The sequence below is a fragment of the Pinus tabuliformis genome, chromosome 3_2 (genome assembly GCF_031772625.1).
Source record: "Pinus tabuliformis cultivar Carrire ecotype Pingquan chromosome 3_2, CPIR1, whole genome shotgun sequence".
NCBI classification, from domain to species: Eukaryota; Viridiplantae; Streptophyta; class Pinopsida; order Pinales; family Pinaceae; genus Pinus; species Pinus tabuliformis.
In genome coordinates this window covers 551,363,070-551,435,158 of record NC_142302.1, presented here as the reverse complement: position 1 = coordinate 551,435,158, position 72,089 = coordinate 551,363,070, and the positions used below count along the sequence as shown (strand labels likewise).

Here is a 72,089-nt window from a genome sequence, read left to right as displayed (position 1 = left end):
TCAAGGGGCAGGTAGATAGGTGGAGTAACGTTGATTGGCTCACAAGATTTGGGCTAAACCGACAAGAGGGAAGGGGAGGCATGGTAAATCGGGAGGGAGAAAAAACTCGAATGCCATGGGGAAACAAGTTTCACATTTGGGACAAATTTCTAGGTACTGAGATTGGGGGGAATTTTTCTAACATATTATATTGATCGAAAGAATCCTAAACAACTCACTCATAGTAGAACTCTGGCTAGTTTTCTGATTCCTAGCAATGTGGCAAAATTTGATTACCAATGATGTGGCTAAAGGTGGATATGATTTCTTTCTAGAGTCTCATCCCACAAGAAAGCCCTCGCTCATGCAGTGGAATCTGGCTTAAGGGTGACAACTGCAAGTGAATTGGCTGCAGCTTGTCTATGGTTGGGTGGAAAATCAGAACCTACAACTTGTCTATAGTTGGGTGGAAAATCAAAGCTCCCATTTCAGTCTCCAATTCTAGCATAAAATATAAGTATTAATTTGGTCTCATGCATTATGGTGTTTGTTAATAATATGAGTTTTTGGCATGGAATGTTTCATCAAGTTTCCCTCCTACCTAGTTTGTATCTATAATCACATGATTTTTCTTCTATATCTTCTTCGAAATCATATTGGTTCTAATTTTTGCCGCTCATGCTAATAAATAGCCTATTGTTCATACTAGAGAAGCCATGGAAACCACTAAGACACCCAAGTCCAGAAACTATGGCTCTACAACTTTCTTCATCTTTCTAGATTATATCTTCATACTCATTTTCTTTTTCTTCTTGTGTTTTATTTATTTTTCTTAAAGATAGTGGGCATCTAAATCTTTGTCAAAGTAATTACCAATAACTTTGTGAAGCGGCTATCGGTTGTGGAGCCTGATTATCTTCCTAATTCAAAGGTATTTGTTTCAACCGGATGTATACCCCAGGAAGACTGTACACCTCTCCACGCGAGGGGGGGGAATCCCCTCCGAATGGCGGGTTCAGGGGCAGCATCCCCAAAGCTAAAAATATATGTAAATTTTATTTGTAAAATATTGTAATTTCATAGTCAATCTAGGTCATTCATTAGGAAGATGAACTGATGTTAGAAGTTATGTTTAATTTAGGGTTTTTTTCCCTACAAGGCAACCCCTCGATTTATATGAGGGAATTGTATTGCAACTGTGTATATGTGTATTCTGAGTGAGAAAGAGAGAGGAGATTGTGTGAGAGCGAAGAGGAAATTACAACAAATCTGATGTAGCCTAAATTAGGTGAACCACATATATTTGTGTCTCTCTTGTTTTATGCGTTTTATGTGTTTGTGTTTCTACAATATTTTATGTGTTCCACTACTCTATAATATATAATTTTCTAACAACTGTTATCAAAGAAAAAGGTTTATTGGGTTGAGAAACTCATAAGAGATAAGGGTTCCTAGTTCGAGTGGGAGAAATGATGGAATATGGTAGGTTTGGGGTCGAGAAATCTAACGACCAAAACTACCAGATGTGGATGATGCAGATGGAAGATTATTTATATAAGAAATATCTATACCTACCATTGAGCAGAAAAACAAAGAATTCGACGACTATGACAAACACATAATGGGAGATTCTTGACAGAAAGGCACTTGGAACAATACGGTTATGCCTAGGGGCATCAGTAGCCTTTAATATTTCAAAGGAAACAACAACAGAGGGTTTAATGACGACATTGTCCAAACTATATGAAAAACCCTCGGCCTCAAACAAGATATTTCTTATGAAGCGTTTATTTAATATGAAGATGTCATAAGGTGGATTTGTTGTTGAACATTTAAATGAATTTAATATGGTTACCAGTCAGTTAAGTGTTGTAGAGGTAAATTATGGCAATGAAGTTAAGGCTCTGTTATTTCTATGCTCATTGCAAGAAAGTTGGAATGGCTTAGTTATGGCCATTAGTAACTCTGTCTCTGGATCTAGTAATTTAAATCTTTATGATGTGGTTGATATTATCCTTTGTGAGGAAATGCGACATAAAAGCTTCGATGAGACATCAAGTAATGCTTTGATTGCAGAGACTAGGATAAGAAAAATAGAAAGAGTCCAGGATATCGCAATAAGTCAAGGAAAGGTAGATCCAAGTCTAGATTGGGGATAGTGTGCTGGAAATGAGGGAAGAAAGGACACCTAAAGAAAGACTGTAAGTTTTGGAAGGGAAAAGAAGGAGACACACAACAAGAAAACAATCATGAAGCAAATGTGACAGGTGATGTGTTTCAATATGATTTGATTCTTTCATTAGAAAATATTATTGATGCCTGAGTGGTAGATTCAAGGGTCTGATTCCATGCCACACCTTATAGGAAACATTTTCATGATTACGTTCAAGGTGATTTTGGATAGGTTCTCCTGGTAAATCATTGGAATGGGTAAAGTTTTCATTAAAAATTAGAATGGAAACTAATGGATATTGAAGGAGGTAAGGCATGTTCCAGATCTGAAGAAAAATCTAATTTTAACAGGGCAGTTGGGAGGTGAAGGTTGTGTAACTACTTTTACACATAAAACCTGGAAGGTCACTAAAGGAGCCCTAGTAATAGAAAAATGAGAAAAGGTCGGTACATTATATTTATGCAATGGTATTTCTAATTTTGTTAATGCTTTGACCTCCACAAGAGAAAATACAACATTGTGGCATCATAGGCTTGGGCACATGAGCGAGAAGGGGATGCAGATTCTCCACTCAAGAAATTTGTTGCTAGGTTTGAAGAATGTTGATTTGGAATTTTGTGAGAATTATGCTTATGGAACAAAAGAGAGTCAAATTTCTCAGAGTTGGGAAAGAAAAGGAGCGAAAAAATAGAGCTTGTGAATACAGATGTATGGGGAACTACTTAGGTATCATCTCTCGGTGGCTCTCGTTATTATGTTACTTTTATTGATGATGCAACCTACTTTATTGTATTAGAAATAAATCCGATGTATTTGATACTTTCAAGAAATGGAAATCTTTGGTTGAGAATGAGACATGAAAGAAGTTGAAGTGTCTTAGATCAGATAATGGAGGAGAACATTGCAACAAATAGTTTGATAAGTATTGTTCAGAGCATGGAATTTGCAGAGAGAATACAGTTCCAGGAACACCATAGGAAAATGGTGTCTCAAAAAGGATGAACAAGACAATCATGGAGCATGCAAGGTGCTTGAGATTACATGCATGATTGCCTTTACAGTTTTGGGCAAATGATGTAGATATTGTTGTTTATCTAATAAATAGAGGACCTTCAAGTTCCTTGGATGGTGGTATTCCAAAGGATGCATGGACAGGTAAAAAGGTAAACTAATCATTTTTAAATATTTTCGGTTGTGAAGCCTTTGTCCACATTAATATCGAAAATAGAACAAAACTTGAGGAAAAATCATCATATGATATCGCTTATATGATTATGAAAATCACAAAATCATTAGGAGTAGATATGTCATATTCAATGAAAGGGTCTTGTATGAGGATTAGAAGCAGGAAAAAGAAAACAAAGAATACACAATGCTTGATGAGATCATAGAAGAAGTAAAGGGGTCTAGAAATCATAATCATCAGTAACCACAACAACATGCACCTCAAACACCTAAAAGTGGTGTTAGAAGATCTACCAGGATAAGTAGATCCCCTGAACTATACTCTCCATTATATTATGTATTGTTGACTGATTCTGGTGAACCAGAATGTTATGAAGAAGCAATGCAGGTAGAAACCAGGAAGAAGTGGGATTTATCCATGAAAGAAGAGATGGAATCCTTGGTAAATAACCAGACTTGGGACTTAGTAAGGTTGCCTACAGGTCATAATAAATGGGTTTACAGGTTGAAGGAAGAATATGGAGGTAGAAAACGGTTTTAAGCTAGACTTGTGGTGAAGGAGTTTGCACACGATAAAGGTATAAAATTTGATGAAATATTTTCTCCTATTGTTAAAATGACTTCAATCAGAACTATTTTAAGTCTAGTAGCAGCAAAAGATTTGCATATTGAGTAGTTAGATGTAAAGATGACCTTTCTCCATGGGGATTTGGAGGAAGGCATCTATATGCAGGAGCCACAAGGGTATGGGGTCAAAGGGAAGGAGAAACTAGTTTGCATGTTGAAGAAGAGCTTGTATGGACTAAAATAGGCTCCAAGGCAGTGATATCTAAAATTTGATAGGGTTATGTCTGAACAAGGTTATACTAGATGGCACTTTGATCATTATGTTTATCTCAGAAGGAAAAATTATGGAAGCTAGATTATATTGTTATTGTATGTAGATGACAACATAGGAAATAAATGTGCTCAGAGAAAAATTGGCAAATTCATTTGCAATGAAAGATTTGGGTGCTACAAAACAAATCCTTGGTATGAGAATAACTAAAAACAAGAAAAATCGCAAATTAACATTGTCTCAGAGTGAGTACATAGAAAAGGTGTTGGAAAGATTGAATATGCAAAATGCAAAACCAATTAGTACAGTTTTGGTTAGCCATTTCAAACTAAGTAAGGAGATGAGTCCTAAGAATCAGGAAGAGATGGAATATATGTGTAAAGTTCCATATGCATCAACATTGGAAGATAAATGTATGCAATGGTCTCCACAAGGCCTAATATTACACATGCAGTGGGAGTTGTAAGCAGGTAGTTCCAAGAAAATAACATTGGATGGTACTGAAGTGGATTCTTGGGTATTTGAGAGGTACCACAAATGAAGCATTATGCTTTGATGGTTCTAACATTTCTCTACAAGGATATGTTGATGCATATATGTCAGGTGATAAAGATAACAGGAGTAGCACCATAGGGTATGTGTTTACTCTAGGTTGAACAATTGTTAGTTGGATTTCAAAATGCAGAGTGTTGTTGCACTTTCAACAACAAAAGCAGAGTATGTTGCTACTACAAAGGCTAGTAAAGAAATGATATGGTTACAAAGGTTTATGGATGAATTGGGCAAGAAATAAGAGATGGGCAGGTTATAAAGTGACAACCATAGTGCCATTCATATTGAAAATAACTCAAAATTTCATTCCAAGACTAAACATATACATCTCAAGTACCATTTCATATGGTCAGTGTTGGAAGATGGACATTTGAAGCTGGAAAAGATACACACTAGCCAAAATCCTCTAGATATGTTAACAAAAGTTGTAACCAGGGAGAAATTGAGATTATGCTAAGTTTCAATTGGTCTTCAAGTATGATGATGAAGACGAGAAATAGCCAGGCCCAAAGTGGAGTCATTTTCCAGCAAATGAATCAACAGTGGAGTTTCTATAATTAGTCTCCAAGTGGGAGATTGTTGGGTGTGGAGCTTGATTATCTTCTTGATTTAGAGGTATTTGTTTCAACCCAATGTATACCCCAGGAAGACTATACACCCATCTATATGGGGGGGCTTGTCCTTCCTGAGGGGGTCCAGGGGCCAACAGGGGTTTGGGGGCAGCGTCCCCGACGCTAACAATATATGTAAAATTTCCTTGTAAAATATTGTAATTTCGTAGTCAATCTGGGTCGTTCATTAGGCGAATGATCTAGCAGTAGAAGTTATGTTTAATTTAGATTTTTTTTCCCTAGAAGGAAACCTCTTGATTTTTATGATGGAATTGTATTACAACTCTGTATATGTGTATTTTGAGTGTGAAAGAGAGAGCAGACTTTGTCAGAGCAAAGAGGAAATTACAGCGGATCTGTTGTAGGTTGTATCTCTTCATTTTGCTGGATAATATAAAAGCAAGAATTGGTTGTTTCTTTGTAGACGTAACCAAAATTGGGTGAACTACATATATCTGTCTCTCTCTTGTTTTATGTGTTTGTGTTTCTGCAATATTTTATGTGTTCCATTTCTCTATAATATACTATTTTCTAACAACGACAAGCTTAGAATGTGAGGAGAAGCGGTCTGTAGAATTCACAACTCGTGGACAAGCATGTGGTAAGACGCGTGGAAACATGAATGATTGGAAAGGTCAGTGGCAAATCTATTGACCATTACAAAGTGTTATTTTTGTTCGTCACTTGACAAAAAAAAATTATTGACTGTCTTGCCTTGAGGTTGAGGGTTTGAGTCACAATAGTGAGGGTGTGTTGAGTAGTTCTAATCACAACAGTATGAGCATTGAATTCTTGATTTTTTTTGCATGTAAAGAAAGAATGTAGTTGCACAGATTGTGAAATTTGAGGGTCATAAGGCATTGATATAAGGAAAATTAGTGTGCTTCCTACTAAGGAGTCGCGTGGAGTGAAGGAGGAAGATGTTATATTGTTAAGTTGTTGTTGGTTTGCACAGATGCGGGGCTACTTATTGTGTATGTGGAGAAGGAGAGCTTGTTGTAGATAGGAAGGAATCATTTAAGGCTTGTATGGCTATTGAGCGATGTTGTCAGAAGATACATAGAGTTGTATTAAGCATGGAGTAAAGACCCAACTTTGTCATTGAGGTGCTTAAGAAGTCAGAAGTGGGACCTGACTGGTGTGGTATGCATATGGGATCCTAGGTGTTTGATACACGAATTCAAAAACTGGATCAAAGTGATTCTATTGTGAACCTGTGTTCAATGATCAAACGTGTTGTGGGAACCACCTTGTAATATGAATAATCTGTGGTCGAGAATTCTGAGAAGCCTTGCGTCGTTGTGTTGTCATGAGGTTGTTGGGTAATAGAGGAGTTTCTTTTGTGAACACCACTAGTGAACCAGTCTACTTGAAGGTGAGCTTGATGTTGGAAAATGTTGTTCAAAAATGTGGAAGAGGTGTTGTAGATCAACGAAAAAGTGTGAGATTCCAGCCTAGGAACCATGAAAGTTGGGTACCCCGAGGTGATCTCTATTAAAGTGCAAGTGTTGGATGTTGGATCTGTAAAAAGCATAGAGTTTGTATTGATGTCTTGTGGAACTGTTGGAGCAATATGTCTAAAGAATCGCCAAAAGAAATTATACCGAAAGTTATAGAAAAAAGAGAGAGAAGGAATTAAAAAAAATAAAATGAAATATGATAATGAACAACTTTCAAGAGAAAGTTGGTTCCAAATGTTGCAAGAAACGAAAATCATAGATAAACTACTTAATGGAGTGGTAACCCGAGTTGAAGATCAGTGGGACGAGCAAGATGAAGCTGAGTACAAATATTGTAATGTAGAAAATAATGAATATTTGGCAAAAGAAGACAAAAAATGGAGATGAAAAGCACTCAAATTGTGATTTAGTGAATCTCATGAATATTTCTTAGTGTGCAGGTATTGGGAACAATTAGGAAAAAGCAACATAAAAAGAAGAGAACTCAATTGTAATGTCTATCTACAATCAAGACTTGGAATTTGTTGAAAACAACATGAATGAGTTAATTGAACAATACTTAAAAACTCTCAATGATGGAAGTGAACATGTTGAAAAAGGAGCTGAAATGAATTGGCATCATCCTAGTTGTAAAAAAGAGCAATATCTAATGTTCATGATATGGAGTAGGAAGAAGAAGAATAAAGAAGTTTGGAGCAACAAGTTCAAGAAAAATTTTCATCAATATACTGTAGCAAAGAAGGTCAAAATGAAATATTTGAGCCATGTTTGTTAGCCTAGTTAAGATTAGACTAGCAGGCGAGTTAACATATAGGTCGTGATTAAGGGGACGTTTCAAAATAATAATCATGACCTATTTTCATGTGACGACGACAACTGTTCTATAGTCGAAGATGAATTGTTATTCGAAAGGAGTAGTTGATAGTCGAAAGATTCCCTGTTGAATCTCCGACTCGCTTTATGTATAAATTGCAGTATGTGGAATGAAATCATCAAGTGTTGTTTTTTGCATTATTCTATGATATTTTGAGCTAGCATGAGCATTTTAGAAAAGGAGTAGAGTGGATTGGACACAATGAATTTTTCTGACAAATAAATAATTTCAGGCTTTTGGGTAAATGGGCATTGCAGGCTACCATTGTAATGAACATGACTTTTCCTAACCAACGATGAATTTTTTTTTGGAAATTATAGAGCGTTTTATTCTAGGTATACACATGCCAGCTATGAAGTTGTTTTCTATTTGTAGATGTGATTACAACGATATCATGGTGTTAGATTTGAATTATTTTGGTTTCATAATTTTTCTTATAATTGCATGACAAGATATTGGACTAGTATTCTTATCATAAAAATAAAAGGACTGATCTGCATTCTTTTGAATTTGAAATATGAATTGAAATGATCTATGAGGTAACCGTTTGTCTTGCATAAATTTACTTTATGGATGTAGTAAGGTTTTTTTTTATAGAGAAAACATATTGTTCTGTTTTGTAGCTAGAAGAAATGATATTAAATGCTTCAAATGATTTCACTATATCATATTTTCAGGGTTCAATGTGCACCCATTTCAGGGATTTGTTGATATTCTAAGGAATCTATTAAAGAAAAATCAAATATTGTGGAATTGAAATTGGTTTACATTATGAATCAATAAATATTCCATATTTCTGTCATACTTTAAGAAATGGATTAAATAATGAAATCATAATCTACATATTTATTTGTCTCATTGGCGCTCAAGGTCAAAACCACTTTTCCATCTATAGAATATGGAGGAGCTATTTCAAAGCTTCCTTAAATCAAAATGAACATTGAAGTTTACATCAACCATATACATTATTCCTTCAAAACGACTTAATAGCCATTCCAAATAAAAAACAACAATAACGAAGTAGCTGATAGATAACTACAAAAACCTACTTCTGTAATCTAGAATGCTTCCTTATGTATGGTTCTATTTTATTACTAGTTCCTAGGTCTATAGTTTCTTTAAAGTTGATATAGTGAATTTTGGACAGATATAAGATGTTGCCTAAACTACAGGCCTCAGAGGAACTTTGTTACTGGACTACAAATACTAGCGTGTGCAAATTGTATCTAAAAACACACCTAAAATGAGGTTGGAGAAGTCTTGCATTTATTGAGATGAATTTCATGACATATCATTTGGGACCCTCTTTTCCACATGTAGAATCCAAACCTGCGCAACTTTGTATAATATATTTTACTGTCTACATGAATTCATTTACAAAATGATATACATTTGCAACCATTGTTAAGACTAATATTCCTCTCAACACACACAAAATCTGCTCCAACATAGCGACGTGGATTGATACTCAGCATAAAATTCAAAATAAGGATAAATATATGAGTTATAGAACTATAAAATCGGGCATATTATTCTCGACAGGATATTTTGATGGAGCGACATAAACAGGTACATGTAGATGGGGAACATGGTTGAGGTTATGTCACAGGAGGCAATACAAAATTTTCTGGCTCAGTGGCAGCGGTATGAACATGAGAGCATAGATCCTGGCTTTATGAGGACTCTTGTGGTTCACCAAATAAATTAAAATGGATTTTATTCACATATATGGGGATTCCAAATCCCTCATTGATGGAATGGTAGGGATCTCTACACTTTCCCCTCCAAATCTCGCAGGTTGTCTTAATCATATCGAACATCTCAAACAATCATTTTCACACATCACTTTCCAACACATTCACATGGAAAGTAACACACTATTGTTGATGCTCTGTTGAAGAGGCATCTCACTATGGAAGTTGGCTCGATGCACTTCCAATATATGGTGGATAATACTCTTACAAAAGAGGGCACTTTACTTCTTCCTTAGTTATTTCCAGTTAACATACTCTTTTTAGCTGATTTTTTGATTTCTTGCCTTACTAGAACATATACATTATAGGAATATTCTTTTTTCTCTTCTTATGAACATATTTCATGCTTTGAGATGTTTATTATGCTTCTTACAATTTGGACATGGAGACTATCCTTTTTCTAGATCTGATGATTAAGATATTATGTATATATTTCTTGAATGTTGTACTGGTACATAATATAAACCAATGTTTTATTCTAAAAAAAGGGGTACCCAAATTTGGCCAACCACTATATTGTGTAATCATTTAGTTTTTAGACTTGCAAGGGAGGGTCAAACAAACCAAGGCTCAACAATCCATGTGATAGTTATGAGGCGAGGTGTAAAAGTGCATCTGAATGTGACACCACGACCCTGGTCAAGTCGAGGACCCTTGGGTTATGTTTATAATTGTCTTTTACTTTCATTTTACATTTTGAATATATAAAATTTGAATGTGAGATTAACTGTAATATTCAGTAACATACCATTTTCTATGGAGGAATCTATTCGTTGAGTTGTTTTTAGTAGACATTTGGCTTTAGGAAATGAACCTGCAAGCCAGATCAAGTTTCTTAATCTTTTTGGTTGTTAGTAATCATCTTGTCCTATGTGATAGTCTCATGGTCAAGAATATTATGCTTTCAGGTTTCCCCATGTCTGATATCATTCAACCTACACTTTTTGTAACTAATTTTTCTGCTATATGAAGATGCAATTAATTGCCAACTTATAGTTGTATATTTTTGTGAAGCTAAATATTTTTTGATGGATGGAGTATTTTAGGCATTTTTTTAGTGAGAAAAGGCCTCTTTGTTTTCATATCTGGAGCTCCAAAGAGTCTAAATAATTTGATATACCATAGTGACAATCAAATGAAGTATATTCTTGATTTGATCTTTTTGTATTTTGCATGCTTGGATGCTTTTTCTTTTCACCCTCCTTCTATCATTCATATCCTTTCAAGAAAGCATTTCCAAAGCAAAAGGGTTCTGACGTTTTTAGTTAGCCAAGTTCTTTTCCAAGTCCAAGTTAAAAGAAATATATTATGCATCGGTTTCCTTTTTGTTACATATGATTCGATGCAAAATGATTAAACTTTTGTTCTTCTAAACATTTGAATTACTAAATGTGCAAGATAGTAATCCATTTCAATATGTATTGAAGTTTCAGGAAGGTTGAAATTAGGAAGGATTCAATTTGTATATGGATTTTCTATTTAGTTATCACTCAGTGACTTGTATGCACTAGATTTATGTTTAAATAGAAGAGTAAATACAATTCCCCTTAGAACTGCTTTTGTATGAGTATGCAAGTATATTCCTTTTAGTTGTCACAATTTTATTTCTATTTCTATTGCTTACTATTGCAATGGAAACTTATTATTCCTGATGTTTGTTTACCATTCTCATTTTGTTGCTAAGTGATAAGTTAATTTCAAATGAAGGGTTCTAAATTCAGGATACCTTGTTCTATTACTGATTTATTAAGTTTATGTTATGATTGATTTGTGGGTACTATCTGTGAGATGTAAAGTATTTTATGTAGTGAAATCTAGAAAACATAATTAAGAACAACTTTTCTTCAACAAGACAAGGTGTGTTACTAACTTTTTACACAAGAAATAAATATCCATTAGCAGTTGATATGAAGCTATAAGTCAAATCCATACATCTTTAGAGCATATCTGCATTAGGAACTTGTGAACAAATAAAGAGAAATTTCAGGATAGGTCTTATAATGATGTGAGGAAATTTAACATTTAACACTATCCTACAACTAAGATAAGCCATCTACATTACAAATAATATCAACATGTCTCACTGTCTCCTCCCTGATTAAGAGGCCATTGTTCCCAAATTTTTTCTTTAGATAGGACATGTTTATTCAAACATTTCCCAAAAGAGTCCTTTAACTTGTCAAGGGAAGTTCCTTTCCTTCCAACTAGGTATGTGGTTTCTTCTTCCTTCTAGTTGTTTGTATTCATGTATCCAAAGGTGTATTTGAAGGAGAGGAGTTTGAAATCATGGATTGTGATTGTTGTATAAATGAGAGGTAATTATTTAAGATGTGTCTTGCAGGCTTGATAGCCACTATACACATTGAAATCAAATTCCCAAAACAATAATAGCTATCAGTCAATTTTCCTATACTGTATTGGATTGTTGACTTAATATTAAATAAGCTAGTGATATCAAAAAATACAAAAGGATTGACTGACAAGTAAAGTCTAACCTTTAGAAGGGAAAAATAATTGTTGGTCATCCCCTCACAGTAGTAGAGGAGCTTCTTTGAACCTTGCTGGTGTGTGGCTTATTACGGCTCAAAGTAGCAGGGGGCCCTAAAGGGGCACTTGCTAGGTCAAGAGCAACAATGAAGCTAAATCCCACTGTCACCACAACTAAAGCTTCCTACTCCTTACAGGCTTTCACCGATGGGAGGAGACTTGATATATAGAGAATGACTAATAAAGGATAGATCAACTAAGATGGGAGTGAAGTGATCTCGGGGACCCTTTCCTAGGGGAGGCTCAAGAATGGGACATGCCTGCTTCTTAACCAAGGTACAAAGCTTTCTACAATAAGGGGATGAAGATTTAAGGGCTAGGTTCAAGGAATGTGAATTGTACAGGAGATTCCAAAACCCTAAAATCCTTATTGAACTTCGTTTCCCAAGTGGTTTTTGAAGAATTGACTTTTCAAAGGTATGGGACCATACGGGACTAAGTGGACCTTGGTTAGGTTAAGGGGATGGAATTTAGCAAACAATGATGATCTTAACCTAAACAAGGAAGGGGAAAGGATCGAAATTAGAGTTTCCACTTAAAGGTGCCAAATTGATCCTATGAGGTACTAGCTTAGGGAACACTAGGGAAAAGTTGGTATTTGGGCTAGGGCTTGGGATATATCACAATCCCACTACCAGAATTTCTTTAAATTTGGAAGAGACCTCAAGGGCACACAAATATAGTATAGGCTAGGAGATCGAACTTTTTCAATGGTTACTATGTCGGGAAAATGATGCCCTATGTGGACCAACGTGTCTAAACATAGAAAAAGGGGGAAAAGTGAAGAAAAATAGGTTTAAGATGATCACCATATGGTGGATCAGTGCATAATTCCTTTGGGGATATGGAGTCAAGAAAAATTATGAGAGTGGATCTCGTTTCTAGCTCAAGGAGGATTTAAGGGCAACTTCGTTTAGCATTAGGGGAAAAAGAGTGACCTTAAAATGTTTATACTTCATTTTAAAATCAAGATGGCTTGTCAAGATAAATTCGATCTCTAAGAAAATCCATTCAAAAAACATGGCCCATACATAAAGATATGCTATATAGAAACACAATTCCACAATGAAGCAGTAAATGCATGCAACAATTAGCCCTAAAATAGAAAATTCCCCTGATCAATGTATGTGAAAAAGTAAAAGAAAATAGCATCAAAATTGCAATTACATGTAAGAGAATATATCCAACCATCAATCCATTTGCCAATTAAGAAGCTCCAAGATATGAAAAGTCAATCCAGACATTAAAATTCGTCCATACTCCAATTTCATCCACCAAGAAGGAAATGTGAAATTCTCAAGAGAGAGAATTATCCAATCCAAGTGATGATGAGAAATGAACTCTCATCATTTGTATTTATACTCTCCTAATGAGTTCGATTTACCTATTTGATCCTACATTATCCCATCAAATAAAAATAATGTGCAAGTAACTAACTTTTGGTGATAATAGCACCAATCTAGCTCATAAACAAAATAACAAGCCTCTCAAGAGGTCGAATAATCAATAATGCATGTCATTGGGTTGTCTAAGAGGCCTGATGAAATCCATAAGTGCCAAAATGATGAATTGGACTTCCAATAATAATGGAAAAGGGCTAGCGTTGCTCTTTACATCATAGATTTGAGTTGGCCACACATAGAATAACAATAAATAATTTAGTAACACATATTTAAGGATTAGAATAGGAGAGAAAGATGAAAACAATTGTGCTTGTTACAAAGAACCAGCCATAGTTTACCTACAAACTCAGTGAATCAAGGGTTACATCCAGAGAGCAACCTTGCAACCTCAAACCAAAGTTGATGGCTCTCGCTGAAAATACAACACATTTTGTTGTTACTCCTAATCGAAAATAGGACCCTCAGTGAGAAACTAAATAAAATACGATTGTAAACATTCTAAGTTATGCAAAACATTAGGAATATGGAAGTGCTCTTTTACCTGTACAATAGGGTTGGAATGTTGGGTGACGGTGGTAACCACATCAATAGTAAAAACCTTACAACTTTGGTAGGGTTGATATGCCAGGAGATTTAAAAAATAATAGCAAACCTAAACCCTGTTGAAATCACTGAGTGTCAAATCTCTAGAACCGTTGGTGAAAATGAGAGCGCATAATTGAGGTGGGGGTTAAGTGGTTACCCTAACCACCCACCCGCCCATCCTCACCATTGATTTTCCTAGCCTATCTTTCACCATTGATCATTGTATGATAAATAGTGGTAAGGCCACACAACATATGGTGACATAAAAGGTTAGCCTTCAATGCAATATAAACTACAAATTAAACACCAAGTGATATAATATATCCCATACACATGTCACGACATTGATAATAAGGATTCATGACCTACTGTGTGAACCAAGAGGCCTTGTCAGTTAAAAATACCATAGATGATAGTTAAATTATTGTAAATCTTTACCTCGAGAGGTGCTCTACAACCCAATATAGGGGTAATGTATGGATGTAATGTAAGAGAGAGGCACTCTACAGCCCAGTATAGGGGTAATGTGTGGATATAATGTAAGAGAGAGGCGCTCTACAGCCCAGTATAGGGGTAATGTGTGGATGTAATGTAAGAAAGTTTATAAACCTTTTTACATGTCGGCTTAATATGTTGAATTTATATTAATATGTCTAATTTATAATACATAAATTGGTAAACATTTAACTATGGGTTAAAATTAATATAGAACCTAAGGGAGGTGTTATAGTTTCCGTAAAAAGGTAAAAGTACTAAAAATAATAAAATTCAATTTTGTTACATTGTAATTTTAATTTTATTAATAAAATACGAATATTTTTTTTATTAAAAAAATCATAATATATATATTAAATATATAAGTAGCAACAATAAGTTAAGATCCATTTTACCTTATAAAATAGAATAATGATTATGTAACCATATTTAAATTTAATTAATAAGCACATAAACTTACAATATAACAATATGTTTAACTATGGATATTCACATCCACTTTTCCATAGATATTATTAACTTGTAAATAGGCTTTGTTACAATACCATGGTCCAATATCATGGCTCATCAATACAACATGCCCAAAAACCATCTCTCATTTCACACTCAAAATATTTTATAAATATTTTATTTGAATTTAATTTTATAACATTTTTTAATTAAATTTAAAAGAAAAAATATTATAATTACTTTTGAGATATATCTACACCTCTATCACATGAAAATATATAAGATATAAATAGTAGCTATAAATTAAGATCCATTTCACCATATAAATTAAGTAATAATTTTGTAACCATATTTAAATTTCATTAATAAGCACAAAAAAAACTTAATACTTACAATATAACAAGATTTTTAACCGTGGATATTCACCACTTTACCGTGGATATTATTAAGCATACCATACCATGGGCCAATATGATGGCTTATCAAAATACCATAGCCAAAAAGCATCCCTCATTTCACAATCAAAATAATACTTACAATTAACAAGACTTTTAACCATGGATACTCACCCCACATATTATTAACCATACCATACCATGGCTCATCAATCAAACTATTTTATAAATAATTTTCTTAATTTAATTTATAGCTTTTTTGGGCTAAGAGATGCTCTCCATCCCAATATGGAAGAGTTGTTGTAATGTCCACTTATATTATGTTATCTAAACATTTTGACTCGATAAAATTAAATAAATTAATTAATTAATTAATTTAAAAAAAAAGATTATTAATTAAAACATTTTGACTTAGTGAAATTATATAAAAATAAAAATTAAACTAAAAAAATAAAATTAATAACTAAATTGGCATAGATCCATCTTAACTCTAGGTCTATCAAGCTTCGAAAGGGATCAAATTTCTCAAGGTACAAATATTTCTTCAAGTTTTGCACTCAGAAAAGATGCTTGCACCTTGAGAGGTTTTATCCCTCTCGATGCTTCATAGATCTGGAGTTAAGATGGATCCATAATTTATACTAAAACCTTGCAACTACGAGTATAGGCCGCAGAGCCGAGTCAAATAGTCGGAGCAACACAACAAGTGCACTAGGCTAGCGGTATAGATTAACGAGTAGAAGAGGGCAGCCCTGCAACCCCAAACCAAAGTTGATGACTCTCGCTGAAAATGAAACACATTTTGTTGTTACTCCTAACTGAAAATAGGACCCTAAGTGAGTAACTGAATAAAATACCGTTATAAACATTCTAAGTTCTACAAAACATTGGGAATATGGAAGTACTCTTTTACCTATACAGTAGAGTTGGAATGTTTGGTGATGGTGGTCACCACATCAATAGCAAAAACCTTACAAGTTTGGTAGGGTTGGTATGCCGAGATATTTCGAAAAGAATAGTAAACCTAAACCATGTCGAAATCGCCAAGTGTCAAAGCTCTAGAACCATCGATGAAAATGGGAGTGCATAATTGAGGTGGGGATAGGTGGTTACCCTAACCACCCACCCTCCCATCCTAGCCGTCGATTTTTCTAGCCTATCCTTCACCACTGATCATTGTACTAGAAGTATTAATGTGATAACTGGTGGTAAGGCCACATGACATATGGTGACATAAAAGGTTAGCCTTCGATGCAATATGAACTACACTAGAAATTGCACCACATGTTGCAAAGGAAACGTCATAAGGCTATAGCGTATGGAATAATAGAATAGATGAAAAAAATGTGATATGTTATGTGATCTAGATGTTGCCTAGTTTGGACTTGTTTCCTTTGAAACATAAATTACTTACTAAGAATAGGTAATAAATGAATTTAACTTTACAATAAGTTTACACATGCCTCATGAATGGAGACCCCAATTCCATTTAACAATTATTAAGTTTTAATTTATAAAATATTTCCAATCAATGAAATAAATTAAATTAATGAAATTTAAAATGTGAAGTTTGAACTTTGAAATTGATAATTGAATCTTTACAAATATGAAATTTACAACAAATTGCTTATTCGACATTGCAATTCTCCTTCAACTACTATATCATAGCCATCTAATCTCACAACTCTCTTATACATCTTCAAAATTTGTATGGCCACATGTACCCTTGGATTTGGCATGATCCTTCGCACATAAGTAAAGAATCCAACCATAGTCTCACTATAGTAGTCAAAGTTACCAGAGTAAAGCAATGTATGGTTGAGAATGGCCCTTCTTGTATGAAGTGAGTTATGGAGCATACTGTTTCATATATCATGAATAAAATCCCATGATGTACATGAGATTTCCCTCCTTACCCAGTCTCCCACAAAGTGTTGGGATAGATACATTGTGACTATATCCATGGCCTCATATCGGTAGGTTATGATGGGTTTGTCACTATTAACCAAGAAATATTTATTAAAGTTTAACTAAGAGAAAAACCCTCCCTTCCTAAAACCCATAAGGATTCTCTGGAAACAAGTGAAGGTACAATCCCTTAGGTTTTTTGCTAAAGATATTAGCATACCATTCTATAAAAACAAAATTTTCCTCCACTCTAACTGACAATTGAGAATGGATGGACATTAGTAGGGTGATGGTACAACACAACAAATTTCTATTAATTTTTATGTCATTGTCAGGGCATGATCATAAATGGATTTGGTGATGCTCATATTCTCCTCATTTCCTCCTCAATGTATCCAATATTAAATCAATGCAAAATTTAATGAAAAAAATAATATGGGTCATCTCTTCATTATCAATTTGTTAAGTGCCACATAATCAACACCTTAGTAGTTATGTCTTGAAGAACATGCTCCACACCTATCTCTGTGTTGAATTTATCCAACAAATTACACAAAATGGAGCATCCTCAAATTTTGTTATTAACAAATCAACACTTAAAAAGAGAAGGTCAATAGCTAAGGTAAATGTAAGTGATTATACAAACACTACCCCTAAATTACATTTTTGTTGGAAAACTAAGTTTCAGATTTCAGATGTCACAAAATATAAAATTTTCAGTGTCTTAAAGATGCAAAGACAAGTCAAGCTCCACATCTTCTGTATTAAAAATGGTCTTGTTTCAATCAGTAGTTGGTTGTAGATTGGTGCAATTATCATGACAACAAATCAATCCAAATCAATCTCTTGGCTCTGCATGGCCTTCAAACCTCTTGGCTTCTGCATCAAAGTACACAATAAGGTAGTTTCCTACTTGAATTATGAGGTATGTTATAGTACCAATCTTTCATAGTTCCTGGTGATCTAAGCTCATTATGACCTAAGTTCTTGCAGCAAGATTATCAACCACCAAGCAAAATTTCATCTGGCATGTAGTTTACTTATAAATTTGTCCATGACGCCCAAAATCCATTAGATTTCCCTCTAATGCAAATCAAATATTACGTTTTTGTTGGAAAACAAATAAATATTAATCAATCTCTTGCCTCTCCATAGCCTACAAAAGTCTGAGTGTCTGCATAAAAGTACACAATTAGATAAATATACTAGGCCATTGAATCATATTCATACCAATCTTCTCGGCAGGCTGCAGAAAGGATTCAATCTTCTCGGCAGGAGTAACTGGGAGCCATGCAATCCCCTACAACCCCAGTAGTGAAACTACAGTGAGGGGCCATTCTATCGAGCTCAGAAGATGGTAGAGAATGTATATCTGACATCTGATTAAAAGATAGCCCATTCCATGTAAAAGCAAGTAAGTCTTCAAGGTCCTTAACAATACACAAGTAGTAGAATTTAATACCCAAACAGGAAAAATATATTCTAAAAAATTATGTTCCTAAAGATGTGTTGTACATAAAGCATTTTTTGTGCGTATGGATATTGATTGAAGGGGAATGATGTGTAGTGTAAAGAAAGTGTTTGCTTGATGTGGTCTGACAACACTTCCCATTGTTTCCTTGGTGTTAATATTATTGAATATTCCATCTCTAGTGGAATCAAGGAAGAACCTTATTTGGGCAGATTTCTAAACAAAAAATAGTGGCATTTGATTAGTGTAGTAACATGTTTTCTAATTTGTAGATAGGTAAATACTCATTCTCAAGTTTCTAAAAAGTATTTAAGTACTTTAAACAATTAGTTCACAACCTTTTCCCTTTTGATGATGAGCCACAATGGAACTTGTTCTTTTACCTCTAACGTGCCCCACAAACATTGTATGTAGGTATTCAACCACAATTTTCTATGTTGTCATATAGTTCTCCAAAATGTTACACTTATTGAAACCCTATGAGCTTTCCTTAGGTTCCAATGTTGTAGGTTGAAGTTTTTTGTCATTACAGGCTTCAACACCAAATATCTCAAGGCTCCTAAACTACTTGTATCCCCTCTCCTTCAAACATCAAATACTTGAGCGTTATGGTGATGGGTGAACTTCAACATACAAGTTGCTCTACTCCAACCTCTCCCCTCATCCAATCTTAGTGGACAGAAAGAATGGAACTTTGGTTTCATTAGACCTACTTATTTCTAACCTCCTATTAACAATTATTTAAATTACATTGTATAACCTATCATGAGTTATTTAGGATCGCAGTGGCACATTTGAGCTTATAAATCTAGGAAATTTACATCGTATTTGAACCTTCATCATATGGAGTTTGTATATGCATAGAAATATGTATATGGATTTGAAACCAAACAGCCTACAAGCATTAGCCACATAACTTGTTTGACTAGGGTGTCTTATCTTTTAACATTACCTTGGAATACACGATAAGTTAATGTACTGTGTTGCACTCCCCTTAGCTATTGGGATGTATTTTTTCATTATCCATGTTTCTTGTGATAGATGGAAATAACTTTTTTGATAACAACATACAACCTCTAGTGACATCCCCCTGAGACTACAAAGCCACTCTTCCATCCTAGGGAAATTCAAAGCATTCAGTTCACGATATTTTCCATTTTGATATGGGCCGTAATGGAGCTTATTCTTTTACCTCTAGCATGCCCCGGACACATTGTATGTAGATATTCAACCACAGTTCTCTATGTTGTCATATAATTCTCCAAAATGTTAAGCTTATTGAAACCTTGTGAGATTTCCTCATGTTCCAACGTAGTATGTTGAAGATTTTTGTCATTGCAGGCCTCAACACCAAAGCTCCCTAGGGTCCTAGACTACTTTCATCCTCTCTCCTTCAAACATCAAATACTTGAGCTTCATGGTGATGGGTAAACTTCAACATACAAGTTTCTCTAGTCCAACCTCTCCCCTCATCCAATATTAGTGGAAAAGAATATCATACAGCCCTAGGAACATCCCCCTGAGACTGGAAAGCACTAGTTGAAATAGAGAGACATCCAATGAGGGTTTACTTTTCTAGATTTGGTCCACATCTCTGTTGGCACATATTAACAAGCATAGATGCAAAAGAAAATAGAAAATTCATCACAAAATGTGCTTCGAAAATTCATGTCAATTGTTTAAGAAATAAGATAGAAGGGAAATAAAATATCCAACTTGTAAATTGATACAATATCAAAATAAATATACCAGTGAATAAGCCAACGACGATACCAAAGGAGGGAGAAGGAGGAGATATTCTTCTCTGAGCACGCTTAATCTGCTAGTGTGCCCATTAATGGTTAAATATGGAGTTGATTGGCTACAATGATTCATATTATACAAGATGCATTGATGACAGGTGAGCTTCCTCTTGCTCCTCTAATGACCCATCTAATGCCCAGGAACCATCTAATGCCTTTAAGCATGGACTAGTCCTAAAAGGTAAATCGCCCACCATGGGTCATTACTATTTTTCCTTTTTTGGCCAATCCAACATCCATTTTAGTTATAAATTCACATCTGAAAATGAGTGATTGAAAATCAAGATTGTCTTTTTATCAAAACAATCAAGAGCAGGCCCACTAACCTTCTAAATATTGGTTACAACTAAATAAAAGGAACTCAACATTCAGAAACTACAGAATGGCGTGTACAATTAACACTAAGAAATGACTTTAGATATCAAATAAATTAAAAAATCTGGTTCCATAATGAAGTTCAAAACATGGTTGTTGTTGTTGCTATAAATGACCCTCTACAGATGAAGAAAGCACTTGCATACCTAACTATACCTAATCCAATTGAAAATTTAGGGAAAATGAATGGTTTATTTTTATCAATGAACCCAAAGCAGGGTTACCAGGTATCATGGTCATAGTCGTGGTCGCGGTCATGGGATTCTTCATCATCGTCAGTGAAGACATAAGAGGTGGATTACGAGGAGGAGAGGTATAGAAGAGAGATGAATGTGGAAGGAATGGTGTTAAAGTTAGAGATGGCATAGTCCAAGTCACAGTTGTCATCCAAATGTAGGGAGTCCTCATTGTGACACTTGAGAGAACCGAACATGATGTTGGGTTCATGCATCATCAAATGAAGAAAATTGGTTTAGGTTCCACCATGGGTTCCATCACTGTCAACATTAGATATGAAAGTGTCCACCTTACCATCACTGTCACAGGTTAGGTCTAACATAATGACACACACAATGTTTCGCTTGTTGAGCTTGTGGATAGGCATCACTGGAAACAACTACCCATTTCCTAGAAGTTAAGAATTGACTTGAATATTAACAGATTTATGTGACGCATGGCAGTCCCTTCTATGATAGGAGAAGATATGAGATCAAACATCTCGTCTACAGTGGCCAACGATTCAAGCCTTGGGTGCACTTCTTTGAACAAATCTAAGCTCCTTGCTTTCATCTTCTATGTGCAGATTTGGTTGTTGTGGAAATACCCTATGTTAGTACAAGTCATGACTATGTTATACTCACACATTAATTCCATAGGAAAATTTTCCACCAGAGGCTTCAGATTTGTTCCAACCACAACTACAAATATAGGTCCTTTTTTGTCATGCACAAACACAACATAAAACACCAGAAGAGAATGGTGTGAAACCAGAGCTCTCCCACATTCACTGCATGTAATGAGATGGTTTACCCCTTTTTGGTTACAGGCCACAGGGAATTCGTTGACCACATCCGTTGCATATTCTTCTAAAATGTAAGAAACAAACATATCAGAGCAAGAAGACTTGGTACATTCATAGTCAATACCAAGCCCTCCTCCAATGTCAATGATCTTCATATTGGTGCCCAACTTAACCAAATCACAATATATATCCATTGCTTCTCTCACACCATCATTAAGAACTTCAATGCCTGGGATTTAAGATGCAATATGGAAATGAAGAAGCTTAGACAATCCAACATCCCCAATTTATGCATTTTCCAAATGATGTCGACAAATTCCAAACTCATGATCCAAAATATTCCATTCTCACTAGATGTGGTGCCGAAATGGCCGCCATGTTTGGTCCTCAACTTGGCTCAAACCCTAATAATAGGCTTCACAGTCAACTTGCAGCTCACAGTGAGCACCAAATCCAAATCTTCTTCTTTCTCCAACACAATAATGCAATTAAAATTTAAGGGTATGGTAGTAAGCATCAATGAAATATATTATTCATCTTTGTATCCATTAAAAACAAGAAAATCCTTAGGACTTTCTTTACACGTGGAAGCCATGGCTAGCAACAACTCTGGTTTCGACCCAAATTCATAGGGCTTCCCAAAATCCACCATGTTCTCCACAACATATCGATCTTGATTGCATTTAATAGGATAAAGCCCTTGAAAATAAGACTCATACGATTGCATCCACATTGTAGAATCAAAGGTCGATTACAAATATTCCATCTTGTGCTTCAACACATCAAGAAACCTAATAATAAGTAGCATTGACATTCCCAATTTAGATGTTGTGGAAATCCCCCATGGTAGTATAAGCCATGACCATCTTATACTTACCCATTAATTCCTTAGGAAAACTATCCACCAGAGGCTTCAAATCTGTTCCAGCCACAACTGCAAGTACATAGTCCTTTTTGTCATGCATAGACACAACATCAAACACTAGAAGAGAATGGTGTGAAACTAGATCTCTCCCACATTCACTGCATGTGATGAGATGGTTTACCCTTTACAGGCCACAGGGAATTCCTTGAACACAATCACTGCATATTATTCCTGACAGTAAGCAACAAACATATCAGAGCAAGAAACCTTAGTACCTTCATAATCAATACCAAGCCCTCCTCCAATGTGAATGATCTTCATATTGGTTCCCAGCTTAACCAACTCATAATATATATACCTCACTTTGCTCACACCATCTTTAATAACTTCAATGCATGGGATCTAAGACACAATATGGAAATGAAGAAGCTCGAGACAATCCAACATCCCCAATTTTTATGATTTCTAAATGATGCCGACAATTTCCAAACTCGTGAGCCTCAATTTTTCCTTCTCACCAGATGTGGCACTGAAATGGCCACCATGTTTGGTCCTCAACTTGGCTTGAACCCTAATAACAAACCTCATAGTTAACTTGCAGCTCACACTAAGCACCAAATCCAATTCTTATTCTTTCTCCAACATAATAATGCAATACAAATTCAAGGATATGGTAGTAAGCACCAGCGAAATATATTCTTCATCTTTGTATCCATTACAAACAAGCAAATTCTTACAACTTGCTTTACACATGGAAGCCATGGCTAGTAACAACTATGGTTTCGACCTAGCTTCAAGCCCAAATTCATAGGGAATCCCAAACTCCACAATGTTCTCCACAACATATCGATCTTGATTGAATTTAATAGGATAAAACCCTTGAAAATAAGACTCATATGACTGCATCTGCATTGTAGAATCAAAGGTCGATTGCAAAGATTCCATCCTTTGCTTTAGCACATAAAGAAACCTAATAATAAGCGGTGCCAAAATTCCCAATTTGGATATTGTGGAAATCCCCTATGGTATTATAATCCATGACCATCTTATACTCATCCATTAATTCCTTAGGCAAACTGTCCACTAGAGGCTTCAGATCTGTTCCAACCACAAGTGACAGATACATAGTCCTTTTTGTCATGCATAGACACAACGTCAAACACCAAAAGAGAATGGTGTGAAACCAGAGCTCTCCCACATTCACTACATGTGATGAGATGGTTTACCCCTTTCTGGTTACAGGCCACGGGGATTTCCTTGAACACAACTTCTGCATATTCTTCCACAATGTAAGCAACAAACATAGTAGAGCAAGAAGACTTGGTACTTTCATAATCAATACCAAGTCCTCCTCCAATGTCAATGATATTCATATTGGTACCCATCTTAACCAACTCATAGTATATATACATCACTTCACTCACAGCATCATTAATAAATTCAATGCATGGGATTTAAGATGCAATATGGAAATGAAGAAGCTTGAGACAATCTAACATCCCCAATTTTTGAAATTTCCAAACAATGCCAACAAATTCCAAACTCGAGAACCCAATTTTCCCTTCTCACCAAATGTGGCACCGAAATGGCCACCATGTTTGGTCCTCAACTTGGCTTGAACCCTAATAACATGCCTCATAGTTAACTTGCAAGTCACACTAAGCACTGAATCCAATACTTCTTCTTGCTCCAACACAATAATGCAATTAAAATTAAATGGTATGGTAGTAAGCACTAATGAAATATACTCTTCATATTTGTATCCATTACATACAAGAAAAGCCTTAGGGATTTCTTTACACATGGAAACCATGGCTAGCAACAACTCTGGTTTCCACCCAGCTTCAAGCCCAAATTCATAGGGATTCCCAAACTCAACAATGTTATCTGCAACCTATCGATCTTGATTGCATTTAATAGGATAAAACCGTTGAAAATAAGACTCATACGATTGCATCCGCATTGAAAAATCAAAGGTCGATTGCAGAGATTCTAGCTTGTGCTTCAGCACATTAAGAAACCTAATAATAAGTGACACCAACATTCCCAACCCTCCCAAATATTTGGAACCAACCACCTTCTTGATGAGCTTCAGCACATTGATTTCTTCATAAGGAAGAGTCTGATAACCATGAGGTCGAACAACCCATTCCCATTATAATTCACCACAAAATATGGAGCTACCCACCCCTCGATTCTATACAACACAGAAGAATGGGCAACAAACTAGTAGATGGGCGCAACAGCAACACCTACATTGTCTCCCTTGGAAAAAAAGGGGTTGGGGAAAATCAAAACTAGAAGAACAAAAAGATATCCCTCCCCAAGCAAGCCATAGCTACGAAGGGGGTTATGATGGGAAGACTCCACAATGCCTAAGCAAGCCAGGGGACGCATCCCTTCCCACCATTTTACTGTCTCTCAAGATTTAGAGAAGCATGGGTCGTTACTATAACAAACTTCCAGCGCACTGTTTACTATAATTGCTTATGATGATCCAACAACGATTTTTTTTAATCGTTTAACGCATCAGATCAACGATGCAATATAGTACACAATGGCACATAAGGGAGTTCTTCTTAGAGGGAAACGCCCTAAGCACATAGGGGAGTTCTTCTCAGAGGGAAAAACCCTAAGAACATAGGGGAGCTCTTCTCGAGGTAAACGCCTTACGACGTAATTATTAGTTTGAAGCATTTGCTATTTTTTGACATTGAGGTTCATCAATACAAAATATTTTAAAATATTCTTAGTTGTATACAAAAATCAAATGTTAAGATTTATATCCAAAGTAGTTATGCCCTTTTTTGCATTTTTAATTAAACGATTAGTTAAAAAAATGTCATATGAACGAGTGTCATATGAAATGACTCTTGATTTATTGGACCTGTAGTATTGTAACAAAGATGAATGACTCGTGGTTTATTGGACATATAGTATTGATAAGCCATGATATTTATCCATGGTATTGTAACAAAGCCTATAAAGCAAGGGTGAATCTCCATGGTTAAGAATATTGTCAAGTGATTTTTTTTAATGTATAAATATTTAATTTATATAATAATAATAATAATAAATAATTTATAATTTAGTAAATTTTTATAATTTTTTATAATTTAATAATGTGAAATGTATCATAAACAAGTGTTTTGATGTTTATCATAAATAATTGTTTTGATGTTTATCATAAATTTATGTTTATATTTTAGTAGTGTTTACTAAATATTTAATTTATATAGCCAAACTAATTGTTACTAAAAAATCATAATCACTTAACTAAAAAACCAAAAAAACATCAAAATAATTTAACAAAAATTATAACTAAGATTAATGAAAAAGAATTTGAGTTATATCGAGTTATTTGAGTGAAAATGTATACAATATAACCAATAAAAAATGTATACAATATAACCAATAAAAAAATGCAAAATGGAACAAGGAATAGTGACAAATATAAAATGCCATATTGCATGAAGAGTGAAATTAATGATGCTTCCAATACCATGAGATTATATGTAGAGTAAAATTAATTTTCTTAAAAAGGTTTGAACCTCATTTCACCACGAATAAACCACCGAAGAACATAAATCATAACTAACTATAATTATCAAAATAAATATTTTGTCTAATTTTTTTCACAAAATATGCACTATGTGTTAGCTCCATTAAGTTTTACACAATTGCTGCCTAAAATTATGGAATTTAAACTGCAGTCTTTCCTTAACTTATGGAAACCAACTGCAGTAGTTTCCTTAAGTTAAGGAAATCAACTGCAGCTAATAAATTTATTGTTAGGAGCTACTGAAGTGGTCCATTACTCCCATCTGGAGTTCTCTGCCTTGATCTGTGGGACATCTGACACATAGCTATCAGAAGCTTCATGGAAGCTTAGCTATAAATTCATCTGTTTGGTCCCCAAGCTCGCATCTCAATCCCCTTCAGTTTTACACCATCTAGCTGAGATAGCAGAGCTTGGAAGTGCCTTCAGATCATTTGTCTTCTTTCCCTTTTTCTTGTGCAGCTGGAGCGCGGTGTTTCAGAAGGAAATTGCATCAACAGTTTCACCAATGGCTGGAGGTAACTCGTATCCCTGGGCATTAAGATTCAGTGATTCTTTTCAGTTCTTTCCGCATGTAGAATTGTTGTTTAAGTTTTCTAACAGTTGGTATCAGAGCCATGCCCCAAAGTTAGCCAAGTGGATGAATCCTCAGAATACCGAACGAAGGTGGTGGGCCCCGGTAATATCACGATGGGATCCGTGGATGAGCTCGGTTAGACAGGCGGTGTGCTCCGGATTCTTCATGGACGTGTCCTGGCCCCAACACGGTGAAGAGGAGTTGACCTGGGATAGAGCAAGCTCTCGAGGCAGGTGGTGCTTCCATGTAAGGCGTGTGCTTCCAACGCATTAGAGCAGAGAATCCTAGTTGGTAGAGAGTGGACGGATGGATAATCGTTTGAGGGGAGGCTCGATGGTCCTTTGTTCGAGGGGAGGATTGTTGGGTATACGACCAAAGTCCCACATTGACTGGAGGTGGGGAGGATCATGGATATATAAGGATGGACAAATATCTCCATTGGTATGAGGCCTTTTGGGTAAGTCCAAAAGCAAATCCATGAGGGCTTAGGCCCAAAGTGGACAATATCATACCATTGTGGAGATATGTGGTGTCCAGAGTTCTTAACAGTTGGTATCAGAGCCCTTTTACCTCTGCCTTGCTGTGTGTTGGCCAAGAAAACGTCTGAGCGTTGTTACTGTTGTAGCCTTTGTATACTATATCAAACAAAGCGCAAATAAATAAATTGTTGAATTCATTTTTCACTTTGTCTTCATGCGAAACTGAAATTTCAAAAATCGTTGGTCAACCTTATGTTCCCCGCTCCCTTCTCGGCTTCAAGCCCTATAAAAGCCTGCATTTCCTGCTCCATTAAAACAACCGTTCCTTCAACGTGAGATTCTCTTCTTCCAGGCGGTTCAGCTGGCTTTTCTGGTCTATAACCCTAGTCTCCATTGGATTCGAACCTATAATTTTGATTTTCCTGGAGTCTATAGCTTGCGTACAGATCTTCTTTTCTGCGATTGGCTGCATAGTTAGCTTTTGTTGCATATATTTGGAATCTGATTTGTAATGCATGTTGGGGAAAATAATATTTATGTCAAATAAATAGCACATATATTTTACTCGTTTAAAGCTCACTCTGAGACTATAACACGGCCGCAAGATCTGTAAAGAATTCTAGGAGAAAATGGAGTGCCGCAAATACTTACCTTCAACCCCATGGCTCGGCTTCCATATCCTCACTCTGCGTCTTCCCCTCGACGCCTCAACCGTGGGTTTCTGTACATTCTATTCTTGCATATTGTTTTATGGAGACTGAAAAGTGCGTAGCTTTTATGTGTGCTTGTGTTTTTAATCTGTGTATGATGTCCAGTTAGTGTATTGAAGCCAGAAGCGGGATTTATATTTTGTTTATTCTATCTCCATGCAAGTGTATAGCTATTTTTATAGCCCACGCAAGAGGAAATTATGCTCTTAACAGTTTCTAAAATACGGCAAGCTGGGATAACAAAACTTCAAAATCTAAAGATGTTATTAATAGTACAAATTGTATGTTGCCCTATCGATTTTATTTCCGGGGAAGCGTAAAGTTTAAGATTGCAATATAAAGGCGCATTGTTAATTTTTGCAATAGCAAATGGAGTATTTCCACAGCATTTTAGGATTTTTAATTTATTTGTGAATTAAAAGAAATACTGATTCGGTTGTTTTCATATACGTTTTGGTAATATGGTTTTGTAACCATATTACACTTTTTCCCACCATATACGTTGGTTATAACTATATATATAATATAAGGTTTTGTTATAATCATACTCCACTATAAACCATGCGTTGAACAAAATCAATAAATGTTTTTATTTATTTATTTTAAATTCTGATATTTGTTTGTTCTATTGACACGCTCTGTTGTGTTATCGAAATTTCATAATTATGTCAAAATTTAATTACCTGGCGCATACATTGCATGACATGAATGGCCGCCTCTAACCAGCAACCCTCTGAATCGTTCCCTTTTCAAGAACGAATATGCTTAGTTGGAAATGACCTTTTATTTGCTAGAAATGGTATGGAAAAGCAAGGCATACAGTTTGATGTTGCAGAAAATTTTCATCTTTACGAAATAACAAGGAAGCTATAAAATGTAAACAAAAGATTCCTTTTCGAGATTTGAAAATATGTTTCATACTTTGCCTTCATGCTTATTAGAGGGTACATTTTCAATGGACGAGCCTAAAATTTTTGTTCCTAGAGGACAATGAATATGATTTTCTTATTTTTAATGGGTTGTCGTATCCTTAAGAAGATTGCATCAACCATGTCCAACAATGGATAGAAGGGGCTTGTTGTAGTGCATCCCTTCCATGGCATGAGTTTGATGTTCTTGGCTATCTTCATGATTTATTTTTAGATCTCATCAAAGAATTTATGAAGATTCTAGCATTCGATTATTATATGTTTCAGGTGTCCTTGTTTTGTTTTGCGATGAAGCATAATGGAAGGTGTTATGGGATTGGTGAATTACTTAGGTGGTTGCATTTGTTGTATGATTTCACTTAGCATGTTGTATGATTTCTGTTTTAAGGCTGGAGTTTAAATATGAGGTTTTGTATTCATTTTATAAAAATATTAGGGGAAATGAATATAGGGATGACCTTTGAAGTATTACTTAAAGAAAATAACTCTAAATTGTGAGAATCTCTATTTTGAATTCAACAGCCTTGCAAAGCAATTTATAGTCATTTGCGGTAATGCTGACTGCTTTAACCTTAACTTTAATTTTGCTGGAGAATTATTGCAGTTATATGGAGTTTATTAAAAAGTTATTTTGACTTACTCCTTTCAGTAAACATCATTTTTCTCTCTGGTTAAGTTTTGTTTATGCAACAAAATAATGTCTAGTGATCCATATAATTTTAATTAATTAAAGAATGGCCACGACATCTTTAATTAAATAAAATTATATATTGATTGGCAAGATCACATAAAGATTATTTAGACATTAAATTGTAATTAATTACACTCAATATAATAAATTTTATCCCACAGGAATTTTTATTATATTTATGTGATTAATTAGGATAAAATTTCATAACCTACCCACAGGAGTTATGAATTAATAAGTTTTATCATACAGTTTTATTGAATCTGTTTGAATTGAAAATTTAGCCCACGGGCAATTTTCATGTCATTTGATTCAATTCTTTTTAGCATTATCATAAAGTTTTATTGAATCTGTTTGAATTGAAAATTTAGCCCACATGCAATTTTCATGTCATTTGATTCAATTCTTTTTAGCATGTTTTACATTGGTAAAACATGAAAGTTCATAAAGTTTTATTGAGTCTGTTTGAATTGAAAATTTAGCCCACAGGCAATTTTCATGTCATTTGATTCAATTCTTTTTTGCATGATTTACATTGGTAAAACATGAAAGTTCATAAAGTTTTATTGAGTCTGTTTGAATTGAAAATTTAGCCCACAAGCAATTTTCATGTCATTTGATTCAATTCTTTTTTGCATGATTTACATTGGTAAAACATGAAAGTTATTAAGCCTCAATTTTAACATAAGCATGTGATCCTTTATTTTGATGCAGCAGTACACCCTGCAAATTTCTCTGAAATTCGTTGTGACATTCCCGAACTTAAAGGAGATAACTACAAGATTTGGAAGGAGAGGATTCTCCTTCATTTTGGGTGGATGGACATAGATTATGCTATCAGGAAAGATGAACCATCGGCACTCACTAATACCACCACTGCAGCGGACGTCGCGCTTTATGAACGATGGGAGCGATCCAATCGTCTAAGCATGATGTTCATTAAGACTAAAATTTCAGCTGGTATTCGAGGTTTCGTTAATCAGCATGACAAGGTCCGAGACTTGTTGAAGGCCATTGATGAACAATTCGTCTCTTCAGACAAGGCACTAGCAAGCACCCTAATCATGAAGTTCTCATCCCTGAGGCTCACCAGTGTGAAAGGTGTGTGCGAGCACATCATGCAGATGAGGGACACTGTGGCTCAATTGAAGAAACTCGAGGTTGAAATATCGGAGTCCTTCCTAGTGCACTACATCCTGAACACCCTTCCGCACCAATATGGACCTTTCAAAATCTCATACAACACACATAAGGATAAATGGTCAATTAATGAACTCATGACCATGTGTGTTCAAGAGGAAGAGAGACTGGTGATGGAACTGGGAGAGAGTGCAATGCTGGCAACGCGTGGAAGGGGCAAATCTCAAGCCGATCGGAAAGGGAAAGGTAAAGTACCTCCCCAAGCCGATATCAAGAAGGTTTCCAAGTGTTTTTTCTGTAAGAAGAAGGGACACATGAAGAAGGAATGCGCCAAATATCAGAAATGGCTTACAGACAAAGGGTTTGCAGAACCTAAGGAAGCCAGTGGGAAGTGAGCAAAGCATCTTATCAGGAAACAAGATGGGCTCGCATGTGGAAGCTATAGGAACATGTTATTTAGCTTTAAGTAGTGGTTTTGTTTTGAAGTTAGAAAAGACCTTTTATGTTCCAAGTTTTTCTAGAAACTTGATCTCAGTTTCAAGGCTTGTACCTTTTGGATATTCCTTAAACTTTTCAGAAAAGAATTTTTCAGTCTATTCTATAAATCTGATTATGTTGGGAATGGTATTTTGTCTAATGGTCTTTACTGCATTAATTTACAAAACAATGTCACATATGATTCAATGCATGTTCACACTGGCACTAAAGGATGATGGTTATTAACACTTCTTCATTAATAACACTTCGTCATTAATGATTGACAACACTTCTTCATTAATAACACATCTTCATTGATTCCCCGCTAGTCATGGTGAGCAATTGGTTTGCAAGCTCAAGAAGTCATTATATGGTTTAAAACAAGCATTCCGCCAATGGTATTTGAAATTCCATAATGTAATTTCTTCTTTTGGTTTTGTAGAAAACATTATGGATCAATGTATATACCTGAAGGTTAGTGGGAGTAAAATTTGTTTTCTTGTTTTATATGTGGATGACCTTTTGCTAGCAACCAATGATAAGGGTTTGCTACATGAGGTGAGACAATTCCTCTCTAAAAGTTTTGATATGAAGGATATGGGTGAGGCATCTTATGTCATTGGCATTAAGATCCATAGAGACAGATTTCGAGGCATCTTGGGTCTGTCACAGGAAACCTATATTAATAAAATTTTAGAGAGATTTCGGATGAAGGATTGTTCACGAAGTGTAGCTCCCATTGGGAATGTTGGGACGATATCAGAGTGATCCAGGTTTAGACCACTGGAGAGCTGCAAAGAAAGTAATGAGGTACCTTCAAGGGACCAAAGACTACATGCTTATGTATATCCTGTTTGAGGGTGCTTTACATGGTGTATGGCTTAAGAATTTCATTTCTGGGCTTAGAATTATGGATTCTATCTCTAAGCCATTGAGAATATATTGTGATAATTCAACTGTTGGTTTTATGGCTAAAAAAGTGGGAGTCGAAATAAACACATCGACATTAAGTATTTAGCTATAAGGGAACGTGTTAAAGAAAAGAAAGTGGTCGTTGAGCACGTCAGCACTGAGTTAATGATCACGGATCCTTTGAGTAAGGGCATGCCACCGTTTAAATTCAAGGATCATGTATTGAATATGGGACTTGGTTCCATTATGCAGTTTTTCATTGTATGGACAATGATTATGAAATTCTTAATTATTGTGATGTTTTTTCTCATATTTATGTGCACCTTAAGTTGATTTGAGAAAATTCATTTAAGAAGGACCAAGAATAAACATAGGGTTTATTCATTAAGAAATTGTTGCCACATAAATTATAATAAGAATAAATACATAGTAATACATGGAAGATAATACTCGTCATTAGAGGACTTATCGCCATGATTCATGTATCTATTACTTAATACAGATTATCAATGGTTTTTAAGTTGAGACATTAAGTTTGGAAGTATGGACCAAGTGGGAGAATGTTAGCTCCATTAAGTTTTACACAATTGCTGCCTAAAATTATGGAATTTAAACTGCAGTCTTTCCTTAACTTATGGAAACCAACTGCAGTAGTTTCCTTAAGTTAAGGAAATCAACTGCAGCTAATAAATTTATTGTTAGGAGCTACTGAAGTGGTCCATTACTCCCATCTGGAGTTCTCTGCCTTGATCTGTGGGACATCTGACACATAGCTATCAGAAGCTTGATGGAAGCTTAGCTATAAATTCATCTGTTTGGTCCCCAAGCTCGCATCTCAATCCCCTTCAGTTTTACACCATCTAGCTGAGATAGCAGAGCTTGGAAGTGCCTTCAGATCATTTGTCTTCTTTACCTTTTTCTTGTGCAGCTGGAGCGCGGTGTTTCAGAAGGAAATTGCATCAACAGTTTCACCAATGGCTGGAGGTAACTCGTATCCCTGGGCATTAAGATTCAGTGGTTCTTTTCAGTTCTTTCCGCATGTAGAATTGCTATTTAAGTTTTCTAACACTATGTTTATAAAAATTTTAAATATACTTAGACTCCCATGTCGAAAATCTTATCTAATTATCCACTTCCCCTTGAGCGTAACTTATGGGACAAAACTTGTGATTGCAACAGTCTCACAATACTCACACAAATTCCGTTAAAAATTAGATTTCACATAAATTAATGGAAGGTATAAAAAAAACGAATTTCTAATTTATCCAAGTTGAATGCCTTTAATTATTTAATGGTTTTCTGACTAGTTGCATCATACCATGCTCATCCTTGCACCTTTAAATTATAATATCCTGAATTTTCTCATGAAACTTTGCTACTTTTGAGAGTAATTAGCAGCGAATTTCAACTAACTTATATTACTCATATGTACACACAAAACATAACTCATTTAGTCATGATTAGTTGGGTACAACGCAAGACAATACCCTATGGCACATAGGAGATACATAATTAAATATAATAGTTTTAATTTAATGATTTAGATAATATCATTTGGTTTAGATGACACACTAACACACCATATGCCTTTGACTACAATGTAGAGTCGTGTTCTTGAACCTGCATTTTACTCCATTATAGTGAACGCTCAAAAACACTCAAATCTACTACTTGTCCATGAAACGGGAAATTTAGTACATAAAGTGTTGCCTAATTATTAAGTTTCGGTGATTATGGTGGAATTTGGAAAAATAATTTAGGGTGACAGTTTGTTTCTGGTTTATTATTTAAAATAAGTTATTTTTTTAGTATCTGAATCCAACATTCTGAAAAATCTTAACAAAATTTTTGCAAATTCCAATTTTACTGTTGATTTTATTTGTTTTAAGTGAATTCTTTACCATAAAATAATGTAAACTTTAAAACAGGAATTGTAAACTCAAAACGGGACATTTAGCCCAAAACCTCAAAAACACATGAAAAACGGTCCTAAAAACAAAAAGTGTGTATACTGGAATGATGGTTTTTTTTAAGGGTTAATTTTCAACATTTTTAAAAAATGGCAGTAAAACCGTTTTTTTTTTTGCACAAAACAATTGCTTTTGATAAAAAACACACTAATGTTTTTGGTAGAATAACATTTTTTTTCCTAGGTATAATTTCAACATTTTTTAGTAATGATCATAAAGATAAAACAATGGGATCTGGAACACATTAAAATTCTATCATTTTTCATCCATGTTTTTAAACATATAATAACATGACACTAAAGATTGCTGAAATTCTAATTGTTTTCAATCACAACATTAAAGATACAAAAAAAATTAGAAATTTTTCAACCATACAATTAAAAAACCATGACATTATGAACAAATTACATGACTAAATTAATCAAAATGTCATTACTTGTAGATTGAATGAAACATACATTATATCTCTAAGTTATTGTTGCATTGTAGATATTTTAAACAATAAAAATCATCATAAGTAAAACATATAATCCAACAAACATAAAAATGACTAATAACTTCGTTTAACACCATATGGAAATCAAAAATTTTATTTCAAGATACGATGCAAACATCAATTATATAAATTGTCTTAGACAATTATTCAAAATCACTCATATTTTCTTGCACACCATCAGAATTCACATCTTTAGATGAATGACTGGATGCAGATGAAGATGTTCCATATTTTTCTTTTTCATCAACTAGTGCCCCACATGAATCACATGCATTCCCACCATTTCAGGTTTCAAAATTCTTCTGTATCTACGACTGGTTTCAACAGACTCTCATCTCAACATTGTTCCTTCCGATAACAACCTCTTCAGAATCTCTATCGTCTTGAAGTTAAGAGTTGCTCTCTTTGTTAAATTGAATTCATAAACAAGTATGTCAACATCCTCCAATTTTAAGAAGTTTGTGCGACGATCATTTATATTTTTACCCTTTCTTTTTCTCTTTCTGCCAATTTTTTTATCAACTACCATCTCTGGATTATACGCACCAATGAATGGGTGTGTATTTGTGGCATACCAATGTACTTCAACACCTGCAACATCTTCATTTTCTGTAATGACATTTATAACCTTAATAGCAACCCAGAATGGATAGCCATTGGGATCTCCATCTACTAGCACTGCGATCATGCAACCCTCCTTAATATCCTCTACTGAACCCCCTTAAAGGTCTTCCACGGCTTCACATTGTGCACAAGATCATCTTGAACCAATATACATTTATCTTTCCTCTGCTTGTGAATAATTAGTAATACCTTGAGGTTATTGTTGGTCAACAATGTTTCTTTCCTCATGTTCATTTGACACATTTTGTGGCCAAAGAAATGGATTTTTCAAAGGTATATCTTCGTTTGTTGTTCTTGAAATGATATCACTTTGATTATCGAAAAAAGACTCCCACCAAACTAAATCAATAATATCAAAGTACTCATATGTATATCTAATACATTTTTTAATTTCTTCTAGGCAATCAGAATAATTTATATCTTTATTCTGCCTGTGTGCAATATGAACTTCAGCAACTGATTGTAATAACAATATATTTGATGCAAACATTGGATGATCTGGAACGAACTTCAAAAATTCCAAACCTGATGACGGTGCCCATTCTGTAGTAGTTGAATACTTCTTTCCCCATATTAGTGTTTTCCCATCAATTTTTTTGATACAAAATTAATATTGGAACCTAATGTCATTAAGTTGTTCAATGCATTTCTCCTTGCCATGTGATCCTAGAATAAACCTTTGCATGTCAACAATTTCTTCCAACACATCAAAAGTAGGCTCTAGCATGCATGATTTCTTAATATATTCAATTAATGATAGCAATCTCCCAACTTCCTTCCTCCTCACTGTGACTGAAAAACGACTGAACATCTGATCAATATAGTCATGTGTGTTCCCAACAAGAATCAAAACCGACCTTTACCTTTTGAAAAATTCTCAATTCAACAAGCATGTTTAGATATCCAAAAACAATCTGATTTTTGTTTTCACGACAAGTGTTGTCCAATTGTAGATACAAAACTTCAGGAAGATTACCAGACCAATGAGAAAGCACAACATAAATTATGGTTATTGTCAAATTTGCATCATTATGAATATTTGGAGCTGTGAAGTATACCCTTGGCAACATTTTCCCATTGAAGACCATACAACCAACCAAGTGATACTAAATAAAATTTTCCTCCTATAAATTTTTGGGTGTGCGAAATAAAATGTGGTAGAAGTGCTTTCTTTTGGTCCATACCATCAATTATCAAACCCAAATATTTATTTGGTTTATCATAACACTTGTTTCGATGCTTTTACAACTTTTTTCTTTCACTTGTTTGTTGTTCGCAATGCTCTTGAAGTGCTTTGACAATGGAACCTACACAACATAAAAGAAAGTCATTAAGAAATACATTTTCATAGTTGATGACTATACAATTTTAAAAGTTAAAGTTATGAATGCTTACCACTTTCTGACCCTCACATTTATCCCTTTTTGATTTAAAAGAAGCACATGTATTGCAAATCCCCATCCTTGTCTTCTTAGGAATACAGAGATTATTGAATTATTTCTTCCATATCTTCACAAAATATTGATATGTAATAAATCAACTATGCCCCTCAACACCTTCTGCATATTCTTTGTATGAGTTGTAGATTTCTCGTCTTCAAAAATTATCTGGAATATTTATTGCCTCTCTATTTGGCATACACTCTTCGTTCTTTAAAAATAAATCTTTCATCCATGAAATTGCAGTATTTGATAATGACCCAAACTATTGTTTATGGCATACTTTTGAATAAAATGTGGGATCATTTTCCAATTTTTCTTGGATTCTTCACAGGCGAAAATTACCCATCAAATGAAACATTTTGAAAGCCTTCCTACAAATAAATAAAGACCCAATATGATAATCATAACCTGACAATGTAGATTGCATGCACCCCACCAAATATGAATTTTGCATGCTTTTATTCATTGACAAATATCTCTTCCTTTTCTCTAATGCAAACTTGAAATCCATATGTTTCAAGAAATATTTTTGACAACATTCATTTGAAATGAGAGCATTGATAGAACTTCTTCTTGTCAGATATTCTTCTCTACCACTTGTATAACTAGAACATCTTGGATTGATACAAAAAGGTCTGCTCCTACTTCTCAATACAATATTTCCTGGCAACATCTCCATCATTGGATCATCATTTGTATAAGCACTTTCATCATCATTATGAGGAATGTTATCTTCACTATGATCATCTGTGCTTTTGAAATACTGACTTGGAGGATATTCTTCATCTTTCCCTTCTTTAGTGCTACCCTCATAGACCTTAGAATTAGGACTAAATGGAAAGTTTGACTCTATGTTTATTGGATATTCTTCATCATGTGCATTGTCAATGCTTCTCTCATAGTCCATAGCATTAGGACTAGTCGAAAATGTGACTTTTTACTTACTAAAAATTATTTATCCTGCCCTTCGTCATTGTTGTTCTCGTATTCCTTAGGATTAGGACTAAGTGCTTCATCCCTTCCTTTGTCACTACTGCTCTCATGTCCTTAGGATTAGGACTAGGTGGAAAATGTGACTCTTGATTTATTGGAAATTCTTCATCCTGGCCTTCATCACTGTTGCTCTCATAGTCCATGGGATTAGGACTAAGTGGAAACTGTGATTCTTTATTTATTTGAAAATCTTAATCATGCTCTTCATCATTGTTGCTCTCATAGTCCATAGGATTAGGACTAAGTGGACATTGTGACACTCTATTCATTTGAAATGATTCATCATGTTCTTCATCACTGCTTCTCTCATAGTCCATAGGATTAGGACTAAGTGGACACTGTGACACTCTCTTCATTTGAAATTCTTCATCACTGTTTCTCTCATAGTCCATGGGATTAGGACTAAGTGCACACAATGACACTCTATTCATTTGAAATTCTTCATCATGCTCTTAATCATTGCTGCTCTCATAGTCCATAGGATTAGGACTAAGTGGACACCGTGACACTCTATTCATTTTGAAATTCTTCATCATGCTCTTCATCACTGCTGCTCTCATAGTCCATAGGATTAGGACTAAGTGGACACCGTGACACTCTATTCATTTGAAATTCTTCATCATTGCTGCTCTCATAGTCCATAGGATTAGGACTAAGTAGAAACCGCGACTCTTTATTTATTTGAAAATCTTCATCATGCTCTTCATCAGTGTTGCTCTCATAGTCCATAGGATTATGACTAAGTGGAAACCATGACTCTTTATTTATTTGAATTCTTCATCCTGCCTTTCATCAATACTTATCTCATAGTCCTTAGGATTAAGACTAAGTAGAAGATTTGACTCTCTATTCATAGTGGAAGAATTTTCGTTATATTCATCAATATGAATAGAGTTGTTACGCAAACAAAGATGTTGATTCTTCACAAAGCAAAACTTCACTATCAGAAGAATCCATGCCTTTCAAACATAAGAGGTTGAATGATACAAATGCAGTGTCTCCTAATGATAATATATAGCTTAAAGAATGAAAATTTCCCTCCAAAAATTTTGTTTCATGTATTTTCCTCTATAGTTTTCTTCTACAATTTATTGAAAATTTTTAACTAAAATTTTCTTATGAAATTAATTTTTTAAACCAAATTTTTAAATTAAAATTGTAAACTAAAACTTTTACCTAAATTAAATTTTTACTTCAACTATATAACATTTACTAGACAATTGAATGTTTTTTAAAAATTTTATTATATCTTCTATCACACATTTAAAATAAATTGCTATATCGCCATAACACGATTTATATGTTAATTTTTTATTAAAAAAAAATTAATACCACATTCACCATGCAATAAAACAATTCTATAATGTTTGCTTTATCATAATTTACTATATCGCCATACCAAGATTTATATGTTAATTTTTTTATAAAAACAAATTAATCCTACATTCATCGTGCGGTAAAACAATTATGTAATTTTCGTTTTATCATAGTTCCCTATATCACCATAACAAAATTTACATGTTAAAGTTTTTATAAAAACAAATTAATCCCACATTAACCGTGTGGTAAAACAATTCCGTAATTTCTGTTATATCATAAATTTCATTATCATTATTCCTTACATCACATCAAGGTTTTTCGAAGTTCGTTAAAAGACTTGGAGTGAATTTGTGAAGCAATTACATTGCTATCAACAACATATTCAATGGAAGATTAATGCATTTGAAATGTTAGTTTCCCTTTTGTTGTGTGCAAGTTTTAAAATTCAATAGGTTTAATGAAATTTAATTTTTTTTTTAGAAATTAAAAATTTAGATGAGCCAAATTTACTGGACAAGCTCATGGTAGGCAGAAGGCCACTATGTCCACAGTGGGCATGGTGGGCCTGATCGTACTCACCGACGGAACCCAAACTCGCGGCCCAACAGGCCCGTGGGGGAGGGGCGGGAGGGGGCTGCATGCATCCCCTCACGCCCCACCCCGGTGGCCCAATGAGCATGTTGGGTCGCTAGCGCTGGTGGGTTGATTCTTAGAATTGGCCAGCTACCCAGTAGCCCATTGGATCGCAAAGGTGGGGCGGCAGGGAGTTGCGTGCAGCCCCTCCCGCCCCACCTCGATGGCCCAACAGGAGGGGATGCATGGGGCCACTAGGGTGGGAAACGAAGGGCTGCTCAAAATGGAGCCTCCACCCCCGACAGCGCCACCGGGGTGGGGCGGGAGAGGCTGGATTTTTTTAATTTCTTATTTTTTTTAATTTTTTTAAAAGGTTTTTTTTACAAAGTTATTTATCATTTATCATTTTGTTTGTTAATTTAAGCTATTATTTCTTTGTAATTTACTGATTTTTATATATGTTTATTTTTTTGCAGGAAAATGGCATCAAAGAAGATTTATTTGAATCTTTTTGGACCAAATACTGCTAAAATTAAAGGTGGATCCTCAAAAAACACTGTTGAATGAACCAAACCTAAGCTGATAACTACAAATATATCAAGTGCCTCAAACGATAAGAAGACGATTTCATACTGGAAGAAATCAAAAAAAAAGTGAAGCTTACACAAAATGTATGATATGTGAAAGATAGAGAAGGTGAAGATGTGCAGATATATGTATGTATGTATGTATGTATGTATGTACATCCCTAACGATAGTGGAATTTATGAGGTGCTAAGAAAGGTCATAGACATGTGTTTGATACTGGACACTAAAGTTGTTTATGTACTTACAAAACCGCCCAAGTCACATGACAAGATTAAATATGAGTTATCATTGTCATTGTATGACATGACAAAGGAATATACAAAGTTGTGTAAACAAATCATAAATGAGATTGCACAAGATATCATAAGTATTGTTATTTATATTTGTGTTTTGTGTTATTGTAATTGTCTCATTATATTTTTATAACTTAGTTTTTATTGACATATGATATTTTATTTGACAAAATTTTATTGAAAATATTTCAATTATGTTGGGAGGAATTCATTTCATAGAGCAAGATATTATGAATGTTTTCAACAGTTTCTACTCAGGGTCAGAAGAAGATATGGAAAACAAGAAAAAAGTAGTAATTCATGATGCTACAAAACTACATCCAAGGGATCAGAAAAAATGCCTCTAGTGGATAAATCTAGCAAAGGTAGACATGTTACTTTTGAAGATGAGGAAGTTGAAACTAATGCTGAAGAATATGTTGCCATTACTAAAGATGACATTAGAACTGATGTTAGAAAGGAGAAGAGCCACAAAAGACAGAAAGTAACAATGCCCATGAATGTCTTTGTTTTGGTTAATGATGAGAATTTTAGGAGGAAGAAAATTAAAGTTGAACATTCTCAAGTAGTCATTGCCAATAGTGAAGATCCTAGTGAAAATTCAAAACAAAGCAGGGAAATCATTACACGAAGAGTTGAGTTAGAGGATGGCATTATTAAAAAAAAACAAATTTCATTCAACAAAACTTCACAAAGACAAACTTAATTGAGGGTGGTCATACATTTCAGCGTAATGTGAGACAAATCTATAAGCCAAGTGAAGGACAATGTAAATATCAAATCAGAAAGCCACACCACCTGCATGTTCACAACTTGAAGACATTGATGAGGTACAATCCATATGCTCATGTGGTTAATTATGTGCTTCTTGTTGATCCAATTCAAGTTCCCAACAAAGAAGCATTTGATAAGTCAACTTTTTTTAATACAATTATTATGTGCTTAGGGGAAACCATTTTGTACAAGCTCAAAGGCAACTGATGGAGGAATATCTCAATAACCCACATTTTGCAACAATGAAATATATCATTTATGTCGGTTTATCAGATACATAAGAAAAGTTATTGGCATGGGATCATAATTCAGATAATGAATATAGGATGTTTATGACTTTCATCCAAAAGGTTAGATTTATTCATAGTGAATTTGAAGAAAAATGTTATGGGGATAAGATAAATGTTACAATAGAATTCCGAAAAGAATGTTGTATGGAAATAGGCTATCAAATTGAGGAGAAAATCAGTTCAAAAGAAGGCAGATTAAATACTAATAGAAGTATTGATAACATTTTCCAGTTGGCATTTAGAACTGGAAAGATATGGGAATTGATTAATGAGATTTTTAGCATGTGGGAGAACATTAGCATTAAAAAACAAAAGGTCTAAAGGTTTAAACCATTGATATGTAGCAACAGTAAATCAGGTCATGAAATGAAGCAGCTTCCAGAAAATATTACTATCACACCTTGGAGAGCATTGCAAGGAGTGAAGGATGAAAAACTTGTCAACGCAATATTATCTCATGTGAGGACAAGGGAATTATCATTGGAGGAAATGTCTGAGGAATTTCAAAAGTAATTTTGTTGAATTATTTTTACTTATTTCTAGATTATAATTTTTTTAAAATATAACATATTGTTCTTGGTAGTATTTGTTATACATATCATTATATTAACTTTGTTTTACTTTATCTATTTAGCCACAAAGTTTACATGAAAATACAAGAACAAATGGTTAATTTGTTGAATGAAGATAGTTGGGATGATGGTGTACGTAACTATTCAGATTCAAGTTCTACATCAACGCTAATTTTTTTTTTTATCTTGCATTTAAAAAGGTATGTTAATTTATACATTCATTTTTAGTCATCTGTATACTATTTTTATTTTATAACTTATACATATATTTGTTTATTTTATTAAAGATGAGGAAGGATGCAAATAGAGCACCAGATAGTTTCAGAACCTTTATTGAAAAAATTAAGATCAAAAAACTGAAGAAGTTGCGTCTTAGGAATGTTGAACTTGATCCAACTCTTACTCATTTCATTTGGAATGGGCTTGAAACTATTCAATATCAAGTAATACAAGGCGACTGTGAATACATTGCTATATTCATACCTAAAAGGGATTATTCCTTAGTTATTGTAGATATTCCCCATGGTTTCAATATCCCAAACATTGACTATGATAGTGACCCTTATACTTATCAAGCTCTTAGTAAAGTGGTTGCGGGATTTGTAGAAGTCACATCATCACAATTATGGAGATTTGTGACATTTCATTTAGACACACAATTGGCAATGTTATTTTTAAGCTTCAATTGGAAAACAAACTCAAGGATGCAGCTTACATGGTAAGACATTGAAAATGTATGTTTGATTAATGTTAAAAAATTCATTTATGTACAAATTAATTGAACTTTTACTATTTCATGTTACAGGCAAAAGTCAAATCTTCTTAACCGTGAAGATCAACCATATATAAATGATTGTGAGTTCATCCATATTGATAGTTGGGCAAAAGATGATAGCTATATGTCTATGATTTTTAATCGGTTAGATGGAAATAGTCATAACCAAATACTATTTTATGATATTGTTGTGAAAAAAACTAACATATGAAGACAAAGAAGCAAAAGGAGAGATAGTTAACATTTATCAAAAACCACAATCATTGATTAACTATCTTATAGAAATATGTTCAAATGAAGGAGATTGGGTTCTAGATTTATTTTCTGGCTCAGGTAAGTATTATTATATAGAATTGAATTTCAATATCTTCTTTCTTAATTTTAATTGTCATTATACTAATTTACTTCATTATTTCTTTTGTACTTGATAATTAGGTACAACACTAGCATGTTGCCCACAAACAAGAAGAAATTGCATTCTCATTGAAAAAGATCCAGTACAGTGCAAATTTATTCAGCAAAGAATTAATGCTCTTCAATTTCTTCCAAATGCAATGCAAGAAATTGGGTTGAAGGAAGGGATTTTAGTGAATCACGTGTGGCAAAAAATGCAAAGCAACCTCAACCACCATTATATGGAATGATTGGAAAGGCATACATTGGGAGATTCGCAGACATCAAAGATCCATTAGAAGAGGAAAATGAGCAAAATGAAGCAGAAAATATTGTGGAAGAAGACAATGATGAAACTCTAGATGATGAAGAGTTTGGATTACATGATATTGTTGATTAAATTTAAGTTATGCTTGGAAATCAAGCTCATTTCTTGTAACTATTAATTAGTTATACTTGTAATGTTTTTTACTTTGACATTTTGTGAGAAGAATAAGCATTCGATTAATGTTGTTGTGTGTTCAATATTTGTATTATGTGATTTTCGCTTTAATTTTTATGTGAATCATTATTTTTTGAAAAAAACAGTGATTATTATTATTTTTTGACATAAAATTCATTAAAAAAAATTATTATTTAACCATTTTGTTGTTAAATTTTTCCTATAAAAATTGTGATTTTGACATGTCATTTCGAGCAAAAAAAATTATCAAAGTGTGTAATTTTTTAGTTATATTTATGTTCAAAATGGTTATTTTTATGTCAATTGTTAAAAATTATTATTTTTAAGAGACAATGATTTGATATGCACTGAAAAATTAATTAACTATATATAAATATGTAGGATATCGAAACTTTAAAATATCGACCTTCTTCTTTAACTATGCAAAAAAATAAAAACCTCACTACAAAAAACAAAAAAAAAATGAAGAAGAAGATCACTTAAAAATTTGTTAAATTTAGAAAATAATTATTCACATTTAATACATTAGAAAATTTAAAGTCAAAAAATAGGTCTTTTAGAAAAAGGACTTGATGCGGAATCTACACTTTTTAAAATCAGCATGCAAATCACTAACATTCTAAAAACTAATGTACATAAAAAAATTTAAAGTGTCAAAAACTATGCTAAAAAAATATGTGTATTCTGCATCACCACTTTTCAAAATCGGGTCAGTTTTTTGCTACCTCAACAAAACGAGTAATAGTATGAGTTCCTGTTTCAAAGTTTACATTGTTATAATGGTAAGCAAAGAAACAAATGTTAAATAAGGCAACACTGGAATTTATTTGTTTGAATTAAACAACAGATTGCAATGTAGGAAATTCAAAAACCTGTGGATAGGAATGGCTTAGGACCCACAACCTTAGTCCACCGAATTCGATATAAGATTTCAAAGTCTCTTAATTCTGGCTAATACATTTCAAAAGTTTTCTCCACTACTTTGTTTGTGGCTCCTTTCCTCCTAGCCGAAAAAATGGAATCCAACATTGATGCTGCTCAATTGAAGAAAGATGAGGATAGTTGTGTTATTCAAATTAACGAATCTCTTGACGCACTACAAGAAGAAGATGAGGTGAATGTGAAAGGGTTTGATGTCTCTATGTTTAATGGGCCAAAAGAGTTATTGGAAGACAAACTTGAAAACTGCATTCCTCAAATGGTTTGCATCGGCCTATGTCACCATTGGAGATCTAAGCTCCATGATATGGACCATTACAGGTTGGCAATTGCTTGCAGATTTCAGAAAAAAATGAAGGGTCTAGCAAAGTTTCAGATGGTCATTATGGAGGAATTTAAAGAATATGATTGGGACATCTGGAGCTGCTATCACAACTTCATCAACAATAAGGAAGAAACCTTGGCGTGGATCATGACTCTAGATGTCGGTTTCCTTCTTGAGGGTTTGCAGTTTTATATCAGAAATGTCGACCAAAGCTTCCGCTCTGACATCAAATCGTTGGGACGTGTCTTAGATCTGACTGGAACCAGTGCCTTCTACAAATATTTTCTCAGATATTTGATGATGCTCGAAAATCAAATGGCGCTTTTCCTGTTGAAAAATATTTTGGAGTTGGAGTTGGGTTTTGAAGCCAAGGTAGAGGAGAGGCTCTCCAACCTGTTGTGTCTAATGGTCCAAGAATTATCGCCTTTCAGTTTCAAGTTGCCAAAGAGTGGAAATCTTTGTATCAACGAAAGGCGACACATGTTGGAGGTGTTGTACTATTGTATTGTCCCTTGTTCCAACAATCAAATTCCAATTCGATTTAATGAAGGAAAGGATGCTCCTTATCAAGTGGATATGTCAGTTGTTACTCCAACTATAATTGACAAAAAAGATGATTCGCCTGCTCTAGTGGACAGTTCGACTATTAAAGAAGCCTTCAGTATGCTCTGTTAAACTCTCTCTTCTATGAACGTTGGCGTCGTTCGATTTCTCACGATGTTACTTCGACGAGTGTTGAACTAGAAGCCTTCGCAATTTGTGATGAATTTTACCTTTAGTATTATACTAAGTACGTTTAAAAGGCTTGAAAAAGATTCATTCAGAATCGGGGAAGAATTGTCTATTAAGATCATACAACCCTCTCCACATGAACTAAATATTCATTTTGTGGTGGATTTACATTTAGCGGGAGTGAAATTATCTCCTAATGATGGTGATCTCAGCACAATACAATATGACGAGAAAACAACCGCACTTTACCTCCCTAGAGTAAAGTTAGACATTAACACAGAGGTAATCCTAAGAAATCTAGTGGCATTTGAAGCTTCTGCTACACATGCGCCTGGTGCCTTGAGTTGTTGCAGATAATTGTTACAATAATGAACTTATTATAACTGCCTATGATTATCCAACGATGGGAATTTTTTTAATCATCTAACACCTCACATCAGTGCAAGATAGTGCATCGTGGCGCATTGGGGAGTTCATTTCATAGAGAAATGCCTTACGGTGTAAAAATTAAACACCAAGTGATATAATATATCCCATATGCACGTCATGACATTGATAGTAAGGAGCTATGAGAGATTGTGCAGACCAAGGGATCTTGTCAATTAACAAAACCATGGTTGATAGTTAAACCATCCTAGATCCATCTTAACTCCAGATCTATCAAGTGCCCAGAGGGATAAAATATCTCAGGGTGCAAACCTCTTTTTTGAGTACAAAACATGAAGAAAGATTTGTATCTCAAAAAATTTGATCCCTCTCTGAGCTTGATAGAAAAGTTAAGATGGATCTAATTATTAATTTTATTTTTTTTAGTTTAATTTTTATTTTTATATAATTTCACCAAGTCAAAATTTTTTAATTAATAATTTTATTTTTCATTTTTATGTAATTTGAATGGGTCAAAATGTTTAGATAACATAATATAATTGGACATTACAACAACTCTTTTGTTTAATTTTTATTTTTATATAATTTCACCAAGTCAGAATTTTTTAATTAATAATTTTATTTTTCATTTTTATGTAATTTGAATGGGTCAAAATGTTTAGATAACATAATATAATTGGACATTACAACAACTCTTCCATATTGGGATGGAGAGTGTCTCTTGGCCAAAAAATGTAATAAAATTAAATTAAAAAAATAATTTATAAAATATTTTGATTGTGAAATGAGAGATGGATTTTGGGCATGTGGTATTGATGAGCCATGGTATTAGCCCATGGTATGGTATGGTTAATAATATCCATGGTAAAGTGGGGTGAGTATCCATGGTTAAAAGTCTTGTTAATTGTAAGTATTATTTTGATTGTGAAATGAGGGATGGTTTTTGGGCATGTGGTATTGATGAGCCATCATATTGGCCCATGGTATGGTATGGTTAATAATATCCATGGTAAAGTGGTGGTGAATATCCATGGTTAAAAATCTTATTATATTGTAAGTATTAATTTTTTTGTGTGCTTATTAATGAAATTTAGATATTGTTACAAAATTATTATTTTAATTTATATGGTGAAATGGATCTTAATTTATAACTACTATTTATATATTATATTTTTTCATGTGATAGAGGTGTAGATATATCTCAAAAGTAATTATAATATATTTTCATAAAAAAATGTTATAAAACTAAATTCAAATAAAATATTTTGAGTTTGAAATGAGGGATGGCTTTTGGGTAAGTTGTATTGATGAGCCATAATATTTAATATTTATACTATGATTTTTTTAATCTAAAAAAATCATTCATATTTTATTATTAAAAACAAAATTACAATGTAACAAATTTGAATTTTATTATTTTTATTACTTTTAACTTTTTTGGGAAACTATAACATTTCCCTTGGACTCTATATTAATTTTAACCCACAGTTAAATGTTTACCAATTTAAATATTATAAATTGGACATATTAATATAAATTCAACCTATTAAACCATGTAAAAATGTTTCATGAAACGTATATATCGAGATATTCTAACTAAATATATAGCATTAATGCCAAAGGTTGGAATCATAACCCGATCTTTTATATAACCTTTGAAGGCCCATTTAAAGAAATAAAAAAAAGGGGGAATTGCTTACATCATTCACCACCTTTGAGATTTGGAAAAAAAAAATGTTTTTATCTCAGTGATGTTACACTTTTATATATATATATATATAAGTGTATAATTTCATGTTAGACTTTATATATTTATATATATATATAATTTCATTTATCTAATTCATTTTATTTTCTTAGGGTTAAACCAAATTTTATAATAAAAAATAAATATTTAGGTAATATAAATAAGTATTTTTTATTTTTAAAAATAATTGTATGATAATTAAATGAATCTATATTAATTTTTTTTAAATATGTAACTATTTTTAATATATATTAAATAAAAAGTTATGGGTTGAATAAATTTTGAATTAATTGTTAATGAGTTTATCCCATTATATTTGTTTATAAGTAAATTTATTTAGTTCGACTAATAAAATTTTAAACTAGTTAATTAACAATGTTTATTAATTTTGAAATTGTTAATTAAAAATTAATAATATTTATTATGAAAATAATTTAAATATTATAAAATAATTAAGTTACAACTAATTAATTGTCACGATCTCATAAACTTAAAAATGCATAAATAAATAAAAAAATTGATAAGGTGGGTCAATTCATCAATCCTCTCACTCTAACTAAGTAAATTGACCATTATCTTTAATATCCGCCAGATCTCTTTCCACATTTACCTATATATATATATATATATATATATATATATATATATATATATATATATATATACTCTCACTGGCCCAACCCAGCTAATACGCATGTCAATAAACATATATAACACCTTGTCATTACTCAGGACCTTTGAACATGGTCTTACGCCTTACGAATGCTTGAGGATGGAATTTAATGCATTGGAGTACTGTGCTGTCATATCCGGCTTGACGTAGACGTTAAGAGCCAGGTGGTGAGCGAGTGGTAACCCAGCTCACCTTCTTCCGTGGCCAGATGGCTCCAATTCACGTGATGGCATGTGACTTGCGGTGGGCTGACCCACACTGGGTTTCGCGCCATGACCTCCCGCCTAAATCTACGATGGAGATCTATCAACCTCATCGAACGGCTCCGGTTAATCTAGGGTTTGGCATTCAATATTTATTCACCGGGTTCGTCGGACTGGGTTCATTTGCAACCCACCGCAGCAGCCGAGCTCTCACGCCACTTCTACAGACTTCTCTGCAACTACTCCGGTGCCTATCTCGCAGCTCAAGTAAGGATAATTCTATTGTCACTCTATGTTCGTGTTACAGTTAGCTCTCAGATATGTTTTTGCTTTCCTTGTAATCCATAATCTGACTGTGGCCGAATGCCCCCCATGAGGGTTATGTACAGGCCATCCATAGCTTCTCCTACCGCGTGCAGAAGGATTTGGGTGTTTAGTGAAATTTACAGGTATGCCTGTACTGCTTTTCCTTGGTTAATAGCTCATTGATATACTGTATGCAATGACTTCTAGTTGAGACATAGTTTATGATTTGCTTACCTGTCTCAGGTCCGATTAATTTGTCTCAAACCCTGGTTACGCTTATACAGGTGACCTCTCCATGCCGGCCTGTCTCACGTGAGCCCTTAGGGTTTAGATAGGTATTACTTGTGGCTTTCACGCCATTTACTATATTTCTGTATATTTGATTTGGACTTGGTCCTCAGGCTTTAAGAAGTCACCGAATGTATATTTTGGAAGCTCACACGAGCTATTACCGAATCTGTGAAGCTAAATGACTATGTATTAGTTTCATCATTCTGTGGTTTACCACCGTTTTCTATGCCAGACTTCTCACGACTATGATAATGTTTTGCAGTTTTTTAATGAATGTTTGCTTCCGATTCTCAGATTCTAACAATAATTTCAAATGGTTATTTTTCTCTTACATAGTCAGTTCATATGGAAAGACTTATGTTCTGGGTGTTCTACTGTATGCTCATATTCCTGTTTATTTAATAGATTTCGTAGAACTTTAGGGGTTTACTTCAGTGCATATTAATACAGGATAATCTCGAGGTTTTCACATGTATTTGATTCGTGCAGAACAGTTTTCATTTCATATGTATTTTCAAAGCGATACTGAGGTAAACCTGCACTCAGTTTATGAGCGTAGCGTCTACCTCTTCCGCGAACAGTCATTACAATGACCTTGAATGTCAGGTTACTATATGTTTAATATGCAGGTCATATTTTGATATTGTTGACTTATCTTGTAATGATGTATTTGGTTTCCGGTTTCGCTAAGCGTAGCTACTACCAGGTCCGTTACTTAGAAATATAAACCCTACTCGGGTCTGTTAATACAACTTGTCTTGTTATAAACCCTCATTCGGGTCTGTCAATACGACTTGATTTGTTATAAACCCTCTTTAACTGTACACTGCTACTTACGATACTGTTTCCATAATGATGTTCCACCACACAGTATTACATCTGTATGTTGTTTCATGCTTATACAGCATTATGTTTATGCCATGTCGCTTGATATATATATATACAGCATTTCGATTCGGCCATTTCGTTTAATTTATACAGTGTTGTTTAATAATTGCTCTACACAGCTTAGTTCGCATTCGTTATCATTGGCATGTATAAAGGTATTGCTTCCATGCAAGCACTAGTTCTGTGCTAGTTAACGGTATTTGTATAACTCGGTTTCCTACCCAGCATTTCTAGACCTTTTTCTTGGTTCTGTTTTTACTTCTATTCTCTGGTTTTACCTCACTGATATTTGATACAGTTTCCATACCTCCTCAACAGCTCTAAGAACTGACTCTGTTCTGAGCGTAATAAGACTGTACAACCCTAAGTTCTTAATACAGTGTCCAGGGGTGACCACAGTCACACATTAACATGTACAAACATTTCAGGAACTGTATACATTAATCTAGTTACCATACTACAGTAACTAAAGACAAATAATACAAGTTCTGTGTCCTGTCTGTCTTCTTCTATACCTTTTCTTTATTCATTAACTAGATCAGAGAATGCATACCTGGTTTTTCCCGCTATCGATGTCCTTACTTGCAGAAGTCACCTGCAATGTTTTTGCTCTTATCCTCCCAACCTTGAGATCCACTTACGTTGGATTCTCCCCCCGAGCCGTCTTGCAGGCCTGCAGCCCTCAACAAGACCCTTGCACCTCTGTGCTAGGTTATCTGGTCATTACCAAACTTAACCTCTTTTCTCACTCTGCTCTCTCATGGAATTCTTCTCTCTGCTTGTTCCTCAACAACCCAGAGATTTTCCTTCCTCGGACTTTTTCCTCGGGTGAGAAGCAGTTGCATCAGTTTTATAATTGATTCCCTAAAAATAGAAATCCTCCTTCAGGAGGCTGCCAGCATTTTCAAGAACATACACATGTAAAAATAATTCAATAATCAACTTTCTTCATTAATAATGTCATTCAAAACAATGAGTAACCACTCAACACTTTTACCACAGTAATTATCCAGATTTACAAGTTACCGGGGTCATTACATCTCCCCCCCTGGGATTGGACATCGTCCCGATGTCTATTCCCATTAAATAAATTTGGGTAAGTTTTTCTAATGAGTTCCTCGTCTTCCCATGTAGCCTCCTCAGGCCCATAGTGCTGCCACAGCACTTTAACTTGGGTAATAACCCGCTTCCGCAGCCGCACTTCTCTCCCGTCGAGAATGCTCTGTGGTTCGACCAGGACCTCGCCTTCCGGTTCGACCTGCAAACAACCAATACCTTTAATCAGTTTTTTCTTACTGAGTATAGCTGCTTAATCAAACAACCGGATTAATTCTTACCCGCACATCCTGCCATCGGATAACATGTTTAGAATCATATACATATTTCTTTAGGACAGACACGTGGAACACATTGTGAATCCTAATATGACTTGGCAAGGCAAGTTGGTAGGCCACTGGCCCCACTCTGGCCAAGATCTGGAAAGGTCCAAAGTATCGTGGAGCCAGCTTGGCGCACCCACTCCACTGTAGAGTGCTCCTCCTAGCTTGAATCCTCACAAACACATGGTCACCAACCTTATACTCTGTGAATCTTCTTTTTCTGTCCGCAAAACTTTTCTGCCGGTCTTGGGCAGCCTTTAGATTAGCACGCACTCTTTTCACCATATCTTCCATTTCTTTAAGCATTTCTGGTCCCAAACTCAACTTGTCCTCAGGTCCACCCCAACTTGAGGGTGTGCGACATTTTCGTCCGTATAGGACCTCAAAGGGACTTAGCTGAGTCGAAGTGTGATACCCATTATTATACGCAAATTCGACCAGATGTAAATACTCTTCCCATTGACCTGGTTTCAGCATTACATATGCCCTCAACATATCTTCCAGCACCTGATTAACTCGCTCAGTTTGACCATCGGTCTGTGGGTGATAGGCCGTGCTAAAATTCAACTGAGTCCCCAATTCAGCGAACAATGTTCTCCAAAAAGTGGAAGTAAATTTCACATCGCGGTCTGATATAATTACCTTTGGCAATCCATGCAATCGGAATATATTTTGCATAAAGAGGTGAGCAATTTGTACCGCCTTGTAAGTGGACTGCACAAGAATAAAGTGCGCTGCTTTACTCAATTTATCAACCACTACCATGATAGAGTCGTTGCCTTTCTTTGTTCGGGGCAACCCAGTTATGAAATCCATGGAAATGGTTTCCCATTTCCATTCCGGAATAGGCAAAGGCTGTAGCAGTCCAGCTGGATGCTGATGTTCTGCCTTTATTTGCTGGCATTCCAAACACCGTGCCAAGTACTCAACCACTTGTTTCTTCATTCCTGGCCAATAGTATTCCTTCTTAAGCGCAGTGATCATCTTTTGGTACCCCGGATGACCAGTGTAGTGGCTGATATGAAACTCATCCAGAATCAGCCTTCTAAGGTCATTTGAATCAGGTACATACATTTTCTTATTAAAACACAGCATTCCAGCACTATTTAGTGTGTATCCTTGCTGTAATCTTTCATTAACAGATTGTTGTACTTGCTGTTTTAAGTGCTGGTATTCAGAATCAAGACTAGCTGCTGTTTTTATTTGCTCAATTAGTGAATTCTGCCATTTGCTGACTGAAAGTTCACATAAACAATGAACCTTCCGACTTAATGCATCGGCCACTCGGTTTTCCTTGCCCTTTAAATGCTTTATGTCGAAATCAAACCCACTTAGGAAGTCTGCCCAACGGCCTTGTCTTGCATTCAAGGTAGGTTGGCTGAAATAATGTGTCAAACTGTGATGATCTGTTAACAGCAGGAATTTCCTCCCTAGGAGGTAGTGCCGCCACATTTTCAGCGCATGAATGACAGCTGTTAATTCCAGATCGTAAGCAGAGTATCTTTGTTCATGCTCCTTTAGCTTCCTTGATTCATATGCTATTACTTTTCCTTCCTGCATTAATACTCCTCCCACACCCTCCTTGCTTGCATCGGTGCATACCACATAATCCTTATTAGGATCAGCTATACTCAATATGGGTGCAGTGGTAAGTAAGTGCTTCAGGCGGTCAAAACTCTGCTGACATTCTGATGTCCACCTAAATACTTTCCCCTTTTTCTGTAAGGAGGTAATAGGATAGGCTATCCTAGAGAAACCTTCCACAAACCTCCGGTAATAGCCAGCTAATCCCATAAAGGATCTGATATCAGCAACATCCTTGGGTATGGGCCATTCCATAATGGTTTTTATCTTCTCCGGGTCTACAGCAATTCCTTCTTTAGTAATCACGTGTCCCAAATACTGAATTTCCTCCTTGAAGAAGTCGCATTTGCTGAACTTAGCGTATAGCTGATGTTCTCGAAGAGTCTGCAACACCAACCTAAGGTGCTCTTCGTGTTCCTGCTGGGAGCGAGAGTATATCAGAATATCGTCAATAAAAATCAGCACAAATTTGTCCAAAAACCGATGAAACACGTTGTTCATCATACACATGAAGGTGGCAGGTGCATTGGTCAAACCAAAAGGTAGCACTACAAATTCGTAGTGTCCATAGCGTGTCCTGAAGGCAGTTTTGGCAATGTCCTCATCTTTAATCCTGATCTGATGATAACCAGATCGCAGATCAATCTTGGAAAACACTTTTGCCCCTTTCACTTGATCAAAGAGTTCATCTATCCTGGGTAAGGGATACTTGTTTTTGACCGTGAGCTTATTCAACTGTCGATAGTCTATACACATGCGAAGGGTCCCATCCTTCTTCTTCACAAATAATACCGGAGCTCCCCAGGGTGATACACTGGGACGTATGTATTGTTTATCCAACAGTTCTTGTAGCTGCATTTTCAATTCTGTTAACTCTGGTACGCTCATTCGGTATGGTGCCCGTGATACTGGTGCTGCCCCCGGTACTAGCTCTATAGTGAAGTCTATGTCCCTCTTTGGAGGCAGCCCCGGTACCTCTTCAGGAAAAACATCTGTAAATTCCTGTACCACTGGAATATTGCCTAATGCGGACATCTTATCTTTCTGGTTCGCATAACTAACTTGTATGGCATAGATCTGACATTTCTTTCTAATACACTTAGCTAACTGAGTAGCGGTGATAGGTCGAATCTGGACAGGATGTTTAATCCCCTGCAATTCCTGCTGCTGCCCCAAATCATCCTTGTAGTATATGGTCTTGGTTTTGCAATTCACCAATGACCAGTGCTTTTCCAGCCAATCCATACCAATAAGAATGTCATAAGAACCTAATGGAAGTACATTCAGGTCTGCGGTTACGGGCTGTCCAGCTATACTGAAAGAACAGTTATTAACTTTAGCTAAAACCCGTCTTTTGGCTCCCGTAGCTAACTGGACCAACCATGGGTTTTTGAACCTTTCCGGTGATAGCTTACAATGTTCCACTACTTTTGGACTAACATAACTTAAAGTAGCTCCTGGATCAATAAGTACAGCTACAGAAAGGTTTGAAATCTTACCTTCGAACTCCACCATGGATGGTTGGTATTCCGCTTGCCGGTCCTCTAAGGCTGCATTAATTCTTGGTACGCTGCGCGCCACATCCCCAACAGTTGAGGCTTCATGGATCTGAGATATTTGGTCAGCTCCTTTACGCTGTGGACAATTCTTAACGTAGTGCGGTCCTCCACACCCCCAGCACTGAACTGGAGGTCTGGTTCCCTCAATCTCTGATCTGGCAGGTGGTTCGCTGATCCTGCTCTCGCTTGGCTTAGCCCGGAAGGTACCTTTATTTGTGTTTCTGTTAAACTGCCCCTTCCCAGCACCTTTACCGCCATTTCCACGGCTGCCTTTGTTGTTTCCAGCAACTTTGTTGCCTTTTCTTTCATTCCATCTTTTGTTTGGAATGTCTCCTTTTTGTTTGTTCTGCTGGTAACAAATTCTAGCCTTACGAATTGCCTCATCCATAGTTCGGGGATTGTCAAACTCAATCCGTTCCCTTATATAAGCCGGTAGGCTGCTCACGAACCTCTGAACCTTGGCCTTCTCCTCCTTGATGTATGGCACATAGCGAAGCAGGGAAGTGAAGCGATTTATGAATTCATCCATGGACTGTTGTCCCAGTCGTAAGTCATGGAATTCTCGTGCCTTCTCATCATAGAAGCGCTCGGTTAAATACCTCTCCTTAAAGTATTTCTGAAATTTTTCCCAGGTTATGCTTTGCTCACTTACTCCCTTCACAATTTTAATTTCTTCCCACCACAAGGTGGCTTTGCCCTGTAGCTGAAAAATGGCCAGTCGCGCCTTCAGATTTTGGTCGTATTCGTATAGTTGGAAATACTTATTAATATTAATTAACCAAGCCTCCGCTGCTTCTTCCTGTTCTCCATCGAAAAGTGGAGGTTTGATTTTCCGGAATTCTCCCTGTAATTCCATTTTCTGCCTCTTTGAGGTTTGCTGCTCTTGTACATTATCAGAATGGTCTTCCTGTTCTTCTGAAACCTCAGGTGCGTAATCACGTTCTTCAGTTCCCCTTTGTTGTTCCGCACTGGGGTTGGCTAAGGGTGGATTTTGTTTATCTGACAGGCTTTTCAATATCCTTTCTTGCTCCATTGTCAATCGCGCATTGTCCTCTCGCAGACGCGCCATCTCACTTTTCAACTCCTGCACAGTTTGCAGTATTGCCAGATTGGTGCTGCGTGTCTCAGCGCCAAGCTGTACCCACAGCTCAGCATTTTCTTGAGGGATGCCGCCAGCTCCCTGCATTTCCTCCATCTTGCTTATTAGCTGTTAGCAGATGGCTGTCTCTGTATGGATCTCCTAACTGGTACACAAGAAAATCAATTAGCTGTATTATCTTTTCTCATATATACATTATAAGGTAATCTTTGTTGTTCCAGAGGCCACAGTTTTGAAACCTCTGCTCTGATACCACATTGTCACGATCTCATAAACTTAAAAATGCATAAATAAATAAAAAATTGATAAGGTGGGTCAATTCATCAATCCTCTCACTCTAACTAGGTAAATTGACCATTATCTTTAATATCCGCCAGATCTCTTTCCACATTTACCTATATATATATATATATATATATATATATATATATATATATATATATATATATATATATATATATATATATATATATATATATATACTCTCACTGGCCCAACCCAGCTAATACGCATGTCAATAAACATATATAACACCTTGTCATTACTTAGGACCTTTGAACATGGTCTTACGCCTTACGAATGCTTGAGGATGGAATTTAATGCATTGGAGTACTGTGCTGTCATATCCGGCTTGACATAGACGTTAAGAGCCAGGTGGTGAGCGAGTGGTAACCCAGCTCACCTTCTTCCGTGGCCAGATGGCTCCAATTCACGTGATGGCATGTGACCTGCGGTGGGCTGACCCACACTGGGTTTCGCGCCATGACCTTCCGCCTAAATCTACGATGGAGATCTATCAACCTCATCGAACGGCTCCGGTTAATCTAGGGTTTGGCATTCAATATTTATTCACCGGGTTCGTCGGACTGGGTTCATTTGCAATCCACCGCAGCAGCCGAGTTCTCACGCCACTTCTACAGACTTCTCTGCAACTACTCCGGTGCCTATCTCGCAGCTCAAGTAAGGATAATTCTATTGTCACTCTATGTTCGTGTTACAGTTAGCTCTCAGATATGTTTTTGCTTTCCTTGTAATCCATAATCTGACTGTGGCCGAATGCCCCTCATGAGGGTTATGTACAGGCCATCCATAGCTTCTCCTACCGCGTGCAGAAGGATTTGGGCGTTTAGTGAAATTTACAGGTATGCCTGTACTGGCTTTTCCTTGGTTAATAGCTCATTGATATACTGTATGCAATGACTTCTAGCTGAGACATAGTTTATGGTTTGCTTACCTGTCTCAGGTCCGATTAATTTGTCTCAAACCCTGGTTACGCTTATACAGGCGACCTCTCCATGCCGGCCTGTCTCACGTGAGCCCTTAGGGTTTAGATAGGTATTACTTGTGGCTTTCACGCCATTTACTATATTTCTGTATATTTGATTTGGACTTGGTCCTCAGGCTTTAAGAAGTCACCGAATGTATATTTTGGAAGCTCACACGAGCTATTACCGAATCTGTGAAGCTAAATGACTATGTATTGGTTTCATCATTCTGTGGTTTACCACCGTTTTCTATGCCAGACTTCTCACGGCTATGATAATGTTTTGCAGTTTTTTAATGAATGTTTGCTTTCGATTCTCAGATTCTAACAATAATTTCAAATGGTTATTTTGCTCTTACATAGTCAGTTCATATGGAAAGACTTATGTTCTGGGTGTTCTACTGTATGCTCATATTCCTGTTTATTTAATAGATTCGTAGAACTTTAAGGGTTTACTTCAGTGCATATTAATACAGGATAATCTCGAGGTTTTCACATGTATTCGATTCGTGCAGAACAGTTTTCATTTCATATGTATTTTTAAAGCGATACTGAGGTAAATCTGCGCTCAGTTTATGAGCGTAGCGTCTACCTCTTCCGCGAACAGTCATTACAATGACCTTGAATGTCAGGTTACTATATGTTTAATATGCAGGTCATATTTTGATATAGTTGACTTATCTTGTAATGATGTATTTGGTTTCCGGTTTCGCTAAACGTAGCTACTACCAGGTCCGTTACTCAGAAATATAAACCCTACTCGGGTCTGTTAATACAACTTGTCTTGTTATAAACCCTCATTCGGGTCTGTCAATATGACTTGATTTGTTATAAACCCTCTTTCGGGTCTGTCATTACGACTTGGCTTACACCGTGCTCTTTAACTGTACACTGCTATTTACGATACTGTTTCCATAATGATGTTCCACCACACAGTATTACATCTGTATGTTGTTTCATGCTTATACAGCATTATGTTTATGCCATGTCGCTTGATATATATATATATATATATATATATATATATATATATATATATATATACAGCATTTCGATTCGGCCATTTCGTTTAATTTATACAGTGCTGTTTAATAATTGCTCTACACAGCTTAGTTCGCATTCGTTATCATTGGCATGTATAAAGGTATTGCTTCCATGCAAGCACTAGTTCTGTGCTAGTTAACGGTATTTGTATAACTCGGTTTCCTACCCAGCATTTCTAGACCTTTTTCTTGGTTCTGTTTTTACTTCTGTTCTCTGGTTTTACCTCACTGATATTGATACAGTTTCCATACCTCCTCAACAGCTCTAAGAACTGACTCTGTTCTGAGCGTAATAAGACTGTACAACCCTAAGTTCTTAATACAGTGTCCAGGGGTGACCACAGTCACACATTAACATGTACAAACATTTCAGGAACTGTATACATTAATCTAGTTACCATACTACAGTAACTAAAGACAAATAATACAAGTTCTGTGTCCTGTCTGTCTTCTTCTATACCTTTTCTTTATTCATTAACTAGATCAGAGAATGCATACCTGGTTTTTCCCGCTATCGATGTCCTTACTTGCAGAAGTCACCTGCAATGTTTTTGCTCTTATCCTCCCAACCTTGAGATCCACTTACGTTGGATTCTCCCCCCGAGCCGTCTTGCAGGCCTGCAGCCCTCAACAAGACCCTTGCACCTCTGTGCTAGGTTATCTGGTCATTACCAGACTTAACCTCTTTTCTCACTCTGCTCTCTCATGGAATTCTTCTCTCTGCTTGTTCCTCAACAACCCAGAGATTTTCCTTCCCAGGACTTTTTCCTCGGGTGAGAAGCAGTTGCATCAGTTTTATAACTGATTCCCTAAAAATAGAAATCCTCCTTCAGGAGGCTGCCAGCATTTTCAAGAACATACACATGTAAAAATAATTCAATAATCAACTTTCTTCATTAATAATGTCATTCAAAACAATGAGTAACCACTCAACACTTTTACCACAGTAATTATCCAGATTTACAAGTTACCGGGGTCATTACATTAATTAATGGCTAATAAGATTTTATTTTGTTATTGGTTTGTTTGCTGACCACTATTAATTTAGCATTGACCAATACAACTTATAATGTTTAATTTCAAAAAATAATATTTTTTTCAATATTATTTAAAAAAAAAATAGATATTTGATTACGCCATACTTGAAGGTCTCATTGCAAGCTTTGCACAAGATAATGCCATGTGAATAACTACCTCACATATTTTATGCCATAATTTATGAATATAGTTGCAATAATCATGCAATATATATTTATGTAGTGATTTTTTATTATTAAGCTTTGAGGAAAGTAAATAACACATTTACCGTCAATTACATCCCAACATAATTTAAGCAAGTCTATTAACACATTTACCATGAATTACTTCCCAACATAATTTAAGCAAGTCTAAATAACACACATTTAGCATTACTTCTCAACATATTTTAAGGAAGTCTTTGCATAAAAAATGGATAAGAACAAGCATTGCACGTAAATATTTGCATAAATTTTAGTGGGTAGTAACCACCAAAAATTCTGCACATTTACATTTTTACTCTTAATGCAAATTTACATTTTTTCTCCTACTTATTAAAGTGTTGAAAAAAACATAAATAATGGTGGACAATAACTTGTTCCTATGCATTTTTTATGCAAATATTTGCTTAAATTAAGGTGGGTACTAACTAATGGTAAATATATTATTTGTTATTCTCAAGGATTTTAGTTTTTGGTGGTTTTCTATGAAGCTTAACAATGAAAAATCTAAAAGTTTCTAGCATAAATATTGCAATTACTTCCCAAAATTAAGGCAGAAAAATATGAGGCGAGGCGATTATCACATGGCATTAAGATTACATGGCATTGTGTTGCCCAAAGGATTACAGATATTGCACATTATAATTTTAAATATTGATAAAAAATAATAAAGTTCAATCCACAATGTTAAACTGTGGAGAAGCTGCATAATTTTTTGGTTCAAAACAAAGTAAGACCAATTAAAGAAGGAAAAATCAAACGCGTAATAGCATGAGTACTACATGTATAATGATACCGATTTTATATATAGAGAGAGGGGGATCAAATCTTTTGAGTAAAAAAACTCTTTTAAAATGCAAAACCTTAAAGGGTTTACATTTTTTGATCCCTCTAAGCCTTTGTTAGTTTATATATGACTTGACTTACATTATTTAATTAAAATGACTTTTTGTTATTAATATATTTTTAAATGCATATTGATCTTACTTAACTAGCCCTAATCCATCTTAACTCCCGATCTACCAAGGGGGTCGAGAGGGATCAAATCTCTTTTCACTCTAAAAGAGGTCTGCATATTAAGACATTTGATCACATGAATACAATGTATTCTCAATACCATGGGTCAATATCATACTCCATTTATTATTATTATTTTTATTTTTATTTTATTTTTATAGAGTTAGTTTTAATTTTATTTTATGTTGACCGATTTAAAATTTTATTTGTTTTGTTTTGTTTTATTTTTATTTTCATTTAATTTGACTTAGTCAAAATGTTAAATGGGACATTATGTTACAACATCTCTACCACATTGGATTGGAGAGCTCCACACATTGGATTGGATTTGATTCTGAAATGATTTATGGTTTTTGGGCAAATGGTATTGATAAGTCATGGTATTGGCCCATGGTATTGTAAGAAAACCTATTTACAAGTCAATAATATCCATGGTAAAATGGGGTGAATATGGTGTTATATTGTATGTTTATTGTAAGTATTAAGTTTTAATTTAAAATAATATATATATATATATATATGAGTTATGGTTTTTGGGTATGTGGTATTGATAAGCCATGATATTTCCCCATGGTATTGTAAAAAATAAAAATTAAAAGTTAATAATATCCATGGTAAAATGGGGTGAATATTCATGGTTAAAAATCTTGTTATATTGTAAATATTAAATTTTTATGGGCTTATTAATTAAATTTAAATATGGTTACAAAATCATTATTTTAATTTATATAGTAAAATGGATGTTAATTTATAAGTATTATTTATATGTTACATATTTTAATGTGACATGTATATTATATTTTCTTTTATCTAAAAAATTATTTGTAATTTTATTAATAAAAAAAATTACAATAAAAAAAAAAAAAAAATATATATATATATATATATAACATCAACTCGTTGTAGAGCAGTCTCCGCGCAATAATGTATAGAGAGGCTACATATCAATTGCATAGAGAGACGTTCTCCACCCTAGTATGGAAGAAATATTGTAATGTCTTGTTATGTCAACTAAAAATAAAATAAAAATAATAATAAAATTTACCATTCATTGCTCTTGGGCTCCATAACCCATGTTTTTTTCCATGGTATTTGTTACGATGATGCTCCTTTAAAGACTTGAGGAAATCCATTATGGAATGCAAGAGTGCAAGCTTAGATCCCTCTTAACTCTAGACATCCTTTATATTAAGAAATAAATGAATCACACATATCCATATTTATATGTATCTATATGAAATTATATTGAAATAAATTAGTTAAAGTGGTTGTTTATTTAACTCCTATAGCAAAATAATTTTAAAAAATGTAAGAGTTATACGTCTTCCCCAAACTCAAAAATGAAAATATAATTTATTTATTTTTACTTTTAATTACTTTTATTTTCTTTAAAGTTGATATAAAATTATGTGACTTCACATAGATATATCTATATATATATATATATAGAGAGAGAGAGAGAGAGAGAGAGAGAGAGAGAGAACATTTATGTTAAAATTAAATAAGTTTTGTTTATTATTATAGCCAACCTTTTTTTTTTATGTGAATTAAAACTTTGTATTACTCAAAAAGACACATATACATAATTTTTTCCAAATTACTCCAAGAGGAGTCTGCTTCTCCTCAAAACATTTTGATTGGGGAAACTCGAACTAGAAAGTCCCCGTCCAAGCTTAGATACAAATGAACTCATACACAATTGTGTGCCTAGGTTGAGAACAAATCCATTAAACCATAATACATTTCACAGAAGCATGTACAATTATAAAAAAAGACCCACATATATGCCATAGATGACTCCCTAATAACAAAAACACATAGAAATACATTGAGATGAGCAAGTAAACAAATAGAAGTCAGGACCTTCATAAAAAAACATGCCCCCTGTTTACCCAGGCTGAAGACAGATGCATAACCCACCACACTGCAAAGCCACCCTGCTGAGTCACTGTCATTGTTTGAAGAAGAGATTGTTGCAGGAATCCTCGCACTTAAGCCTAGAGGGTCCATCAAATCAGCACAATTTGATTCACAGACAATATGACCTTCCACAAGCACTAGGAAAGATTCAATCTTGTCTAGGCAAAAACACTAGTTTCTAAGCATCCTTGTAATGTCTTCCAGGCTGGAAAAGACATTATACTACTCCACTTTCTTACCTTTCAAGACTGGGCCCAACAAGGTCTTCATTTGCAAATGCAAAGCCACAAAATTCAAATATTGCTTATTCCTGCCCTTGGTGTGCCTAGGGTCAGGAACCCATTCTAACACATCCTCCATGATTTCAGAGTCCAAATGGTACCCATTCTAACACATGCTCCATGATTTCAGAGTCCAAATGGGGTTGTCTTTCAACCCTTTCTTGGTTTTCAAACTTACAAATTTCTTTCCTAGTCTATGACAAAACCACATTGAAATAGGCGCAACATAGTCATGAGCGAAGAGCCTTACTCCTCTCTGAACCTGAGGAGCACTACTGCCTTCCCCTTGTCTACAACGCATTCTCTGCCTTGACATCATAGCTAAGACTTGAGGGGCACACATAGAACAACTGTTGTGAATCCTTCTCCCTTCAAATAAACAAGAGAATAAACCAGACCCACCCATTACAGGACTAGGATGCCAACTTAATATCATCCCTGGAACCCAATATATATGCCTCAGAATCAACATAGACCCTGTCGTGGAAACCAGAGGGCTCAACTACCTCTACAAAGGATTCACACCCTGGCACCATTAAACAAAGGAACAATGACAGATATAACTGAGAGCCCTAAATGCCTATGTGATGCAAGAAACCCCAATACACAATCCATGAGGGCCTTAGTGACCTCACTATAAACTTAACACAACAACGCCTTAAATCATTATCCCATACAATACCAGCCTGCCCATACTTTGACCAATTCAAGGGGACCCAAACCAAGAGATACATATAGATTGACAAACCACCCCAATCCTTATCCTCAACTTGAGATTGGTGCTCTAGACACAAAGGAAAAAACCCTAAGACCTCAAACCTAGACACAACATTGCAAATAAACAAAATAACCAGACACAGAAAGGAAGCGACCTGAAATTCTGCGATGGAAGAAGTAATTGACATCCATGCTAGCATGGACTAAGATGCCTAATAAGATTTGTTATTTCCTCCACCACCCTCATAGATTAGCGCCTTCACCTCTCTCTACCATAATTCCATAATTAAGTCCAAATTTCGAGCTCTTCAATAACATAGGCAAGATAGAATACATGTAGCAGGAGGTTGGGGACCAACCCTTGCCTCCACTCTATCCACAACCAACAAAGCCCAAACCTGCCATGCAACCAAAATTAATAGAAAATGCTCACTGGAGTGTTGCATACCAATGCGTGCAATGGAAGGTCGCTTCCTCCTCACTTAAATTCACATCGCGTCTGGGGGTGGAAGACACTGCCTCCAAAGCCCCAACTTCAACCTCGTTAACACCCCCATCAAAGATATAACCAACATTATTTAGAGAAATATGTCAACTCAAGGTTGAGCAATGAAAGAATTACATAGCTCGCTCATATTGAGTTGTAGAGTGCACTTATCAAAGTAAGTAATAATGATTGGATGGACATTGAGTACTAAATACATTATTTTTTTAATTATTTATTTATTATTATTATTATTATTATTATTATTATATATATATATATATATATATATATATATATATATATATATTTTGATTTATTTAAAATGGTTTAATGTTTATTTTTTCCTTTGTTGATAGAATATACATTTTGGAAAAACTCTTTAAATATTTCTCTTCATTAGAATATGATATTTAAGGTAAACTAACCTACATCCATTCTAATTCCAAATCTACCAAATGGCATGAGGGATCAAAATTAATCTCTTTTGACTCTAAAATATGTTTGCACCTCAAGAGTTTAGATCCAGAGTTAAAATGGATCTAGGCTAGTTTAACACACACACATATAGAATATTTTTTCTTACATAAGAATGACATTGGCAAAACCATCTCTACTAAATTTTTTTTTTTCAAATATATATACCTAACATATAAACCACCAGTTACATTTGATTTCCATGAGGTTATACATATGTCGTGTTATTAAAGAGCAATCACAAACTTATACTTTATCACAAGGGTTATATATATGCCCATGCTATTAAGAAGCACTCTCAAACTTGTACTTTATCACAAACTTATGCTTTCGATCAACATAATATATGTAATACTAATGGAATACCTTAATTAAAATATCACATTCTTTGTTTGTTAATCGAATTACAATAAAGGTATATGAACTATTTAATATGTTATAAGCTCCGACCGGAGTTTCGTGTACATCCTACACCTATGTTTCACCGACCTAGCTATAAGTCTAACCCACAGCTTGGCGCGGCCTTTCATGGTCCTGCCGCAGTTTACACGGATGCCAGCTCACCCTACTCTTTAAGACACTCGTCCTTGCGGGGGTATGTGGCATGATCTGGCTCATGAGGCCATGTGACACATCGGAGACGGGAATCTCGGTTCCAGTGCATTGGGTCCCCGCCTTACTTCGACGGCTGAGATCTCATACAGCGATCCAAGGGCTATTATGTTTGCAAGGGTTTGAGAGGGTTTATAATCACCCGCCTACAGATTCGGGGTTCATTTGCGCGTTAAACCTCTCGGCTCTGGTCCATTGTTTCTCCTCAGAGTTAATGTCACCTGCGATTTTTCTTCATCTGGCAACAGCATCCGAGGCTAAGACTCCTCCTGTCCCCAAATCGCCACAGGTAATGCTTCGGGTTTAACATTTATAATATTGCTTTCGTTTGGTTCTCTTTAGTTACAGCAAGTTCGTTCTGATTGATTTCTCTGGTCCTTTGGTTGCAGCCGTGGCCTGCAACTCTTCGGATGGAACTGGGGTGGCTTCTTCCTACGATTCCACCTCCTCATTCACAGGTGAGTTATGACTATTCTTTTGCTCGTTCGAAACAGAGATTCATAGCTCGGCTTTTAAGCTATGGCATGCTTTCATATGGTTGCAGACCGCCAATCTATTGCGGGTTTCCTCCTTCCAACTTCTGAGGTATTTCCCGTAGAGGGTCTTTGCAGTTACATCTCTGTTACTGTCGGGTTTTAGCAGAGAGTCTTTGATTATGTTCCGAGTTATTTTCAGAGTTATAGCTGGTTCTTTTCTATTGTCTTTTACTATGGCTGCCATACCGGCATGCCGAGTTAAAGGGTTACCTCTGTTTGTGTTACGGGGTTGTGAGTCTGGCCTCCATGCCCCGACTGGTAACCAACCCCACGAGGTTAATCCTCAACCCATGTGTACATTTGGTCTTATTTCAAGGTTTTACCGCACATTACTGTAAATTTAAGTTCTTGGCGTCGTATACTGGTTAAGCCTTCAGTGCTTGCACTTATTTATGATACTGTGAGACTGTGTAAGCCTCGGTGATTTATGGTTGTTTAATATAAGTTTGTTTCCACATGTATTTAGTACCAATGCGAAATACGGGGTTTATTCAGCATTCTGTTTTGCTTATAAATATATTGGTATCCGAAATGTCAATCTAGGTTATGATATTGACTCAGATCTTGAACTCCACTTCCACTATGAGTTTACTGTTTTGTTTACTGGTTCGGCATGCTTGTATATGATGGTGACCTGTGTTATATTCTCCCTTGTTACGGGAATGCCGCATAGATGTAATTTGTCTTACATATATAGTCTCAGCATTTTGATGTTTAAAAGATACAAGTCTCGTCCTCATTTGTATATACAGAAGTACATGCATGTAAATGTAACCCCTGTTCAATATTACAGGCTTCAGTTTGAGTTCTCAGACGAATAACCCGTATTCGCTTTTATATGTATAGAACTTTGCATTTTAGCTGTAAATCTCATTTGAGACTACATACACAGATCTTTATTTAAATGTAATGAACATTGTTTTCCGGTTATCGTTCTAGGAACTGGGTTTTGTTACCATAATGGTCGCTCTCTGTCACATAACTAGACAGTGACTCTGTTTATTGAGAATCTTCGTTTATTTTGTTTTTGTCCTCTTTATTTACTCAGATAATCGTTGGTGAACAGTCGCACCCGACTTCGGTCGGTGCCCCTCTATTCTCATTCAGGGTCCTAACTCTCATTATCTTGGACACACTGCAGTATTAAAATGTTCTTTAAAAACTCAGTATTGTTTTTGTTTCAATATTTCCGACACGACTGTTGAATAGTTTTCAATAATGTTTCTGTTTCACTATCCACGTCACAGTTGTTAAATAGCTTCCGACATTATATTTGCTTCACTATTGCATTACAGCTGCTAAATAACTTCTTAACCTTGCTAGTGAAGGTATATCCATCTGTTATTACATAACCAGATTTCTTTACCCTTCTCGGTACTGATATTCGGTCTTGGCCGAATAGCTAGATGTAGCTCTGTTTAACAGTAGTGTTATCTCAGACCCCGGTCTGCTATGGACAATCTGTCCCCTAACTTCTGGTCTACATTTGTGCGTTGATATTAACATTGCTACAGTATCTAGGGAAATGCTAACATGATTCCTGTTTAAATTACTGTATTCATCTGTGCATTTATTTCTAGTCAGAGACTTCATAGTTTGAATCGTACCTGGTTCGCCAGAGCTAGGAATGGTTCTCAAACAAAGCAAGTCACCTGAACATAATACTGCTCGTCCACCCAGCCATGAGACCCATTCCTCAAATGGAAGTCTCCCCCCGAGCCATCTTGCAGACCTCAAGCCCTCAGCAAGACTCTTGCACTCTCAGTGCTTGGTTATCTGGTCCTAACCAGACTTAACCAGTTCTTTTCCTTTTCTCTTTCTTTTCCTTTTTGTTTGGAAAAAGGTTTTTCTCCCTCTGTCTGTCCACACAGCACAGAGTTTTCCCCCCAGCCAGGACTTTTCCTCATTCCTGGGAGGTAGTTCCCTTCAGTTATTATAACTGAACACTTTCTTTAAAATTCACCTCATAGAGGCTGCCAGCAATTCAAGAAAATATTTAAATTACTTAAATAAAATAGTTTATCCAGTTTTGTTCTTTAACACATAACAACAACTGTTTACTGTCTTTTACCACAGTAGATTTTCATTTTTTTACATAAACTGGGGTTATCACATCTCCCCCTCCTGAGATTGGACATCGTCCCGATGTCTGTTTCCCTTAAACAAGTTTGGGTAAGCTTCTCTAAGGAGTTCCTCATCCTCCCAAGTGGCCTCTTCCGGTCCATAGTGCTGCCACTGCACTTTAGCTTGGAAAATAACCCGTTTCCGCAGCTGCACTTCTCTCCGGTCGAGAATGGTCAGTGGTTCGACCAGAACCTCGCCTTCCGGCTCGACCTGCAATCAGCAACAACTTTAATTATTTTCCAGTTTAAAAATAACGCTTATCTATAGTGACCAGATTACTTCTTACCCGAATATTCTGCCATTGAATCACATGTTTAGGATCGTAAACGTATTGCTTTAATACGGATACATGAAACACATTGTGGATCCTAATATGGCTTGGTAGGGCAAGCTGATAAGCTACCGGCCCTACTCTTGCCAAGATCTGGAAAGGTCCAAAGTAGCGAGGTGCCAGTTTGGCACATCCGCTCCACTGCAAGGTACTCCTTCTTGGTTGGATTCTTACAAATACATGATCCCCAACTTGAAATTCCTTGAATCTTCTCTTTCGATCAGCGAAACTTTTCTGTCTGTCCTGAGCGGCTTTTAAGTTGGTACGCACCCTCTTTACCGTATTCTCCATTTCCTGGAGCATATCAGGACCAATTCGCAACCTGTCCTCCGGTCCACCCCAGCTTGCGGGTGTGCGGCACTTCCGCCCATACATCACCTCAAAAGGACTCATCTGCGTTGAGGAATGATATCCGTTGTTATATGCGAATTCGACCAGGTGGAGATAATCTTCCCATTGGGTTGGCTTCATCATAACGCAGGCTCTCAGCATGTCCTCCACAACCTGATTCACTCGTTCTGTTTGGCCATCTGTTTGGGGATGATAAGCTGTGCTAAAGTTCAGCTGTGTTCCCAGTTCAGCAAACAATGTCCTCCAAAAGGTTGATGTAAACTTGACATCCCGATCGGAGATAATCACCTTCGGAAGTCCATGCAATTTGAACACATTTTGCATGAAAATATGAGCAATTTGTACAGCTTTATATGTCGACTGCACAGGTATGAAGTGTGCTGCCTTACTCAGCTTATCCACTACCACCATAATGGAATCATTATTTTTCTTTGTTTTAGGCAGTCCAGTTATAAAATCCATGGAGATCGTCTCCCATTTCCATTCCGGAATGGGTAAGGGTTGTAACAGCCCTGCTGGATGCAAATGTTCCGCCTTAATCTGCTGACATTCTAGACATCGTGCTAGATACTCAGCTATCTCCTTCTTCATTTTTGGCCAGTAGTATTCTTTTCGAAGGGCGGTAACCATTTTCTGGTAGCCCGGATGCCCAGTGTAATGGCTGGTATGAAATTCATCCAGAATCAGCTTCTTAATGCTGTCCTCGTTGGGTACATACAACTTTTTATTAAAGTGCAACATTTCAGCATCATCGAGTTCATACCCTTGTTGTATTTCCTTACCAGATTGTTGCTGTATTTGCTGTTTAATTTGCTGATAAACAGCATCTTGTTCAGCTGCTGTTTTTATCTTTTCCAACAAAGTACTCTGCCATTTACTAACTGAAATTTTGCACAAGCATTGTACTTTTCGACTTAATGCATCAGCCACTCGGTTCTCCTTCCCTTTTAAATGCTTAATTTCAAAGTCGAATCCACTTAAGAAGTCAGCCCAACGAGCTTGCCTTGTGTTCAAAGTGGGTTGGCTGAAATAGTTTGTTAGGCTGTGGTGGTCTGTCAATAACAGAAATTTTCTGCCCAAAAGGTAGTGCCGCCACATTTTTAGGGCATGAATGACAGCTGCCAGCTCCAAGTCGTAAGCAGAGTATTTCTGCTCATGTTCCTTCAACTTCCTAGATTCATAAGCAATGACTCTTCCTTCTTGCATCAGCACTCCTCCCACACCTTCTTTACTTGCGTCTGTGCAGACCACGTAATCCTTATTAGGATCAGCTATGCTTAATACAGGTGCGGTGGTGAGTAAATGCTTGAGCTGCTCAAAGCTCTTCTGGCATTCTGAGGTCCACTTAAATACCTTTCCCTTCTTTTGTAAGGAAGTGATAGGGTATGCTACCCTCGAGAAGCCTTCAACAAATCTTCTATAATAACCTGCTAACCCCATAAAGGACCTAATATCCGCCACGTCCTTTGGTATGGGCCACTCCAATATAGTCCTGATCTTCTCAGGATCTACTGCGATTCCTTCCTTTGTGATCACATGGCCTAAGTATTGTATCTCCTCCTTGAAGAAATCACACTTACTGAACTTTGCATATAATTGATGTTCTCGCAAAGTTTGCAACACCAGTCTAAGGTGTTCCTCATGCTCCTTTCTGGATCTGCTGTAAATCAGAATATCATCTATGAATATCAGTACAAACTTGTCTAAAAACCGATGAAACACACTGTTCATCAAACACATGAAAGTAGCAGGTGCATTGGTCAGACCAAAAGGTAGCACCACAAATTCGTAATGCCCATATCGCGTTCTGAAAGCGGTCTTAGCGATATCCTCCTCTTTAATTCTGATCTGATGATAACCAGATCGCAAATCGATTTTAGAAAATACCGTCGCTCCCTTTACCTGATCAAAAAGTTCGTCGATCCTAGGCAAAGGGTATTTATTTTTGATCGTGAGTTTATTCAACTGACGATAATCGATGCACATTCGAAAAGTGCCATCCTTCTTTTTGACAAACAGCACTGGGGCTCCCCAGGGTGATACACTGGGACGGATGTAATTTTTATCTAACAGCTCCTGCAGTTGCATTTTTAACTCTGTTAGTTCTGGTACACTCATACGGTAGGGTGCCCGTGATACAGGTGCTGCCCCTGGAATCAGCTCAATAGTGAAATCCACATCCCTTTTAGGTGGTAATCCCGGCACTTCCTCGGGAAAGACATCTGCAAAATCCTGTACTATCGGAATGCTACCCAGCATAGCAGTTTTATCTTTCTGATTTGCGTATCCCACCTGAATAGCGTAGATTTGACATTTCTTCTTGATGCACTTAGCTAGCTGAGTCGCTGTAATGGGTCGAATCTGCACAGGGTGTCTGATTCCTTGCAACTCCTGTTGCTCTCCACGGTCATCCTTATAATAGATGGTTTTGGTCTTGCAGTTCACTAAGGACCAGTGTTTCTCCAGCCAGTCCATTCCAATCAAAATGTCATAGGAACCCAACGGTAATACATTCAAATCCGCCACTATTGGCAGTCCCGCTATGGTCAAGGAACAATTATTTACTTTGGCCAAGACTCGTCTCTTGGCTCCTGTAGCTAGTTGAACCAGCCACGGATTCCTGAACTTTTCAGCTTGCAGTTTACACTGTTCTACTATTTTCGGGCTAATATAACTTAAAGTAGCCCCTGGGTCTATAAGAACAGTTATGGAAAGGTTGGAGATTTTACCTTCGAATTCAACCATAGATGGTTGGTACTCCGCTTGGCGGTCCTCCAGTGCTGCATTGATTCTGGGTACACTACGCGCCACGTCTCCAACAGTTGATGCTTCATGAATCTGGGATATCTGGTCTGTCCCCTTTCGCTGTGGACAATTTTTAACATAGTGAGGTCCCCCACAACCCCAGCATTGAACTGGTGGTCTGGTCATCCCCTCACCTTCTGGCCTAACAGACTGCTCATTTGCTTTAGATTCGCTCAATGGTCGGGACCGGGACGCATTCCTTGCAGCAGATCTACTGTTTAGTCCTTTACCAACACCTTTGTTTCCACTGCTGCGACTTCCTTTGCTGTTCCCAACCATACGACCACTTCTTTTCTCATTCCATCTTTTGCTCGAAGTGTCCCCCTTCTGTTTACTCTGCTGGTAGCAGATTCTCGCTTTACGGATGGCCTCATCCATGGTTCTAGGATTGTCGAATTCAATCCTTTCCCTTATATATGAAGGTAAGCTGCTCACAAACCTTTGGACCTTGGCTTTCTCCTCCTTGATGTAAGGTACATAACGTAGCAGCGAGGTGAAACGGTTAATGAACTCGTCCATGGTCTGCTGTCCCAGTCTTAAGTCATGAAATTCCCTTGCCTTTTCATCATAGAAGCGCTCAGTCAGGTACCTTTCTTTAAAATATTTCTGGAACTTCTCCCATGTAATGGTTCGCTCGCTGACCCCCTTGACAATCTTGATTTCCTCCCACCACAAGGTTGCCTTACCTTGTAACTGGAAGATTGCCAATCTTGCCTTCAAGTTGTGGTCATATTCATACAATTGAAAATACTTATTCATATTTATCAACCAGGCTTCCGCAGCTTCCTCCTGTTCACCATCAAAATGTGGGGGTTTAATCTTTCGGAATTCTCCCTGCAGTTCCATTTTCTGTCGTTTTGAGGTTTGCTGCTGAGGTGCATTATCAGAATGATTTTCCTTGTCGTCAGAATTTTCAGGTTCCATTTGATAGTCTTGTTCTTCTGTCACCCTCTGCTGTTCTGCACTGGGGTTAGACAGGGGTGGGTTCTGCCTGTCC

At 35.7% G+C, this 72,089-nt stretch overlaps 2 pseudogenes; both read right to left on the bottom strand.

Annotated features, from left to right (window-relative positions):
• Positions 1 to 21,329: 21,329 nt before the first annotated feature.
• Positions 21,330 to 22,701, bottom strand: LOC149181703 (arginine decarboxylase-like; annotated as a pseudogene).
• Positions 22,700 to 55,988, bottom strand: LOC149181702 (uncharacterized; annotated as a pseudogene).
• Between the last annotated feature and the right edge of the window lie 16,101 nt (positions 55,989 to 72,089).